General features: G+C 43.1%; 1 protein-coding gene across 1 annotated transcript; it reads right to left on the bottom strand.

Moving 5' to 3' along the window:
* Positions 1-9510: 9510 nt before the first annotated feature.
* ATP6AP2 (ATPase H+ transporting accessory protein 2) lies at positions 9511-36644 on the bottom strand. The gene is made up of 9 exons (XM_081276461.1): positions 36471-36644; positions 29278-29408; positions 27193-27324; positions 19716-19811; positions 19415-19552; positions 17815-17868; positions 16083-16232; positions 14050-14169; positions 9511-10572 (listed from the first exon to the last, which is right to left on the bottom strand). The coding sequence occupies exons 1-9, from the start codon at positions 36508-36510 to the stop codon at positions 10381-10383; spliced, it is 1053 nt and encodes a 350-aa protein (XP_081132587.1). The 5' UTR covers positions 36511-36644; the 3' UTR covers positions 9511-10380.
* Positions 36645-66166: the final 29522 nt, after the last annotated feature.

Here is a 66166-nt window from a genome sequence, read left to right as displayed (position 1 = left end):
TGTTGTGCTGAGGATAGAACCCAGGGCCTCACATGTGCTAGGCAAGCGCTCTACCACTGAGCCACAACCTCAGCCCTCTTTTAAACTTTTTATTGTGAAATAATTTCAGACTGGAGTAATAGTTGGAATAGTCTAAAACAAAGCAAGAAATGTTCTCCAAAAACCTCTCATATACTCTTCACCTAGGTTCACCAGCCGTTAACATTTTGCTACATTCTCTTTGGTTCCCCTGTACCCATAAGGATATTTCTTTCAAAATTCAGCATGTTAGCTGGGTGCAATGGTACATGCCTATAATCCCAGCGGTTTTGGAGACTGAGACAGGAGGACTGTGAGTTCAAAACCAGCCTCAGAAACTTAGTGAGGCCCTAAATAACTCAGTGAGACCCTGTCTCAAAATAAAATACAAAAAAGGGCTAGGGATGTGACTCAGTGGTTAAGTGCCCCTGGATTCACTCCCTAATACCAAAAAAAGAAAAAGAAAAAAGAAAATAAAACATCAGCGTGTATTTCCTAAAAATATAGACATTCACAGATTTCTTTTATATTTCCACAATATGCCCATCAGAATCAAGACATTTACTGTTGATATAGTACTGTTATCTTCAATCCACAAATTTTGCCAGTTGACCCAATATTGTTTTTCTAGTTCAGGATCCAGAGTGGATCACACAAGACATTGTAATGCCTCTTTAGTCTCCTTTAATCTGGAACAGTTCCTCTTCCTTTCTTTGATTTGTGACATTGTGACATTTTCTTCCAGGCTGCAGTTTGAAAGAATGTCCCTCAACTCGGGATCATTTGGTGTTTCCTGAGGCCTATTTTTCTCATCTCAATGTGTCTCACCCCAAACTTCATAGTTTGGAACGTACCTCCCAAGGTGACAATATTAAGAGGTATGCCGTTATAAAATGTTGAAGGGGCCACTCTAGCCCCTTTTCCCTTGTCTGTCCCTTTTGCCATGTGAGCATACAGCAAGAGGGCGCCATCTAGGAAGCAGAGATACCTCACCAAACTGCAAACTTGACAGTGCCTTGATCTTGGACTTCTCAGCCTCCAGAACCATGAGGGATGCATTTCTGTTGCTTATAAATTGCTGAGTTTAAGTATTTTATGATAGCATTGCCTGAATCAATTTATTACTCTAATGATAGCAGCATTTCACTTTTTAGAAAAAAAAATGATTTTCTGTCTTGTGGTTTTAAGACCATAAAAATCAGAAATGTATTTCCTTGGGTTTTCTCGGAAATCCTGGCCAGCCTTTCCAAAAACGCGTTCCTGAATCGTGGCTGGGAGGACAGAGCGCAAGGGTTTCAGTGTTTTCTGAAATTCTCCTCCTCCGCCACGTCCTGTGCTGACTGCCTCGATGGCTCTAGTTCCACCAAAGGAATGAAGCAGCACTGGCCCGAGACAGCTGGATGAGTGACACCGTAGGCGGGTGTACTGGCTCTGCTATTTTCAGACACTGCTCAGAGTCATTCTGGAGCCATCTGCGGCCCTGACTCCACTCTTTTGTGTTCTCTGCTGTTTTCCTCCGGTGAGTGGTGGGGGCCAAGGCCGGGGGCTTCTCCAGCAGCTGTAAGGCAAAGACGGGCATCGGGGTCTTGTACCTCCGTTTCTCTTCACTGTAAAACGCCCCTTGCTTTGTCCTCCTCGGGCCTGGGTCCCTCCGCGCATTGAAGTGGGGAAGGAATCAGTTGTGTTCAGCCCCGGGGAATGGCTGCTGCTTCCTGTCCATCTTTTGATCTTTCGTGTCATCTCTCTGCCCTAGTCACACGTCCTCAGGCCCCTGACCGCTCAGGTCAAGGGGGAAACAAGCAGGAGGTTGCCGTCTCCTTCCACCCCTCTCTTACCCTGGCCCTCCTCCCCTCCTCCCCTCTTTCCCTCTTGGGGTCCCAGCTGAGCCTGAGACTTGAGTTGACATCAGCTAGATTTGCAGGAAGAGCATACAAACTGGGGACAAGGTTTACTTGACCCAGGCGCCCTCGCACGGAAATGAAGACCCCAAAGAACCATCCAGACCTGCGTGCTTTTGGAGTAGGCTGAACAAAAAGAGGCGATTGGAGACAGGTAAACTGAAGTGGGGAGGCCAAAGGAAGAGGAGAATTATTTTAACAAGGTCAGCTTGTACAAAAGCCTCCCGGCTGTGGCTGTCAGAAAAGGTCTCTCCTGGTACCGGCAGGGTATCTTCCACATGGGGTTTTCAAATTATTTACTTATTTATTTATATTATTATTATTATGGTACCAGGAATTGAACCCAGGGGCATTTAACCAGTGAGCCCCATCTCCAGTCCTTTTTTTTTTTTTTTTTTTTTTGGTACTTTTGGTACCTGGGATTGAACTCTGGGGCACTCGAGCACTGAGCCCCATCCCCTGCCCTATTTTGTATTTTATTTAGAGACAGGGTCTCACTGAGTTGCTTAGGGCCTCCTAAGTTGCTGAGGCTGGCTTTGAACTCGAGATCCTCCTGCCTCTGCCTCCTGAGCCACTGGGATGACAGACATGCACCACTAGGCCTGGCTCACATGGGGGTTTTATCTCCTGCTCTGGGGGGTCAGAGGGGGTACATTACAAGGCCCTTTAGGGATCTGCTGTTCATCAGGTGCCTTTAGCTTGAGTAATCCCTATGTCAAAGTGACACATTTTGAAGTGGCATATTCTGCCACCCTGTCATAGGAAATAGGTTTGCCTATTTCTGATACCTAGTCTTTGCACCAGAAGTAAAAACTTCTTTTAGCCATTTAGTGAGAAGATCGTCCAGTATTTTAAATCTTAGAAAGATATATAAAAATATAGAATTTTGCCTTTGAAAGACTTTCTTGGGGGTGGTGGTGGGAATTTTGGAACCCAGGATGTCATTTATCGCTAGGCAAGTGCTGTCCACTCCCAGTTCTGAAGCTTTTTACTTTGGAAATATTTCACAACGAAGTTGTAAGGATAATCCAGAGAACTCCCCCAAACCCTTCACTCAGATCAGCATCAGCTTCCCCCCCCCAACCCATCCCTCCACCCCCGGGAGGCAGAGCCACCAAGTTCCAGGTGTCACGGGGAAATGAGGGCCAGGACACCGAGACCGGCCAGCAACACTGTATTAGTGGCACCACAGCCCAGAGGGATAATTCCCAAAGGCTGAGCCCCGGGCACAGAGGGGCTTTTCCTATTGTTCTTAGCAAGTTTGGGGTACATCCAGGCTGGGGCTTGGTGCAGTTCTCTTGAGGCTGCGTTCCGCGATGCTTCTAGGGCTGCAAGATCAGCAGCAGCCCAGGGACTTCAGCCCACACAGCTTGGGGACTTCATCGCACTTAGCCTAGAGGGGGATTGTTGTGTCCCCACTGCATGGCCTCCTGCCTCTGCAACCGTGGGTCTCTCACTAGTGCCGGGCTGCACGCATGCCAGGCAAGCGCGCTACCGCTTGAGCCACATCCCCAGCCCTGGTGTTACATTTTTTTGAGGTCTTTGTATATTCTGGATACTAATCCCTCACTGGAGGAGTAGCTCGCTGGCCCAGGTTTTCTCCCATTCTGTGGGCCCTCTTTTCAAGCTCTTAATCATTTCGTTTGCTCTGCAGAAGCTTTTTAATTTGAGAGCCAGTTCTTACCTGGAACCATACAGGTAGAGGATTCTGGAAAACATGGCTCCCCCTTAACTAAGCTGACACAGAACAAACTGTGACAACTACATTTAAACATTGCCATGTTTGTTTGATTCTCTTTGATGATGTGTACGTGTACACACAGATAAACACACATGTATATATCTGTATGTGTGTGTGTGTGTTCCAAACACACATTACCATTTAATGAACCTTTGAGAGTAGGTTGCAAATATCATTCTACTTTCCTCCTTAATAGTTCAGCATGCATTTCCTAAGAACAAAGATCTCCTCCTGCAGCAGTCTGGCTGGGCACAAATCATGAGCCACTCAAGCAGGAACAAACTTTATTTCCAAACTCCACCAGCACACTCCACACACGCTCCCCGGGAACTCTCCCGAACGCCACCCACTCGGCCCCCAGGAACACCACACACCAACCGGAACTCCCTCTCCTGGAACTTCCCCCACCAACGCGAACTCCTCAGGCAATCCTCCCGAGAACTCCAAAGTAGCGGGCACCCGAGGCGGACAGTAAAGGTCTAATATACAATTGAATCAATCCAGCATCATCTTAATGGCTCGCCGCTCAACCATTACTTCTGGCAAAATGCCAGGGGCCATTCCAACTCGGCTGTGGCTCTCAGCATCCTCCGACATAACCATAAGAGTTATCCAATTCAGGAAATGTAACACTAATACAATACTTTAATTGTAGTCCATATTCCAGTTTTGCCAATTGTCCCAATAATGTCCATTTGGGCTGGGGATGTGGCTCAAGTGGTAGCACACTCACCTGGCATGTGCGGGGTGCTGGGTTCGATCCTCAGCACCACATAAAATAAAATAAAGATGTTGTATCCACTGAAAACTAAAAAATAAATATAAAAAAATTCCAATAATGTCCTTTATGGAATTTTTTTCTTCAATACAAGATCCAGCACAGCATCATGTGGGGAAATTATTGGTCCCCTTTAATCTGGAACATTTCCTCAGCCTTTCTGTGTTTTTTATGACATTGATACTTTTGAAGAGTACATTTTTTTATAGACTGTTCCTCAGTTGGGGTTTGCCTGATGTTTCCTCACCATTACATTCAGGGTATACCATCACAGACAAAATATTGTTATTTTTTAAATCTAAAAAAGATTTTTTATTTGTTCATTTTAGATACACATGACAGTAGAGTGTATTTTGACATATCATACACACATGGAGGATCACTTCCCATTCTTGGGGTTGTGCATGATGTGGAGTTTCACTGGTCGTGTTCATATGTGAACACAGGAGAGTTCTGATACCGCTGTTGACCGGTGATGAGTCCTTGCTTCCCCGATGTTGAAGAATAACACCAAAGAAGCACACCGAGGCAAGGTCAGAGGAGAAATTAGAAGTTTATTAAAGGACAGCAGAAAAGACTTCTCCCGGAGGAAGAAGGGGACCCAAGAGGCAGAATCCGTGGCAGTGCAGTTGTTTCTCCTTCTTATAGTTTTGGGGATGGAATGTAGGTTGGAAGGCCCGAGGGGTGGGACACTTCTTTGTGATGGGCTATCTTTAAGTTTGCTGGGGGCTGTTCATTAATACTTCTTTGAGGTGGACTTTGGCCTAGGGCCTTTTTGGGACTTCATTAACATTCCATGAGTTGTCCTGTGTTTTCCCTGAGTCATTCCCAGCATGGCCTCCATTTTAGATTTCACTCAGTATTAGACCCGATTTACCTAACTACACTGACTACCTAACTTTAAATCTGGCTTCAGTTCTGTCCAGTTCATTCCACTGTTATCCCCCCCACCCTTCCCTTCATTCCCCTTGGTCTAATCCAGTGAACTTAACTATATCCTCCCTCCCTTGTCGGATGTAGCATCCATATATCAGAGAGAACATTCGGCCTTGGTTTTTTGGGGTTGGCTTATTTCACTTAGCATGATAGTGGCCAGTTCCATCCATTTACCAAAAAATGCCAGGATGCCATTTTCTTCGTGTCAGCCAAACAATTGTAAAAGTGATCCTCATTCTTCTCAGAAGCACATGACTCTCAACTCCTCGTCTGGAGTGGACGTTTTGCGCAGTCGAGGTGCGGCCTGGCATGGGCACTGCTGCAGGAACAGCCCTTAGCTCCTAATGAGCCATTGGTGGGTGGATAGGTGTGCATCTCGCCAGGCTTCCTGTTTCCTGGGGTGAGCACTCACCAGTGATCCCTGTCTGATATTGCTGTGGTTTGGATGCAGGGTGTCCCTCAAACCTCCTGTGTTAATGCAGGAATGTCTGGAGGTGAACCCATCACATCGAGAGAGTCTGGACCTAACCAGCCATCCTAGTGTGAGTGGGCACACCGGCTGGTGACTGTAGGCACATGGGGCGTGGCTGGAGGAGCTGGGTCCCCGGGAGCACCCTGGAAGGATCCATCTTCCCTGCACCCTTTTTCTTTGCTTTCTCTCTCCTTCTCCACTTTCCATGTCCTGGGAAGCTTCCCTCCACCACATCTTTCCTCCATAATGTTCTGTGTCACCTCGGGCCCAGAGCAGGGAACTGGGCCCACCATGGCCTAAATCTCTGAAACCATGAACCAAAATAAATATAAAGTTTCCCTCCAGATTTGTTCTGGTCAGGTATTTTGGTCACAGCAACACAAAGCTGACCAACAGATATTTACTGTGATGGACTGAAAGTCATGGCTTTCCACCTCCCCCAGCCTTCACCCACAGAGAAGGAGGCCTCCCTTCTTGCCCCTTCAGTTCCTTACCATTGAGCAGTTGGTATCTTGGATTCCTAGCTTGTTATTTTTCTTTTTGTAATAGTGTTCCACACCCAGGATGAGGGGACAGAATGTGTCAATCAGAGGGGTTTTCTAGTGTCTTCTCTGTTAGAGCTGGTTTACCTGTGTAACTCTTCCTTTCCAGTGTTTTCTTAGTTTTTCATATAAACTTTAGGGTCAACTTGTCTGGTTCCATACAAATATTTTTATTATTTTTGTTTATTATGTTAAAACTTTTATGCCCCACCTCAATGATCTTATTTGAGAATAGGGTCACGCAGATGTCATTAAAGATGAGGTCATAGTGGAATAGGGTGGGCCCTTATTCCAAGGACTTGTGGGGTTTTTTTTGTTATTTATTTATTTATTTGCAGTTCTGGGGATGGAACCCAGGGTCTTGCCCATGCTAGACAGGTGCTCTCCCATCGAGTTACCCTACCCATAGCATGACTGTTGTATTTTTAAGGAATTTGCTCAAGACTGTAACAGAAATACTGCCTAGATCCCAGCTTGTTGGCCTGCCTCATCATGTGCACTAATTCCTTAAAATAAATGTGTGTGTGTGTGTGTGTGTGTGTGTGTGTGCATGTGTTCTCTGGAGAATCCTTTTACAGATATTGTTTTCCCATCCAAAAAGATATGGTGTAATCTCTTTTCATTTGTCAAGTCTAATTTTGTATTTCAAGAGTATTTCAGAATTGGAAATTTCCTATCTGTGTGCATGATTCTACTTTTTTTTTTTTTTTTTTTTTTGCAGTGCACTGGAGCGGATGGACCCCCTGGCCTCACGCATGCCAGACAATTGCTCTACCACTAAGTCACATCCCAGCTCTACACAGGATTCTTTTTTTTTTTTAAGAGAGAGAGAGAATTTTTAATATTTATTTATTTTTTTAGTTATTGGCAGACACAACATCTTTGTTTGTATGTGGTGCTGAGGATCGAACCCGGGCTGCACGCATGCCAGGTGAGCGGGCCACCGCTTGAGCCACATCCCCAGCCCCTAGGATTCTTATTTATTTTTGGTACCAGGGATTGAACTCAAGGGCTCTTAACCACTGAGCCACATCCTCAACCCTATTTTGTATTTTATTTAGAGACAGGATCTCACTGAGTTGCTTAGGGCTTCACTTTTGCTGAGGCTAGCTTTTGAACTTACGATCTTCCTGCCTCAGCCTCTGGAGCCACTGGGATTACAGGCCTGCACCATTGTGCCTGGCCCATACTATCTTTTTTTTTTTTTTTTTTTTTTTTAAAGAGAGAGTGAGAGAGGAGAGAGAGAGAGAGAGGAGAGAGAGAGAGAATTTTTAATATTTATTTTTTAGTTTTCGGCGGACACAACATCTTTGTTGGTATGTGGTGCTGAGGATCGAACCCGGGCCGCACGCATGCCAGGCGAGCGCGCTACCGCTTGAGCCACATCCCCAGCCCGGCCCATACTATCTTGACTAAGATCAATTGTATGTTATTCCTAGTAGAATCAGGCCCCAAGCAATTTCTATTCCATGCAGAATCTCGAATATTCTATAAACCTGGAATATTACACCACTAAGATGGGAAAGATTAGGTTCTCTCTTTCAATGTCACTGGAACAATCTGCCATGAGTCTGCCTTTCCTGCCTCTCACATAAGTCTTGACACTGTGATTTATGTTCCTGAACAAATTAGACTTAATTTAAGAGCAAATCATCAGCAACAGGTATAATAATCTTGGCAGGACATTTATTTTAATTAATTGCTTTCTGCCTAACATAGATAGAGGGATGCTGATACCATTTACCCTATAAGGATTAGTGCTGTCATGTAATTAATTTTTTTTTCTTCCCCTAGAACTTAAAGTCTCATCAGTTTTAAATTACAAAGGCATTGGTTTACTTCATATTTAATCATAACAATCTAACTTCTATGGCAATGTTTATATAAGATACTTGTGAAAGAAAAATGGATTCTAACTACCCTGCAGCATGACTAATCCCTGTTTCTGTACACAGTCCCTGTTGGGTTCCAGAAAAACTTTCATTCCCATAAACCCGACACAGGTGGAGAACACTTGATTGATTTTTAGAACAATGTAGACTTTTCTATTATTTATATTTCAATGAGAGGCAAAAAGAAAAAGTTTCCTCCACTGTAGAGTTTTAGCAAGTCATTCTCTAAAGCAGCCCACAATAAATGATAGGAAATAACTAAATAGGCCCATTTTGTCAAACCTGCCAAACTCAACATTATTTAGACATGATCTAGTATTTCCACAGAAGAGACAGAAATAGCCAGTACTAACACAAGGAGAGTTCACAGGGGAAGGACTGCAACACTCACAAAATAAGTTGGCTACATAAATGTAAATTTAGCCAGGCACAGTGGCGCACGCCTGTAATCCCAGCAGCTCTGGAGGCTGAGGCAGGAGGATCGTGAGTTCAAAGCCAGCCTCAGCAACTTGGCAAGGCCCTAAGCAACTCAGCAAGACCCTGTCTCTAAATAAATAAAATACAAAATAGGGTTGGGCGTGTGGCTCAGTGGTTAAGTGCCCCTGGGTTCACTCCCCAGCACCCCCAAATAAATAAATAAATGTGAATTGAAAATTCTGTGTGTCTTTAGGAAATAAAAGCATAGTCGGAGGCATTTACCTTTAAAAGTTCTTCATATTCTAACCAATTCATTGCTTATTTATCTTTAAAAATGCTACATGAAAGCTGGTATGGTGGCGCACGCCTGTAATCCTAGGGACTCAGGAGGCTGAGGCAGGAGCATCATAAGTTCCAGGCCAGCCTCAGCAACTTAGTGAGGCCCATTGAGACCATGTCTCAAAATAAAAAAAACAAAAAGGGCTGGGGATGTGGCTCAGTGTTGAGCACCCCTGGGCTCAATCCCCGGTACCAAAAACAACAACAAAAAAACCAAAAATGCTATAGGAAGATTTAAGCCTTTTCAACATAGGCAGGTGTGAATTTTATCATGTATTTTATATAAGTTCAATAACAAGTCTTCCTTATACTAGTGTGGAATCTCAAGAGGCAGTGAGAATATACAAATGTTAAAAAAACAAACAAAACAAAAAAACCCAGCATGATCCCATGTGTATAACAAACAGCCAGTACTGACGGAAAGAAGAACGCCTGTTAGGTTTGTACCATGCAGATTTAGTATTGAAATGACACAAATTTGGAATCATTAACTTTATTTATCACTCCTTAAAGACATTGGTCCACTTCCACATGAAAAGCAGAAATCATCCACTTCACTTAATATCTTAGAGAATGAAGTTGTACCACAAACCATAGTAGATTCACAGGGGGAAGAGTTACTGAAATAAAAATATTTTCTATTCCTGCCTCAAGATGTCCCCCAAAGATCTGCTTTTGAGTATCTAATTACAAGCATCTGTAACTCCACGTGTCTCCTCTTGAAGCAATATAGTATTTTTAATACCCCTACAAGACCATGCACATCACTGAACTTGCAGAAGAGGTTAAAAAAACAGCTATCCTGTCAATCAGCTCCAAAACTAAGTGACTGCATAAGCACATCCAGTATTTGAAAGGGCTGCTTTAAGTTAAAAACCTTTGCTCTTGTTTTCAGAGATATTTACATCAAATTAAGACATTTACAAATGGTTCATAGTATATGAGAACCCAAGTATAATTTTCATCTATCCTGTGTAAGGAAGTTAAGCATTCATAAGCTGCTCTAATAAAACTCAGTGCATTTTTCCAACATAAATAACAAGCTACTCTAAGTGTTTTACATGTCTCTCAGTGCATATCTCCAAATCTATTATACGGAATGAAATTACATTATTAAATGGCTATATCATGACATTCAAGCATATTATGGAATCTATTACATCATTTGATTCACATCAATACTAGAAGTCACTCTAAAAAAACATCACAGGCACACACAAAATAGAGAACAAAATTTGCTATTTGTTTTAATCAAGTATACTATCTACTTTAAACCACACTAAAAGATATATTTTAATAAAATGGCCAATTTCCAAACCCCTAGCCTAAGTGTGGCATGAGGAGAGCTCAGTCCATTCGGATCTTCTGGTTTGTCATCCTGTAAATGATGCTATCATATCCAGGATCCATGTTCCAAATATTGTAAGAGGTGATGATCACGGCCAAAGCCAAGGCAATCATTATCCAAAGTACCATATTGAAAACAACTGAATATTCAAAATTATACTTATATGCAAGGTTATAGGGACTGGCTGGTTTCTGCAATGAAGAAAAGGAAAGAGAAAATCAAATTTTAAGATACAACATTATCCTAATTTAGTGTGTGAGACTCGCTGTCTAGCAAACATTTATCCACAAGTGGCCTAAGAGCTACTTGTACTGGGCGGAACCAGGAAGGGGAGTCTTCAGGCAGAAGACACTGGCACCGTGGGTGGCAGTGTAAACTGGTCCAACTGCTTGAGAAACTGGCAACACCCAGTGTAGCTGAAGGCAGGCGTATCCTGCCATCCCGGTAAGTCCACGAGTGAACCGAGAACCTGTGCAGCCATCAGCCACACAGTGGGCGGGTACGGGGACGTGGCTGTACAGTGGGTGACACAGCAGTGAGGGGACTGATTCCCGCTCTATTCATAAGTCTGTGTGACTTTGAAAAATAACACTGAGCAAAGAACACAGAAAAATAATGAGGTAGGATTCCATGTGTACAAAACTGAAACAGGCAAAACCAAACAGCTCTGTTTTAAGGATAAATATGCACACAGTCAAACTGCAAGGGAAAGCAAGGGGGTGGCTGCCGTGGTCAGGAGCCGGGTCATTGAGGGGTGGGGTAGGTGGGGGACTCCAGGGAACAGGGGTTCAGCATTTGTATTCTTTAAATAATATTAAATATGTTACAAGCTGTGGAAGAACGAGCACCTTCATGTTTCTAAAAGAGGAAAACAGGCTTCTTCAACTACACAGCAACTTGGTTCATTGTGGCTAAAGAATATAAAGTGTAGGCCGGGGCTAGGGACAGCTCAGGGGCCGAGTGCTTTCCTGTCCTGCAGGAGGCCCTGGGGTTGGTCTCCAGCACTGGAAAAACAAAATGAATATAAAAAATAAAGAACAGGACAATAACAAGAGATGCGGCTCATGCAGGGAAGCCATGGGGACCTGGCCTTGAGCCCACGGCAACGAGGACGGGACATGGCTGAGGCAGGAAGCCAGCCTCCTGATCAGGGTCTCCCTTAGAAAAGATGACGGTGATGATGAAGTGTACAGGTGGATCTGGGAAGGGACAGCTGAAAAGCAGGGAGACAGACTGGGGTGTGGCAGCGTAGTGAGGTGGCAGAAAGGAGGGCGGGGTGCCTGGCAGACGGTGTCAGAGCTCTGCTTGTTCTACCACCCCAGGCCCTGGTACATCGTGGGCACTTGGCAAACGATTCCCTGAACTGTTCTTAGCTGTCCCCTTACGCTAACAGAAGACAGTGACTTCAACTGGAGGAGGGAATTGGGGCACAGACCCTGTGTTTACCTGCGGGAGCTTAGAGTTGAGGCCAAGGACCTCACACCCCGAGACCTTCTTTGGTTTCTATTTGATACAGCAGGCTCACACCCAGCCAAAGTGCACACTGCAGTGATTTTCAGCTCACTGACAGGGTTGCACAGTCTTTGCTGCAACTAATGTTACACCATCTCCATCAGCGCTCTAGGAAGCAAGCCCACGCGAGGCCTTCTTCTCTGTGAACAGGCCAGAGACTGGATGCAGGAGAGTGATGAACAGGGACGACAGGCAAGCGACCAGACGAAATGACATTCCAAGGAATGTTTGATGCCAACTTCCCATTGCAAAGGTTTCCTTTGGGTCTCTTACAGTTTTACAAACAAGAAAATTCTGGAGATTTTAGACGGCATACCTGAAGTGCTAACTCAACCTCGTAGGTAAAGCAAATTGGACCTCACCTGGCTCTTGCCCCTAATAACACATCTGGTCATTTGAGAGGCTACTTTCCCAGAAACTCAAGTCGTGCATTAAAGGAGCCGATTGGTAAATGCAGCCTAGCACTTCACAGGAGACACAATAATTCAGCTTTACACAAGTGACTGCTCAAACTCCAAAACTGGGGCCTTCTTCAAGATGGCTTCTCTCTGGGGTCACTTCATGTAAACTGGGCAGGCCAACCGTGGCAGTATTCAAGTTTTCCCACTAAATTCAAATCTGTCTGAAGGCTCTGCTTTCAGCTCCCATTTCTTTAATCAGTTTAGACATATTCTGTGGCTTCTCCTCACTTGCTGTTGTCTGAAGGTTTTGGGGTCTGATTCTTGCTATTTGCTGTTGTCCTCATGGTGTATCAGCTCTGCCCGTGGGTTACAATTTCTCGAGTTCACTTTGGGGATCGTACCCGGGAAGGCTCCCCTGCCCCGTGACTTGTACTAAGGGTGTACCCTGTCAGAGATTCCACATTTACTTCAGCTATGTGCTGTGGAGGTCTCACCAGCATGGGAAGGTTTCTGTTGATTTCTTGGCTGGGGCTTTCCAGAACGGCAGGTGACACAAATTGGAGCCCCTCACTCACAGGAAGGGGGCCCTGTTGTTGAGAACATCTCTACTCCCAACAGACTGGCCACCCGGAGCTCAAGCTGCCTTTGCTGGTAGGCAGAGTGTTCACGAGTCTCCCCTCTCGGGAGGACACAGCTTTTTCAAGGTCCCCAGCTTTATAGGGAGGTGTCACTTCTCATCCCCTCCCCCACAGGGACTCAGAGGCTCCTCACCTGGTTTCTGTTTTTGTTTTTTTTGGTGCTGGGGATTGAACCCAGGGCCTCCCCAGCCCCTGATGGATGTCCTTAGTTTGGCCTGCTTCTTTGCTCACCCTGTAAGGATCTCCTTTATCTTTTGAGAGCTGAGCTATGCACTTAAAAAGGCCTTTTATTTTTCATCCAGTGCTTCTAGATGCCTTACAGCAGACACTGGTGGTAGCTGCGGGGTAAGCGGGGCGTCTGTCTGGCCTGCTATGTGTCTTAAACACAGGAAACCAATCTAAATCCGGTGTCTCCAGGCTGCCTTTGGCAGGCATCAGCTTCAGCCCTCTCATCCCAGGTCTCTCCCTGCCATCTGTAAACGGAGTGACATGGGTCTGAAGGGTACAGAAGTGACTAGGGAGCTGACAGCAATAAGTGACGAGGCCAACCGTAAATAACGTTCTTGGCTACGTGGCATCTAGAGTGTCTATACCACTCTTTCCCACCCCCAGATTTCCTGAAGCCATATATCTGTCTAAGATCATGGACACACACAGTTTTCCACAGCCAGCAACCTCACCTCTCACTCTAAATGCTTAAACTCGCGCAAGATCCATACCAAAAAAACTATGGAGGTAAACTAAAATTTTAAAGACCTACCCAAGGAGGATTCCAGAAATAAGGGATTTTGCGGCCAAGACAGTGTTCCTTCTAAAAGACCAGAGTTCATCAGTTGAGAGCGCCCCACCACGCCCTCAGTGACTGCTGATGTCCCCTGTACATACCAATATTGGAACTCTCTTACTGCCCTGGCAGATTTACTTTTATCCCTAACTCAAATTCTTACAGTATCTGATGGTAACCCCAAAGGACTGAGTACTATTGGCTAAAGCACAGAACCTTGTGAATAATCAATGAATATTTGAACTGAAATTGTTTTTCAGATTTACTGACGGCCCATTCATGTCACCTAGAGGTGACAGAGGATTTAATTTTTTCAAAAGAAATCATGCTCACCTCTTCTTTTGCCTCAAGGATAGTTCTTGTCTTCCTCATAAGGGATGTGTCAAATGATTTGACAGTCACTAACTCTACCACTGCATTCCCACCATAAAGATTGTACATGTCATCTGCAAACTAAAAGGAAGTTGTTAACATTGTGATGAATCTCCAATATGTTTTGTCTTCATTTTTTAGTTGTTGATGGACCTTTATTTTTCACTTTATATGTGGTTCTGAGAATCGAACCCAGTGCCTCACACATGCTAGGCAAGTGCTCTGCCACTGAGCCACAATCCCAGTCCCCATTTTTATTTTTAAGTGACAAAAATTGTATATAGTTATCCCTCAGCACCTGTCGGGGACTGGTTCCGGGACCCTCCTGGGAACGCAAAATGTGCAGATGCTCAAGTCCCTTACATAAAATGGTGTAGTATCTGTAAAGAACCTATGCATATCCTCCCGTATACTTACCAATGCATACAAACCTATGCATATCCTCCCGTATACTTACCTACTTACTTTTCTTTTTGTCCTGGGGATTGAACCCAGGGGTGCATAACCACTGAGCCATATCCCCAATCCTTTTTATGTTTTGAGACAGGGTCTCACTAAGTTGCTCAAGACATCATTAAGTTTCTGAGGCTGGCTCTGAACTCACTATCCTCCTGCCTCAGCCTCCTGAGCTACTGGGATTTCAGGTGTGCACCACTGTGCCTGGCTTCCGGTATACTTTAAATCTTCTTTTGGTTTCTTATAATACCTAATACAGTGTCCATGCTGTGTTAATAGACTGCGTTGTTTAGGGAATAATGGCAAGGGGGAAAGTCTGTACACATTCAGCACAGATGCACATTTTTTCCCTAAATATTTCCAATCCTTGGTTGAATCTCCAGATATGGAACCCATGGGTAGATATTTATCATATGCAATATTTGTTATAAGATATATATACAGCTAGGCGTGATGATGCACGTCTGTAATCCCAGAGACTCAGGAGGCTGAGGTGGAAGGACTGCAAGTTGGAGGCCAGCCTTAGCAACTGAGCAAGAGTCTGTTTCAAAAAAGGTAGAGATGTGGCTCAGTGGTAGAGCACCCTGGGTTCAATCCCCAGTACCACAAAAATAAATAAAGTACACACACATTGTGGAATGGCTAAACCAAGATAATTAACATGCGTCACCATCACTTTCTGTGGCAAGTCAAATACAAACTCATTTAAATTATGTGTAAAGTTTCTGTTCTTTGACAACATATTCCTACCTACTGGATCATGATATATGCTATGTCTTAAAATAGGCAAGACTAAAGATTTTGATTATGTTGAAATATTCAGAAAAGTGTTGAGCTTTAATATATATTCAAATGCTCAAAATAAGATTACTTTAAGAGACTGAACTTGTTGGCATATAAACTGGGGGAAGGGAAGTAGGAAAGGGAAATGAAGAGATGTTCCTAAGTGGTCTATGATTAATCACAAACGTCTACAAAGATTTACGCAGGAAGCCTCACTGAGGAGTTATTGGTGAGTACCGTGGAGGGCAGAAAAGAACAGGCATTTGTTATGCATTGGTTGCGTGTCTGCTGTGCTCGGTGTTCTAGTTCAGTACCTGATAGTGTTTAATGGGCACAGAGCTTCAACTGGGAAAGATGAAAAAGTTTTATTAGAGATGATGACGACTGCAGAACACAGGACTGTATCTAATGCCACTTAAACATGGCTACAATGGTTACATTTTACGTTATATATATTTTACCAGAATAAAAAATATATATCATGCTATAGTTATCAATCATTTCCTAATACTGTCCCTGCCAGCATTAGAAAGATGTAGCCCAATATATACCTTTGACCCTATTTTATTCTTGGCCACTATAATTAGAACACCCTCCAAGCAGTCAAGACCTCACTCAACGGCATTTCACATGGATCCCCAGCACCACAAACAACCCCCACACACAAGAAAAAGTGTTCTCACAAAGCAGATTTTCCCATTAAGAGCAAAAGTGAAATGTCACATTCCAACCTCTCATCCGACACTGAAGTTTACCTTTTGCAGAGCATCAACAAGGATCCTAGAAGCATCTCTGAACTGCTCAGAGTCTTCCCCGTAACGTTTCCCAATTTCATCCAAACCTGCTAGCTCCAGTGAGTACAGATCAGGAGAGTGATCCTTGGCTAGATGCTTATGACGGGACAACTGAGGAGGACAAATGAAAAAATGTGACAGATAACGTGTGGTGTATAACAGCTGATTCAAGTTTCACACCTAAATAAACTTGGCTACCACAGTACCCCAGCCACGCCCACAGCCTGTGGTCTAAAATGGTGGTAACGGGGAACTGGTTTAAATGGGAGTTTCTGATAAATCCCACCCAAGTCTTATTTTGGGGAACACTTACAGAACTATTCAATAAAAGTTCTTAACAAAATTGTTAGGTTTTTTTCAAAGTTATTTTTTTTCTTTATATATGACAGCGGAATGCATTACAGTTCTTGTTACACATATAGACACATGTTTTCCTATCTCTGGTTGTATACATAGCATATTCACACCAATTCGTGTCTTCATACATGTACTTTGGATAATAATGATCATCACATTCCACCATCATTAATTACCCCATGCCCCCTCCCTTCCCCTCCCACTTCTCTGCCCTATCTAACAAAATTGTTAGTTTTACACCAGGTGCGGCGGCATATGCCTATAATCCAGCTACACTCGAAGCTGAGGCAGGAGGATTATAAATTCGAAAACAGCCTGGGAAACTTCATGAGACCCTGTCTTAGAATAAAAAAAGGTTGGGCACACAGTTCAGTGACAGAGCACTTGCCTAGCATGTGTGAGACCCTGGGGTCAATCCCCAGCCCTGCACACAATTTTTTTTAAACACAACTGCTTAGTTTAAAAACTCAGCTATGGGGAAGCACACAAGGAACAGCTGGTTGGACCAGTGTGATCCCAGGAATTAGTGAGCCATCAGCCGCTACTCCCCACAAACCCTCCCTTGCCACTTTCACAGATCCCCAGCGCTGAACTTCCTGATTCCTCAACCCAGTACTGGCTGAAAAAGTTTAAGAAACAACTTCACAAGCTACCAAAGAGGTAAGAATTTCTATTTCAGTTACAAGGATGAGTAACTCAAAAAAAAAAAAAAAAAAAAAAAAAAGAAGAAGCCTTCAGACAGATGTATTCCTTCTCGACTTGGTTGACAGTATTATTTATCCCAACTGTTACTTCTTGTTTTTCAACACAAAGCTACAGATGTAGGAATTATGTCTTAATGGCTGACCAGAAATCAATGCCCAAGTTAGCCAGGGTATTCTTATTCCCAGGACTATTTTGTGGAGGACATACTGTCTCCTCTAAAAGGAGAAATGCAAAAATAATTTCACGCTCACATGAGTTTAGAATGCCCAGCACCACTACTAATTTCTCAATTTTCATGGGGTCTTAAATCTAGACATTCCTTTCTTTTATTCTGCATTTTCAGGGATTGAATCCAAAGCTTCACAGCTGTTAGGCAAGTGTTCTATTACTGAGCTACGTCACTGGCCCTTTTTATTTGTTGAGACAGGATCTTAGTAAGCTGCGCACGCTGGCCTTGAACTTGTGATTCTCCTGTCTCCGCTTCCCAAGTAGCTGGGATTAGAGGTGTGTGTGCACTGCCATGCCTGGTTTAGGGCATACATATGGTGCTTTCCAACTGGATTCACTATCAGTGAAGGAGTTTATAGACACCAGAATAAATGGAACTGAAAAATTCAAGCAGCCTACTTACCAAACTTGAGATATCATGTAGCACTTGCAGTTCCGAAAGAAACAGCAGGTCAACCTTCAGAGACCAAAAAACCCAAAATGAACATTATTTTAAATATGCGTTACAGGTCTATATTTGCCATTTATCAAGTAAAATACAGGCTATTACAAATATTAATCCCATAAGTAAAATTATATAATTTCCCCCCCTCTGGTAGGTTCACTGCAACTGACAAGGCGTACACAGGCGAGGGTGCAGCTGGTGGGAGAGCGCTTACCCAGCATGCCTGAGGCCCTGGGCGCCACCCACAGCACCAGAACAAAACTGCATGTAAAACACTGCTTCCTAACAGAAAGGTAGTGGCCATCTCTTAACACAGTGACTGCCACTCAACAGCTATACTTCTGACAGAACCATGATCCATCATCTGAATTCCACTGTGGTTTTTCCTCAGGGCACCAGGATATCCCGACACGGGCCAGGGTGCTCACTCCCCTTGAATACTCTCCATATTGGGCAATGGAAAATAGTGGTTCTGGTCGCCCAAAGTAGGTAAATGGTGGACGTCATCACAAAGGTGGCATGCCATGTGATTACAAGGGTGCAAAAGCAGACGATGAAGCTGAAGGGCAGCAAAGATGAGGGTGCCCCTTCCACAGCAGTGTCCAGAATGAATGAGAAAAACCTGGCAACACGTCGGCAGCGGTTGGTTTGTGCTACATAGTGTCCTGTCCATGTTTGAGCTGAATCTCATCTAGTCACATTGGGAATACAGACTGCTCACTAGGGGGCTGTTTAATCCTCTATAGGATTACCAGGTGGACACAGCTCCTCCACGGAGACACTGAGGTTCCTGGCTTGTGTGGATGAACAGGGGCAACCCTGCCACTAGAATATAACACTACTACAGCTTGATTCACAGCAAGGACTGGTTTACTCATGAGATCATTAAGATGATTATGCCATGAGCCAGGTGTGGTGCCGCATGCCTGTCACCCCAGCAACTCGGGAGGCTGAGGCAGGAGGATTCCAAGTTCAAGACTAGCCTCAGCAATTTAGTGAGACCCTAAGCAACTTTGTGAAACCTAGTTTCAAAATAAAAAATAAAAAGGGCACAGGGCTGGGGCTAGGGCTCAGTGGAAGAGTTAATATGTTCATCTACAACTAAAACTATATTTTAAAAAAAGGCTCCGGATATGGTTCAGTGGTTAAGCACCCCCAGGTTCATCCCCCAGTAAACACCCCCCCACACTCACCAAAAAAAAGAATATTACACCAGTGGAGAGAACAATTTACTCCAGCAGTAAATCTGTATGATCTTTTATTTTCTAAAAATTCTAACATTTCTTTTTTTTAGAGAGAGAGAGAGAGAGAGAGAGAGAGAGAGAGAGAGAGAATGAATTTTTTTAAATATTTATTTAGTTTTTTTAGTTATTGGCGGACACAACATCTTTGTTGGTATGTGGTGCTGAGGATCGAACCCGGGCCGCACGCATGCCAGGCGAGCGCGCTACCGCTTGAGCCACATCCCCAGCCCAAAATTCTAACATTTCAAAGTAACGTAAGGAATGGAAAGTTAACAATGATATTTATCTTTTCATTCAACAAGTGCACTACTTACTTCATTGTTCCTACTCAGAGAATTGAGGGGAAGTGAATTGAGAACAGAGTTTTCTTGAAACAGGCGACTACGGAGCTGCCGCAACGTGACTGAAAGGTCTTCAAACACCGAGTTTGCCTTCCCCACCATATACACTCTCTGCAACGAGAACCCCAGACTGAAGTCACCCACAGTCTACAGTCTGCTCAACACAAGGAGGTCTGACAGTATTTTTCATAAAACTGGTTTTCAATTTTCATTAAGTCATGAAAGCTGCTTTTATTTTTTTTAAAGCATCTTATATAAAAACTTTAGCACTTACTTCCTCACTAGGAGCCAACTGCAAAACTACGGGAGTTTCTTCAGAAAACAAGGAGTGAATGGAATTTGCGACGCTGTCAAGACTAAAAGGAACCGCCTGCGATTTAAGAATAAGACCACAGTTATTTTCTGAATGAAAGTAGGAAAAAAAGTCATTCAGATGGTATTAAGAAAGAAGCCTGGGGACTTTGGTTTTGGTACCTGGGGCACTTTACTGCTGAGCTACATCCTCAGCTCTTTTTAATTTAATTTTTCTTTTGCAGCAGGGTCTTACTAAGTTGCTGAGGTTGGTCTCTAACTTGCAATCCTCCTGCCTCAGCCTCCCGAACTGCTAAGATTACAGACGTGCCACAGAGCCTGGGTGGCACTGGTACTTTTTATGGAAATTTGGAAGATGAACACCTGGAGCCCTTTTAAGGCTATAGAGGATTAAACAGCCCCCTAGTGAGCAGAGTCTGTATTCCCAATGTGACTAGATGAGATACAGCTCAAACATGGGGACAGGACACTATGTAGCACAAACCATTTTCTGGTGGTCATTCATGTACTTGAAGCAGCAACACATTTGGTTTCAATATTGATTAAACATGCTACAATGAATGTGTAAAGTATTTACTTGTATTTAAGAGATTTGAGGAATCAGAGGTACTGAATTTAATTGAAAGAATTAGACCTCATTTTCCATTCTGAAATTTTTTAAATGGATAATAAGATTTAGGGTTCATCTTCAGATAGACTGAAGACTCTCAGACAGGCTATAAAAGTATACTCCAAGAATTTAAGGCTCTTATCTTAGGAATGCATGAAGGTATTAGTAGAGGGAAATACCCAACTCTGGCAAGACCTCCTTATTTACTTGAAATTTGTATCAAAATATAACAAGTAATCCATACTCATTGTTGAATTCATTAGGAAAATCCACAGCAGAATTTTAGTGATTATTTTTTTGTTGCTTTCTTCACTCTGTTATCTGGTATAAAAATGTAGTAACAATATGTCATCACTCTTGATTTTAGTAAGACTATGTTAATAATTGTGAAGGTGTTAATATTTTTAATTTTTTATATATCCTAATGTTAATTATAAAAAAGAACTATGTACATGTTATATTATCAAAATATATATAACATGCAAACAATATAGTGTACATATCCTGGGGTAACAACTCAATAAGTGTTTATACAAATGTATGCATTCATGTAACCCACGCAGACAGGAGGTAGAGCGTCATCAGCACCTGAGAAGCACCCACCTCCACCCCCAGGGTGACCAAAATGCTGGATTCTATCTCCATAGTTGGCTTTGTTCAACATTTTTTTTTCAAGGTCTAATTAACATTTATGGAACAAAAGCAGAATATACATATTTTTTCAAATATCCATGGAGACTTTACCAAAGTAAACCATATCCTAGGAAGTGAATAAAAAGGTTTTTTTTTTGGTTCTACATTATTTTAAAAAATAAACTGTAGTAATTTCCCCACAAAATTATGTTATTCCTGATATTATTAGAATAAGCAATACAGCAGTGTTTCTGTTTTAGTGGAGATTTTTTAGTGATTTTCTTCCCAATAGTTCCCTTTACTACTTACAAGTTCATGTTTATAAGGAGCAAATTAATGCTAATGTGGTGCAAGCAGGCAGAAATCAATGTGATTATATAAATCTCACTGATGAAATCCCAGCATCAAAATTAAACTTATCAATTTTATACTTCTGTGAAATGAAATCAATTTTTCTGTTACTCAAGATGCACATTAACTCTTCCCCAAATTCTCTTAAAATGAGTTTATGAGTAACTGAGGTGGGGGGAAGAATGTGCAAACTTGCAAAAGCACACTGTGACCCCCCCCCCCCCCCCAGTCACCGCAAGTGCTTTCCTTTTGGGATCACAGTCACCTCCTCAGGCTTTGCAGGGAAAACACAAGCAAGTGACAAACTTCCCAACCTCATTTCACTGAGTGAAATGGCACTTGGGTCAGGAAAGTTGAAGGTAAATGCTAACATGTCCCTAGCAATTGCACAGGAGAAGCGAATGAATCAGATGACTGCCAGACTGTGAAGGAGAAGAAATAGCTATCTAGACAACCAAGCTCACCAAGCAAGAAGCTGAGCTGCTGAGAACACGGCGACTGTTTTCTGCCACCATATTCTAAGGAAAGGCCCATTTGTCCAGGAATTTCTGAATCCACAGGACTTGAAATACTAATTAAAACAGCTAGATAATCAAATGGAAGCTTCATTAAGTGGAATTCTAAGACACTCTGGTTTTAAGGTTTTGTGGGGTCTGCCACCTGAGCCTTCTGTATCATTCCCCATCTTCTGCCAGGAAAAGTATTCTAAGCAGCCAATCAGGGGCAAGCAATAAAAGGAGCTCTCTTCACAGCTTCTCATGTAAAGTGAGACTAGTCTGTTTTAAAATGTTTAGTTTTAGATTATATGCTAATAAAAATCTTGCAATGGCATTTTGGTTTTTTATATATTTATTTTAAAGAAACTCCACAATGATTTTCCCAGGAATCACATAATAAATGACATTAATACTCTCGGTGAAAATGTTCTGCCTTCCGATCTTTGTTGTTTCCTTCCTTCGACTTTACTTGCATTTACTATGAAACTTTTTGGTTTCTTGTTTTTTCTTTTTTTAAAATATTTTTTAGTGTCAATGGACCTTTATTTATTTTTTTATCATTTTCATTTTTTTAAATTTGTTTTAATTAGTTACACATGACAGTACAATGATCTTGACATATCATACATTTGGACCTTTATTTTATTTATTTTATGTGGCGCTGAGGATTGAACTCGGGGCCTCACGCATGTTAGGCAAACACTCTACCACTGAGCCACAACCCCAGCCCACTTTTTGGTTTCTTTAGCTTATTAATTTCCAATCTTATATAACCTAAATTGTCTAGTATGTGCATCTTAAGCTATAAATTTCCCTTTTACATTGGGTATGATGCAACGCCTGCAATCCCAGAGGCTCGGGAGGCTGAGGCAGGAGAATCGCAAGTTCAATGCCAGCCTCAGCAACTTAGCAAGGCATCTGGCAACTTAGCAAGACCCTGTCTCAAAACAAAAAATTTAAGAAGGGCTGGGGATGTGGCTCAGTGGTAAAGTGCCCCTTGGTTCAATCCCCAGTACCAAACAAAACAAAACAAATCCCTTTTCTTACCACTTCAGCTTTAAATATAAGGTTCATTATTATTCTTTTTTTTTTTAAAGAGAGAGTGAGAGAGATAGAGAGAGAAAGAGAGAGAGAGAATTTTAATATTTATTTTTTAGTTATCGGCGGACACAACATCCTTGTTTGTATGTGGTGCTGAGAATCGAACCCGGGCCGCACGCATGCCAGGCGAGCACGCTACTGCTTGAGCCACATCCCCAGCCCAGTTCATTATTATTCAGTTCTAAATAATTTGGAAATTTCTACAGCGATTTCCTCTTTAACCCATGAATTATTCAGGAGTGCATCTATTCCAACTGTCTTTCTTGTTGCCTTTTTAAAATAAATGAATTTTCAAGAATTACATATACACAGAGTTGAAAGAGACAAATAGTTCTATAAGACATTTTATGAAAAATGTTTGCCTCGCCCCTCCTTTCCCATTCCTCTGAGGCACTCTCAAATCCTTTTGTTTTTACCACCTTCTGTAAATAAGATGCTTATGTGACTACATTTTGATTTTCAAGTGTAGGCATTATCTATTTACTGTCTAGTCTAGAAAACAAGGACTTAGCTCTCCCGCATCACCAACCATAAACTCATCCTCTTTCCATCTTTCAACAGTCACAGCAGAATTGCCCCTGGATCGGTGTCGTTTCATTCTTATGACTATCTATGTAATATTCTCACCCAGCCTCACACTAGGAAATCGCCACTTTTCCAACCCACAATGGCAATGAGGGGAAATCCGCTCTCATTCTACTCTCATTCCTTGGTAATGACAATGTCTTTTCTTTCTGAGAGCTTTTAAGATTTCCCATTTCCTTGATGATTCTTCAATTTCACTACACCTAGGTGTTATTTTGGACTTGGCCTCCTGGATATTCGGTATGCTTTAAATCTGCAGTGTCACATTTTTTGTTTGTTTTTATCATTTCCAAATACTTATTTTATTCTTAATTGACAAATAATAATTGTATACAGTTATGGGGTAGAATGTGATGTTTTGAAACATGTTTACAAGGTGGGATGGTTAAATATTAGGCTAATTAACAACCTCATATACTTTTGTGTGTGTGTGTGTGTGTGTGTGTGTGTGTGTGTGTGTGTGTGTGGTGAAAACATTTAAGACCCACTCTTTTTTTTTTTTTTAGTTGATGGACCTTTATTTTATTCATTTATTATTTCTACGTGGTGCTGAGATTTGAACCCAATGCCTCACACATGCTAGGCAAGCACTCTGTCACTAAGCCACAAACCCAACCCTAAGACCTACTTTTTTAGCAATTTGAAAATGTAATTCATTCAGCTGCCTGTAACCTCAGTTGCTTGGGAGACTGAGGCAGGAAGATTGTAAGTTTGAGGCCAGCCTGGCATCTCAGTGAGATCCTCTCTCAAAATACAAAAGAAGGGACTGGGGATGTAGCTCAGTGGTAGAATATCTCTGGGTTCATTCCCTAGTACCATGACCCCCTCCGCAAAAACCCACAATGCATTATTATTTATGATAGTCACTATTTTGTGCATTAGACCCCTGAAGCATGAGCCAGCAATTCTACTTCTGGCATATGTCCCAAGGAGTCGGAATCAGCTTGCCAAAGAGATTTCCACACTCCATGTTGACTGCAGTATTAGTCACTATAGCTTTGATATGAAAGCAGCCTAGGTACCTACCCATAAGCAGAAAATGGATAAAGAAATGTGGTAGGGCTGGGACGTAGCTCAATTGTAGAGCACTTGCCTAGTATGTAAGAGGCCCTGGTTTCAATCCCCAGCACTGGAAAAAAAATTGTGGTTTATATATATATACAGTGAATTACTATTCAACTTTAAAGGGAGGCAGACATCCTGTTATTTGTGACAACACAGGGGAACTTTGAGGACATTATGTTAAATGAAATAAGCCTGGCACATTAGAAAACATACTGCATAATCTCACATATGAAATCTACAAAAAAGTTGAACTTATAGAAGTAGAAAGAGAAAGACAGTTACCAAAGGCTGGGTAGGAGGGCTGGTGGATGGAACAGGGGTATGTTGATCCAGATATGTTTTTTGGCACTGGGGATTGAACTCAGGGGCACTCGACCACTAAGCCACAACCCCAGCCCTATTTGGTATTTTATTTAGAGACAGGGTCTCACTGAGTTGCTTAGTGCCTTACTTTTACTGAGGCTGGCTTTGAACTCGTGATCCTCCTGCCTCAGCTTCCTGAGCCGCTGGGATTATAGGCGTGAGCCACCATGCCCAGCTCAGATACTTTTTTAAGGTATCATTTTGTTATTATTTTCAGATTTAAATGCACTGCATTCAGAGAGGGTGGTTAATATGATCCTGATTCTTTATCATTTGTTCCGATTTGCCTTGTGGTCTAGTACATGCTTGTTTTGTAAGCATGCCATGTGTGCTTGGAAATCGGCCATAAGGAAGTCTGAAAAACAAATGCCCAGAAAATCAGCATCGCACAGACCACAGTCTTACAGTAAAATGAAAAATTTTAAATTAGAAATTATTAAAAAAAGAACCCAGGGCTGAGGCTATAGCTCAGTGGTAGAGTGCTTGCCTTGCACACAGGAGGCACTGGGTTTGATCCTCAGCACCACATAAAAATGAATCTACAACTATCTACAACTAAGAAATATTTTTAAAAAAAGAACCCATACATTTGGAAATGAAAAAAATTTCTAAATAACTCATCACAATCTAAATTTTGAAATATTTAGAATATCAACAAACATATCACCGATCAAAAATGTCTTACAACTGCCTCATGTGTCTTACAGTTTCTATTGCACAATTTGAATACACATTCTAAAATGGCTTTTCGGCTGATCTAGGAAGATGAGGTGTTACTGTGGCTGACACCTTTCTCGTGGCATTTTGTTTTTTCCTTCAAGTACTTTCTGACTTTCCTCAATTATTTATTGTCCCCGTGCTGGGGAAATAAGCCAAGGCCTCACACACGCTAAGTGCTCTACTACTGAGCTACACCCTCGGTGTACATCTTCAATTTTTTATAACAGCCAAAGGAGGTGTCCCTACAGGGTGAGTCGTGAATTCGGAAGGAATCTCCCTACCCCTGTAATTCAGATTTCTCTGGGGGAATCTGGGGCCCATAGCCCAGGGCGGTAAGCCAGCTCCTCTGCAGCAGCCCCAGGCAGCTGGGGTTTCATTAGTCCCTTTCTCAAGAGCAAGTGGACAGACAGCATTTTACAGCTCCTCACCTTCAGCAGGAAACACCCTTTCAGTGTCAGCTCCTGCTTACCACGGTGGCCTCTGAGTTTTCTATTCCTATCTGGCACCTGTGTGCACCCCTTTCTTGTTTTCAGGGTAGTTGTGCTCATGAAGATGTTTTGTGACTATTTTTTTAATATTTATTTTTGAGTTGTAGTTGGATACAATACCTTCATTTTTTTTAAAGAGAGAGAGAGAGAGAAAGAGAGAGAATTTATATATATATATATATATATATATATATATATTTTTTTTTTTTTAGTTTTCAGCGGACACAACATCTTTATTTTATTTGTATGTGGTGCTAAGGATCGAACCCAACGCCCCACGCGTGCCAGGCGAGCGTGCTACCACTTGAGCCACATCCCCAGCACTAATACCTTCATTTTATTCATTTATTTTTATGTGATGCTGAGAATCGAACCCAGGGCCTCTCACATGCTAGGCGAGCGCTCTACCGCTGAGCCACAACCCCAGCCCTGTTTTGTGACTTTTTATCCAGCACGTCCATGTGCTTGCAGTAGACGGAGGGCCTCTCCCATCAGCTCATCACCAACGTTGCCTGAAAGGCCAGTGAAGGAATAAGTGAGCCAGCAAACAGCCTTCTGTCTCAGAGGAAAAGTTCTGAAGGGAAGGTGACAGGACAATGCCCAAGAAAATGTCAGAAGGACACACCCTCAAGTGGCTCTCTTTTAGTGGCACTCTTTCTCAAGCCTCTGACCATTCTGAGCAGGGCAACTTGTCTATCTCTTATCTTAGAAAGAATTCTCACCCATGGAGAATGGCCAGGTTTCCATAACTTGATAACTACCATTATCTTTTTAATGAAACTGTGTTCTCCAAAGAATTTCAAAAGAGAGTGCGTTTTAAAGAAATTGTGTATCCAAAAATGAAAAAAAAAGTGTTTAGAATTTAATTCATAATGTTCGCTAGCAAGAGAAAATTAAAAAGTGTATTCCTCTGGGCTGGGGATGTAGCTCAGGGACAGAGCACTTGTCTAGCATGCTAGAGGTCCTGGGTTCCATCCCTAGCACTGGCCCCTCCCCACAAAAACTTTTAGTGCAAGATATACTCACATTCTCCAAAGGGTATGAGATGACACTTCCTGGAGGGAGAGCCAGCTTGTCTACTCCCTTCACCATCACCATAATGGTAGCCCTGGGCCGATGAAACAGGTTCCCCACAGCAAGTCCTGGCCAAGAAAGATCCTAAATGTCGAAAGGCATAAAATGGTGCTTAATTATCAACTCAGAAAACTATCGCCCCATAATATCAACTAAACAGAGTTTAGGGGTTCTGATGACCCTGGCCAAGAAAATTCACGGGGACAATAATCATTTTATAAAATAAATAGTAGCTGCAATCTCCTAATCAAGGATGCCGATTTCTACCTTCTTCATTTTCTTAAGATTCTGGATTTGAAACAAAGTCTACTAAGAAATCAGCTCAAACCTGCTGTGGGAAAAAAAAAAGCAGGCAAGTAAACACAACACAAGGACTTTTTAAATTCCACATTGCAAAACATTCTCCTCTTCCTATAACCATGGACAATTTCTTCCTCTACATCATTTTGTACCCTTACATATGGAATCACTTTTCTCTCTCTCAGTGACATAGCAAGACTGTCATTACAAAATTCTCTTTAGACTAAATACAAACAAAATTCCTTCTGAAAGTAACTCATGTCAGTTTACTAACAATTTTCTTTTTTTAGTACCAGGAATTGAACTCAGGGGAATTCAACCACTGAGCCACATCCCCTGCCTTTTTTTGTATTTTATTTAGAGACAGGGTCTCACTGAGTTGCTAACTGCCTTGATAAATTGCTGAGGCTGACTTTGAACTTGGGATCCTCCCAGCCTCAGCCTCCCAAGTTGCTGGGATTACAGGTGTGCACCATCCACTATGCCTGGCCAGTTTACTAACAATTATTTCTAAAGGTAATTTTAATAGCCATTTGGAGTCAAATTTAAGGTTGTAGGGTTTGGAGTATAGCTCAGTGGTAGAGCACTTACTAAGCATGTGTGAAGCCCTAGGTTCCATCCTCAGCACAAAAAACAAAACAAAACAAAACAATACATTAAGGTTGTAAAGAATTTAGGTACAACTTTCATCCTTAAACATACAAATGTGTTCACCCTGGTTGCCCAGAGACGACACAGAGCTCAGGGGTTCCACCCTTCGGCCCGGCAGCTCAACAGTTCCCATGAGCAGCTTCTTGCAAGCACACTAAAGATCTAGAAGGAAAGTTCCTTTTGGTGACTGAAGATATCTAGGGACCACATCAAATTCACCACATGCATAATGGGGGAGGAGACAATAAGAAAGCAAAATGCATCTCTTTCCTTCTAAGCCCTGAGCTTCAGATTTCTGGGATTGGCTAGATATAGACGCCCTCTGCTACAATCATGTAAGCAGCCAGTGACTACAACACATAATAGTTTCAGACTAAGAAACCAAGGTCCTAGGCTGCCCAAGGACTACATGATTACCACGTTATTTTCCTAGTCTCAGACAAGATGTGTATCTAATATTATCATTCATAGCAAATCTATCACCTGCACTAAAAGAAAAGATATATCCTATTAATAGTAGAATACCTCTGTTTATTTACTATGTGTCAATTAAAAATAAAGACATATTTAGCCAGGTACACTGGTGCACGCCTGTAATCCCAGCAGCTCCTGAGGCTGGAGGCAGAAGGATCTCGAGTTCAAAGCCAGCCTCAGAAAAAGCCAGGCCCTAAGCAACTCAAGTGAGACTCTGTCTCTAAATAAAATATAAAAAAGGGCTGGGGATGTGGCTCAGTGGTTGAGCATCCCTGAGTTCAATCCCTGGTACCCTCCCCACCCCCAAAAAATATATATTTAAAAAATATTTAAAAGCTAAAAAAAAATAGGACAAATGCATTATCTGGTATACAAAGAATTTTTAAACAATGACTAAATAATTACATGGTAAATAATTTATAATAATTTGGTTTCAGAAACTAAGCTTGAAGCACTTATCAAAAATCTCCCCAACCAGAAATGAGCTTTCAAAAACTTTAGTAATCTGCAGTGAATATACCTATATATGTTTGTTACTTCCTTGGTCTCTTAAAAGAAATCAGCAAATGTGTTTTTAGAAAGAATTGCAAGCATTTAAAAATATATACATACTTCTTTCACGGAGAAGCCCATGGATAATGCAGCCACATCTGGGATTCTTTCTCCCGGTATAGGCCAATTTCCATTTCGGAAAACAACAGACCCTGGTGATCTTAATATACTGAACTCATTCCCCAAAACCCCTGAAAAGAAAACAGATTCAATGAATTATCAGCACCATAACTCTTTTGTACCCACCTTGAAAAGTGTTAAATATAATACATGTTTCCCCACCATCCACCGACTTGGCATACTAAATTACAATTGACGAAATGCTGAATCCTCAATGTCAACAAATTATTTTTCAAAGTTTAAGTTCAGCTAGATGCATATGCCTGTAAATCTCAGCAACTTGGGAGATCAGGGCAGGAGGATTGCAAGTTCAAGGCCAGCCTGGGTAATTTAGTGAGATCTTGACTCAAAACAGAAAAAAGAGGGGAAGGATGGCTAGGAATGTAGCTCAGTGGTAGAGTGTTTGCCTAGGGTGCGCAGGGCTCTGGGTTCCAGCTCCAGTACCACAAAAAAAAGAAGAAGAAGAAGAATTTAAGTTCATATATTCTTTTTTTTTTTTTTTTTATGGTGCTGAGGATTGAACCCAGGGCCTGTGCATGCAAGGCAAGCACTCTATCAACTGAGCTATAGTCCCAGCCCAAGTTCATATATTCTGCTCGAACAAAAGTACAACCACGAAACAGGATTTTCCTAATGATGTAGACGCCTTCCTACAGACAACACCTAAAAGGCACATGTGACCATCTGGCAAAAATTAGCAGTCAGTGGCATTTCTCCAGAATTTAAACACAACAACAAAAAGTAAAACCCTGACACAGGCTAAAAAGAAAGAAAACTTGAAATCTCTAAATTATTTCTACCCTCGGCCCTCTCTACCAAGTGTGAATTCATAAAGTTTCTAGTATCTCATTATAAGACTTTAGTATGTTCTTATCTCAGGATAGATCAATGTCCTACATGCAAATCTAGTGAAATGAGAACTGTCAAGTGGAGGGTGCCTGTGACCAGTCACAAAATAAAACAATTCAGACTTCAGAAACAAAGTCCATGCGGTATTTTCAGTCAACCTATCTGGAGGGTGTGAACAGGTATTCTGTAATGATTAAGTCAACTACTCCAAGGGTATGGTGTCTGGATTTAAAGATAAAGGCTAACTGAATAAAGGGACCATTTTTATAAGCCCTCCAAGGCTAAGGCTAAGGTTTTTGTCTTCTTTTTTTTAAACCTTTATTTAATTTATTTATTTTTATGTGGTGCTGAGGATCAAACCCAGGGCCTCACACGTGCTAGGCGAGTGTTCTACCGCTGAGCCCCAGCCCCAGCCCCAGGTTTTTGGCTTCTTCCCCCGTTATGTATTAACCCAGTGGTGTCTAGTTTATATAAGGCAAGGAACTAGTGGAAAGTTTTAGGTTCTTATGAAAAAATCAGCTGCAAGTCCAAAACAAATCTTGGCTCGTATAGGAAGATGAGACTTTAATAAAGCAGGGCTGTTGTTCTCTTGACTTAGAGAAGTACCATTTACAGGGAATAGGAATAAAGTTTGGAAGCGCCAGTAAATGTCTTGGTGTTGCAGTATTGACGGTAAATAAAAGGCCTCGGGATGGTGCTGATACAACACAAAGACTTAGGTTTCAATTCAGCACAACAGCCAGGACAGGGATTTACAAATTGTTCTAGCCAGAGGCAGTTCAAAAACTAGCAGACTGGAAGGGTCACTTGTAACCCAGACATCTTGGTTCGCTAAACTCTAAGGAAAATGGGGCAGCACAAGACCTAGGCTTTCCAAGTACCATTCACTTTTAAGGAACCATATTTTCACCTGGAGTACCTTTGTTTTGAGATGTGGCCCTACTCACTCAACCCTGCAAAAGCCATACTATTTAACTTTGTGTCACCGTTGTAGTTAGATTAACCTCCATGGACATACAACAAACTCCTTCAGGAGGCTACCACTTTAGGAAACCTTAGAAATAGGCTCCTATACAGAGAAAGGTCACCTTGTCCAAACTTCTGCTCACTGCAGGTATCACAGCTCTGGGACGTCCGGTTGCAAGCCACCCATACTCTTGACTTGAACATCACCAGTGATGAGGAACCCCACCTCAATTTACAAACACTGTATTTATCTGAAGTCAGCTCCACTGTCCCAACATTCTAGTCCTTTGAAAAGTTCCTCCTTGTACTGAACTGAAATGGGCTCCCTGACGTTCAGCTTCTTGGGTTATCACTCAGTCTCACCCGATTACCTTGTCCCCAGAAAGAAGAGGAATTCCTCTCCTCATCACCAATTTATCTGCACAAGCCCCTCCCTGTATGTCCTCTCCCTCCAGACATGAAGGCAGGGATGGTCCCCTCCACTCTAACATAGGCTTGTGTTCAGCCTTCTTAGGGACTTTCACTCATTCACCTACAAAACAATTCATTCAAATGTTATTAAGCCACTATTCTGAGACAGACAACATATCAGAAGATAGGCGACGATATGGTGGTAGGCAGAGAAAGATGTCCCTGAAGAAAATCAGCTCCATGAAGGAGGGATTTGTATCTTGTTCACTCAGTATCCCCAGGGTAAGAACAGTGCTTGACAAATTGGTACTCAATAAATACTTGCTCAGTTAATGAGTGAATGAAGTCACACCTCAAAAACATGCTGAGGGTGTGCCCATTCTAAAATTAAAATGACAAACAACAACTTCAAAACCAGCTACCAGCCTCTGCTTCCCTTCAAAGGAAGAATCCTAGAACTGGAGTCAACCATAACCTGCTTCTCTACTTCACCTCCTGGACGCTACCCAGCTACCAAGCCCAGAGTTCCTGATCCCTCCGCCACTCACACAGCCCGCCAAGTCCAAAAGACAATTTTCAGCCCTTAATTTACTGAACTTCCCGAAGCATCTGAAACGGGAACACCCTCCCTGAAAATCTCCTTCCTTGAATTTCACGAAGCCAGGGTCCCTGGTTTTCCTTCAATCCCTCTGGTTGCTTTCCTGTTTCTCTTCTCATCCTTTGAAGCAGTGATGGCCCAACTTTTTAGATTTCAACCCTTTCAACACAAAGATGGAAGGAAGCCCGTACATATGTGTATATGTGTGTGCACGTGGGTGCAAGCATATGCTGCACACTTGTACTAAAATAATAGGCTACAGGGCTGGGGATGTAGCTCAGAGGTAGAGCACTTGCCTAGGATGCTTGAAGCCATTGGGTTTAATCCCCAGAACTGTAATAATAACAATGATATTAATACTAACAACAATAGGCTATATATTTGTACTACATTACAAAGCACACAGAAATGAAAATTTCTAGGGCTGGAGATGTGGCTCAAGCAGTAGCGTGCTCGCCTGGCATGCGTGCGGCCCGGGTTCGATCCTCAGCACCACATACCAACAAAGATGTTGTGTCCGCCGAGAACTAAAAAATAAATATTAAAAATTCTCTCTCTCTCTCTCTCCCCTCTCTCACTCTCTCTTTAAAAAAAAAAAAAGAAAATTTCTAATAAGATTGATACCTGTATAGTATTCTTCCCAATCTAATCATGAGAAAACATCAGACAAACTGAGGGACATTAACAAGTGACCATTACTGTTTACAAAAAAGATTACTTTTTTTTTTAAGTTCTAGTACATTCTCCTAACATCTAAATGGATCACCTACTATATTCCACTTCAGAGATCTGAGAGCTCCATTCTTGACCCCCTACTTTCCTATTTTACAGAGCTCTCCCTGGCTGAGCCCATCCACTCCTAGGTTGTGAACACAGAAATGCACTGATGCCTCCCAGATTTTTATTTCCAGCCTAGATCTCCCTTAGGTCTGAGACCGATATACTCAACAGTCTGTTGACATTTCCTTCTAAGTCCCACCTGCCCTTCAGACTCAACAGGTTTAAAACTGGATCTACCATCTTTCCACATGCTTCTCCTGCATTCTTTGGCTCCAAAAGGGTTGCCACCTTCTGTCCAGTTGCTTGAATCAGTTGCCTTTAAATATATATATTTTAATATTTATTGTTTAGTTTTCGGCAGACACAACATCTTTATTTGTATGTGGTGCTGAGGATCGAACCCAGTGCCGCGCGCATGCCAGGCAAGCCCGCTACCGCTTGAGCCACACCCCCAGCCCTAAAATATATATATATTTTTAAACCTAAAAAACAATTTTGTATTTGGATTGAACCCAAGGGTGTTTAACCACTGAGCCACATCCCCAGCCCTTTTTATGTTTTCAGTAAGTTGCTTAGGGTCTCCCTAAGTTGCTGAGGCTGGCCTCAAACTTGTGATCCTCCTGTCTCAGCCTCCTGAGCCACAGGGATTACAGGCACGTGCCACCACGGCTGGAACTTTTAAATACTTTTGCAGCACCACGACTAATTGAACCACAGAATTCTACTGAGTGCTTTTTCTTATCATCTCCTGAATCCTTTTCCCTCAGTGTCCCTCACCAGGTTTGCTAGATCTGGCTGCCTCTATGACCCTGTGGTGTCACTCTCTGATCTAGTTTTCTCATCACTTTTACAAAATACAAATGTATTTGTCTACTTCTCTGCTTAAATGTCCAGAGCCTCTGACGCAAATCCAAAACATAATAGCCCAGAGGCCTTACCAACCTTACTTCTGGGATCTCTCCAACTTAGCCCCTATACATTCTTGCCTCAGCAAACTATTTGCTCTTTTCCTTTTACATGTCTATGCTTCTGTCTAAAATGCCTTTTCTTTTCTTTCTGTGTACTTTCTTTTCTTGCTGGGAATGGAACCTGGGGTTTTACGCATGCTACACAAGTGCTCTCCCACTGAGTTATATCCCTAGCCCTTAAAATGTCCTTTCTTTTCACCCCAACCTTTCCCGTATTTGCCCTGTGAGGTACCTCCCCAGTCTGGGTGAGAGGCTCCGTGTCCTTCTAAGAACTCCATCATACTATGTTATGATCTATGAATGGATGGAATCCATCAATATGAAAAAAAGGGGGGGGGGAGTTCTAGTTTTGTCCTCCTGGGTATCAGTGACCAAATCAACTCCATCTTCTACATAACATCCCTTAAATTCCATGTGCTTCACTCTTTGCCTTTCCTCTCAAGGTTAAATATCTGAATTTTTTTCAAATACTTCTCAGGACATGATATTTATAACTCTAGTTCCTTAGTTCTCTCTCCACTTCTGTAACCATGTTTTAAAAGATTTTGATTTTCTTCTCAAATAGAGAAGTTGGAGCTCTTGAAGATGTTTTCCATTAAATTACAGTCATTGTGGAAAATAATAATTTAACCTCATCTGACAAGACCCAGCAATGCAGAAGTTCTTGGTTTGTAGAAACTAGATCATTCTAGTAAGGAAAGCATGTTCAAACCATGTACAGAAACAATTATTTGATCTCAGACTCAAAACTAAACCAGAAAACCTAAACCTCACTGAATCAAAACAACGTCATTAAAGCAGAGAATTTCAACAGATGTTTTGTTTAAAGCATAGTATTAAAGGGAAGATTTTCTTAATTTCAAAAACTCAATTAAAATAAAAAATTGACCTAAAGTATCTTCTTTTCTTGTGTGTGTGGTACTGACAATTGAACCTGGAGGCACTCTACCTCTGAGCTATTTGTGCATTTCTTATTTCGAGACACGGCTCGTTAGTCATTAAGACAGGCCTCCTCGAACTTGGCAATCCTCCCCCTCAGCCTCCAGAGTGGCTGGGATTAGAGGCCTGAGCCACCATGCCCAAAGAAAAGTATCTTAATGGACAGATCAGAATGACCTTTTCAAAGTCAGCTAACGAAAAGAAACAAAAAGCTGGGTGTGGTGGCACACCTCTGTAGTCCCAGTGACTCAGGAGGCTGAGGCAGGAGGATCATCAAGGCCAGCCTCAGCCATTTAGCAAGATTGTCCGGAAATAAAAAATAAAAAGGGCCGCGTTGGGAGTATAGCTCAATGGAAGAGCGTTCCTGGGTTCAATCCCTGGTTTCACACACACAAAAAAGAAAGAAAATAAATATAACTATTATCAACACACCTCCAGAGATGGAAGAGAGCTACCGATTTCAAGAACATCACTGGTCTATACCTCCCACAGAATTAAATTGTCATTCCTGACGCAGGACCTCCCACAGCACAGGCACAGACCTCCCACTGGTTTTAAAGTGACACACGGGAGACCAGGGCACCAATTCCTCCAAGTTGTTCTCAACTTGGGCTCTTGTTGCCCACAGTGTGCATTCCCTGGCTTGGCCCCCATTACACCCACATTCTCACATGCAGCACTGCCTTTGCTACAACACATTATGGAAAAGGCCCGTGCTTTGGAGCCAGCTGGTCTGGGTTCAAGTCCAACTTCACTACTTACTGCCTCTATGGTGTTGAATAATCTATTTAGGTTTGATCACTCTGCAAAACGAGGACGACACCCTTTTCTGAGGATTGCTGTCAATTGCAATGCATTACCACATAATATACAAGTTGAGAGACCAAATGTTCGCTGACTTCCACTCTTGCTCAATGCTAGGGAACCCAGGTTCCTCTCAGAAAGCTGCCATTGATTTGACATGTGACCCTAAGGATGTGACTCACATCCCAGTTTCCAAATCCTTAAAACTGGGAACTGTGACAAACTATGGAGAGGTGCTTTGTGTTCACCTGAAGATACAAACCACATAAAATAATGACACCACCCCAATTTTTACATCCTGAAACATACATGAGTTAGAGCCGTCACCATTATTGATGACAACCACTACATTGAAGACATTAACCGAATGCAAAGAATAATAATAAAGGCAGCAGCCAATGGCAGCTAAGGAATCGGCCTTTCCTTCTTCGCAGCGGGCTGTGGTTCACCAGTCCATTGAGAAATGCGCCCGACCTCCGAAGAGCCTCCCGAGCCGGAAGAGGAGGCCAGGCTGATTGGAGGTTGGCGGCACTGCGGGAGGACGCGCCTTCCTCAAAAAGGCGGAGGGTGGAGGCCGGCTCCGAGAACCCCCCACGGAGCCCGGCCCTGGCCCTGGACCGTCGGTCCCTAAGGCCGCACCGCTACGAGCGGATCCCGGGGAACAGCCCTGAGAGAGGCGGCTGAGGCGAGGCCGGCCCTGGCTGCCCGCACTGCGGCATCCGCCGGGCAGCCGCCCACCCCCGGCCGCCCGGGACCCTCGAGCCCCGCAGCGCAGGGCTTCCCGAAGCACGTCCCGCACGTCCGCCCCGACTCCTCACCCGCCACCGACAAGCACAGGATCACGGCGAGCACAGCCATGGTGCCGCGGCGGCTTCAGCAGCGCAGGGCGACACTGAGAGGGCGGGCGGGATTCGAGCGACCACCGCAGCTAGAGGGGGTGACGCGCTCGATATCGCTCCGAGTCCGAGAACCCGCCCCTTTGTTGCGCCGGGACGGCTGCCGCCTTCTCAACCAATTGGCAGCTACGCCGCGAACTACGGGAGGGACGTAGCAGGGAGCGGCCAGCCTTTTAGGCGGGGTATAGAATGATGGATGGAATGCCCTGCCAATGGTAGCCAACGATTGAAGAGCTGGGCGGTGCCGACCTCCTGCCGGCGATGACGGGTCATAAGATGAAGGGTAAGGCAGGGGGTGTCGAGGGGCTGACTGAGCCGGTCGCGGGGTCCCGAGATCCCACCGGGTGAGGCTGCCTCGTGAGTGCCGACTTTTTGTTCAGTCTCCGGCGACGATCTCCAACTGGGAGGGTCTGTCTTTCCGGGTCGTGGGCTCCACCCTGCTACGAATGCCAACTGTACAACGGCAGGTTCGGGTTTCGCTTTAAGAAGCATCCAGATGTTGAGCATCTGCGGGGGGGGAAAAAGCTAGATGCCCCTGGGAATCCCTGCCCCCAAGGAGGGGTGTTCGATAAAATACAGGATTCCCAGAATTGAATTTCAGATAAACAACAAATACTTTTTAGTATGTCTCGAACATTTTTATGGGACATACTAAAGCAAGTATTCATTTTTTTAATCTGAAAATCAAATATAACTGAGCGTCCTTATTTTGATTAGCCAAATCTGGCAGCCCTGCCTCCGAATACTTTCCGAACTACCAAGAACGGTGGGACGGAACATCCATTTTTCAGTTTCTAGTCTGGGCAAGGTGTTCTGTGACGATATAGCAGGGCTAGACTTAATAATTGGACCAGGATCTTCCCTTCCCACAGCTTATGGTCTTTAGTCTCTATGGTGTGAAGCAGGAAGTGACACTGGTTAGAAAATGATACTCCTGCTGATGACCTTGACAGATGGATATGATTTCAGTATGCGAGGAGGTGGGGAGCTTCTTCCAGGTAGGGGAAACTCTAAAGTAAGAAAGCCTCCTCATTAACTGTTCTGCTTGATAAAAGAAGAGATTATATGAGGGAAGGGGACGCCAAGCTAAAACTTTAAGTTAGGGACATATTTATTAAGAATTTTGAAATGTACATGAGAAAGAACTACACTTTTCAGGAAATGGGGAGCCACAGAAGGTGGTTGAGTACTGTTCAGTGCACAAATATAAGATAGACTTATTAGGAGTGAAAGACCCCAGCCCCATAACCTAAGGCCTGATTATGAAAAGTAGAAAGTATGTAGTAAACAGGTGAGCTCACCACATGACCTGTTAGAAAGGGCACCCTGACCACATCACAGGACATGCTTGAGCAGACTGGGATCATAAGCGGGAACAGGGAGGAAACACAATGTAAACCTGTAAGATTGATGAGTTTTTCGGGAACCTATAGTGAAAAACAAGTTTACCATAGTGAAAAACAAGTTTACCCTTTAAGTGACGTGTATGCTGGATTCAAAAACACCTGTTATTGTGCTAGGTGGAAAACAACTCCTTTTTCCCTATAAAAGATCTGTACCCCAAAGCCCGGTGTGCCAGTTCACCAAAGCTTCGGCTGAGGTTATGCTGTGCACCCGCAGGCGCCTGTGTATTAATAAACTTGCCTCTTGCTTTTGCAGCCAGTGTGACGCTAGTTCTTTTGGACGGGGGATTTGAGGGTCCGGGGGTCTTTCAGGAGAAGAATGTCTCTGTTTTCTCAGTTCCCACTCTTTATTTTCTTCTTAGAATTAACTTGGAAGGAGAAAAGAGACAGAGAGAGACAGACGGACGGATGGACAGGCGCGCGCGGGTTGAAAACAGCAACCCCAGGAGTTTCCCAGGCAGCAGAACAACCCAAGGAAAATTTGCCCACCTCAAAACTGGAATCAGAAGATTCCCCAAATACTCAGCCTGAGCTTTCTAGAACCCATTATGCTTATCAAAGCCACTGTGTGTGTCTGTTGCAAGCACCCCACCACCAAGCCGCATGCCCAGCCCCAAAGCCACTCTCAATTTAGAAAACGGACTCTGGATTTTCTCCCTCAACCTCAGGAAACTCTGAACTCTCAAAATTGCATTTTTTCCAGCAGAAAATTTTCACAAATGTGACTTAAATCTGAAAAAGCAGAGATCTTTTGTCCATTGAAAATGTAAAATTATGAGAACCAAAATGTCTAAAGCAGCTAATTTCCAAAACATTAACTCTAACATGACTATCTTGAAAAAAAAATTTTTAAATCATTTTTAGGCATGATGAATTCATTTCTGTGCACATCAATTGAAAAGTCCTTCTTGCTGCATATCCTAGAGGCCCTTCAAGAGCTTATCTAAATTACCCTTATTTAGGGAGATAATCAGCTAAAAGTGGACCAGAGTTTCTGCAGTTTCATCTAGCCTAAAGAAACAGGGGAAGCAGTTTTTTTTTTCTTTTTCTGTTCTTAAAAGAGTTCTAGGACAATCTTATTTCTTTAAATTTGAGGAATAGCATCAAAATTGTATAGATAGGAATATAAAACAAATCTCCACCTTGCAAGAAAACCTCATAGTGTCACAATCTTTCTTACTCTGTTTGTCTTGAGAAATAACATAGTCTTTTGGGCTAAGGGCAAATAGCTTATCCTTACATCTAAAGTTCCCTTCCAGCTTTCTCAGAGGACCATTACTGCTTATTAGAGCCTCAGAATTTAGCAAGAAATGCTCTGGAAGCCTTCTCCTCCGTGCATAGATTGAGAGATTGAACCTAGGGAAGTGGATATGTTGTCAAGATCACACTGTGAGTGGTCAGCAGTTCTGTTTTATGATTCAGTCTTTTTTTTTTTAAAGAGAGAGAGATTGATAATTTTTTAATATTTATTTTTAGTTTTCAGTGGACACATTTTTTAATTTTATTTTTATGTGGTGCTGAGGATCGAACCCAGCGCCCCGCGCATGCCAGGTGAGCGCATTCCCTCTTGAGCCACATCCCCAGCCCATTAGTCTTTTGTTCTTTGGTCCCAGGGATTAAACCCAGGGACACTTAACCACTGAGCCACATCCCCAGCCTTATTTTGTAATTTATTTAGAGACAGGGTCTCACTGAGTTGCTTAGCACCTGGATAAGTTGCTGGGGCTGACTTAGAACTTGCAATCCTCCTGCCTCATCCTCCAAACTAGTTGCTGGGATTACAGCCGCCCCCATCCCCGCCTAGCTACAATGGATGATGTACTGTGTGGTTAACTTTTCCTTTGAGGCATTAAGAGGTGCATATGTGTTTGCAGAAAAGGCCTATTTGGCCTTCCCTTGCTGCCACAGGCCAGGGGCCAGCCAGCCATTGCCCTGAGGGGAAGACTCAGAGGAGAAAGGGAAAACAGAGATGTCAACTTCTTGGCTCTTGAATTTCAAGACTAAAGTTCTGAATGTGAGATTTGAAAGAACACACATTTCTGTTGGCATCCCTAATTCTGTTCCCTTCCCCAGTTCATTCTAGCAGTGAGTTCTAAGTGACCCCAGAGAGAGCTTGGTGAGATGGCCTGGACTGCAAACCAGCCCCCTGGAAGCCCTGTAGAGGCTGAGGTCATGCTCTGCTCCCAGAGCATGCAGCCTCCCACTCAATGATAATAATTATTATTAATGAAGAATTTCTGCTCTTCAAAATACTGGGGAACATTTTTTTTTGGTACAGAGGATTGAACCCAAGGGTGTTTTACCACTGGGCCACATCTCCAGCCCTTTTCATTTTTTATTCAGAGTCAGGGTCTCAGTAAGTTGCTTAGGGTCTCCCTGAATTGCTGAGGCTGGCCTTGAACTTGTGATCCTCCTGCCTCAGCCTCCTAAGCCTCTGAGATTACAGGCATGCACCACCATGCCCAGCTCTTGGGAATGATATTGATCAAATTATATGGTTATATTGTGTGCGCATACAAATATGTAACAACAAATCCCACCGTTTTATATATAATGATCATGCACCAACAAAAATATGAAAAAAAGGATTTCTGTTCTTCAAAAGACATCATATGCAGTACAGAAAGGTGGGGAAGGGAGAGGAGGATAGCTTTACAATGCAGAAACCTGACAACACTCCCTCAGTCAGGAGATCAAGGTCAACATCAGCAGTGATAAACCACATTGATAGTATGTATCCGGATATGATATGATGCTTCACCTGTGTGGTCTTCCTCCCCCATGAGAGAAATATGGAACAAATTCTAGTAGAGGAGCTTTCTACAAAACACCTGATCACCACCCTTCAAAACTGTCAATGTTGCCAAAGATAAGGAAAGTCTTAAGAAACTGTCACAGCCAAGAGGAGCCTACAGAGAAATGATGATGGAATGTAATGAAGTGTCCTGCTTGGGCTACTCCAACAGAAAAAAGGAAATATGAATAAAGTATGAACTTCAGTTAATAATAATACATCAATTTTGGTTCATTAGTTGTGACAAATGGACCACACTGATGCTAATAATAGGGAAGGGTGGGTGTGAGGTATGTGGGAAATATCTGTATTGTATTCTTAATTTTTCTGTAAATGTCAAACTGTTCTGAAAAAAAACCACTATAAAGTAAGTGAAAATATGAGCCAGAAAATGGGAAAAGATAAGTTGTATCCAGAATATATGAATCACCCTGTGACTCAATAAGAACAAGACAACCTGATAGAAAAGTAGGTCACAGACTTTCATAGACCTCACCAAAGAGGAAATCAAAGGCCAGTAAATACATATTAAAAAAAGATGCTCAATCTTATTATTAGTTAGGGAAATGCAAATCTGAAACCACGAGATAGCACCACACACCACTAGGTTGGCAAAAGCTAAATGCCTGGCCATGCCAAGTGTAGGCAAGGATTGTGAATCAGCTGAAACTCATATCTTGCTAATAGGAGTATAAATTGATGCAATGGTATCCAAGAATATTGCCTAATCTATTAAAGTTGAAGCTATTCCTAGCTAATGAGACAGCTGTTCAGTTGGAATAAATACTACACTTAAATGTATTTACATACAACAGAATACATGTACAAGAATGTCCCTACCAGCACCAGTCATAATAGTTCCAGAGTGAAAGCAGTTAAATGTCCATTAGCAATAGAATGTCTGGGTGTGGTGATGCATGCCTGTGATCCCAGGGACTTGGGAGGCTGAGGCAAGAGGATCACAAGTTGGAAGCCAGCCTCAGCAACTTATCAAGGCCTTAAGCAACTTAGTAAGACCCTGTCTCTAAATAAAAGATAAAAAGGGCTGGGGACGTGGTTCAGTGCTTAAGTGCCCCTGGGTTCAATCCCCAGTACCAAAAACAAAGCAAAAAAAAAAAAAAAAAAGAAAGAAAGAAAAGAAAAAGAGATTGTTACGTAAAAATCAGAATAGTGGTAGCCTCCAGGGTGGAGAGAAAACAGATATTTCTGAAACACACATGCAGCAGGATTTAGGGGTGCCAGTCATTTCTTAACCTAGGTAGTGGTTGCTACACTAGTGTTCATTTTATATGATTATCCATATTCTGAACATTGATGTGTATTCATTTGTGTGTTATATTTCACGGTAGAAAGCCTTTATAAATCTAGTTTGCTCCTTTGAATCTTGAGAAGGCACACTTCCCTTTGACTTGGTAGAAATTACATGTAGTGGATTCAATTTATGTTTGAAGAATCTTGTATTTACTGATCAGGTCTTCAGTGAGTATGGAAGTTTCCAAAGAAAGGCCAGTGTTATGGTTGCCCATATAAGGGACTGTCTTCCCAGATATTTTATTTATTTATTTAGGTGCTGGAGATGTGAACCCAGGGATACTTAACCACTGAGCCACATCCTTTTAAATATTTTATTTACAGACAGGGCCTTGCTAAATTGCTGAGGCTGGCTTTGAACTCGCGATCCTCCTGCCTCAGGAGGATCCCAAGCTGCTGTAATCCCAAACTGCTGGGATTACAGGTGTGTGCCACTGCACCCTGCTTGGTGTGTTCTCTTCAAAAATGCAAGTGACATGGAATTCCTACTTCATCAATGTCACCTCGGTGTGTATACAGTCAGAGCAAATACCCAATACATTAGGCTCAGCTGCACCCATCTCCTCAGCTGGAATGTATTGTAATAAGCCATCTTTGGCAGGGCGGTTGCATGGGTCACACCTAGCCATTCTTGAAACCTTCCCATTCCTTCTCATGTCCTAGTCTGTGCTTGATAAGCTACTAACCTGGCCAACTGAAATGGGGTGATCACATGACCCAGACAGGCCAATGGGCTTCTCAATCCTAGAATTTGGGGATTGGGGCTCAAAGATCCTACTGATTTCTTTGGTAACCCTTGAACAGAGAGACCTGGGAGTTACTATCTTTTGCCACATATTTAGAGAGGAGTAAAGCTGACATCCGAAGACAAGTAGACAGGAAAGACCAGATGTGTCCACCGGTCTTACCAGGTTTGAAATTCTTGGTTGTCAATCCCTGGGAAGACTCAACGGCTTTCCCTGACTTGGAAATAGGTGAAATGCCCCCAGAATCCTTATAACTCAACCCTGTCATTTAAAAAATAAATTTACTGTAATTATACTAAAATGTTTTACCATCTTAACCATTTTGGGGGGTAGGTGGTACTGGGGATTGAACTCAGGGGCACTCGACCACTGAGCCACATCCCCAGCCCTATTTTGTATTTTATTTAGAGACAGGGTGTCACTGAGTTGCTTAGGGCCTTGTTTTTGCTGAGGCTGGCTTTGAACTGCGATCCTCCTGCCTCGGCCTCCCGAACCGTGGGAATTACAGGAGCATCTTAACCATTTTAAGTGTACAGTTCAGTGGCATTAAGTACTTTGGAACTGTTAAGCAACTGTTACCACCATCCATCTCCAAAACACTTTCCTTGTGTAAATCTGCAACTCTGTACACATTAAACAATCATTCCTCCTTCCTCCCTTCCCCCAGCTTCTGACAACTATCATTCCATTTTCTCTCTATGAATTTGAGTACTCTGGAAGTTACATTGTATTCTTTTGCAACTGGCTTATTTGTTTTTAAAAATTTGTTTTCCCCAGTACTGGAGATTGAACCCAGGGGCATGCAACTCTGACTTCCACCCACAGCCCCTTTAAAATTTAATTTAATTTTGAGACAAGGTCTCACCAAGTTGCCAAGGTTGGCCTTGAACTTGATCCTCTTATCTCAGCCTCTCCAACTGCTAGGATTATAAGCATGTGCCACTGCTCCTGGCTGCAACCGGCTTATTTTATTTAATATCCTCACAGTATCCTTGAGGTCCCTCCATGTTGTAGCACATGTCAGAATTGCCTTCCTTTTTAAGGCTGAATAGTATTCCACTATATGGATTTATCACATTTTGTTTATCCATTCATCTGTTGATGGACACTTGGGTTGCTTCTGTGTTTTGGGTATTATGAATAGTTCTGCTATGAACTTGGATTTGTAAAACATCTCTTCAAGACTGTTTTCGGCTGGGCATGGTGGTGCACACCTGTAATCCCAGCATCTCAGGAGGCTGAGGCAGGAGGATCATGAATTCAAAGCCAGCTTCAGCAACTTAGTGAGGCCCTAAGCATATCTGTGAGTCCCTGTCTCTAAATTAAAATATAAAATAGGGATTGGGATATGGCTCAGTGGTTAAGTGCCCCTAAGTTCAGTCCCCAGTATAAACCCTGTTTTCAGCTAGGAAGTGGTCTTTGCCAGATCATGAAATTCTATTTTAATTTTTTGAGAAACTACCATATGGTTTTCCACAGAGGATGTAGCCCTGTGCAATTTCACCAACCATGCGTAAGGTTCCCAGCCTCTTTACATCCTTGCCAACACTTGGTATTTATTTATTTATTTATCTATCTATCTATCTATCTATCTCTTTATTTATTTATTTTATATTGGTTATTCTAATGGGTATAAGGGCAGTCTCTTCTTTTGCATCAGCTGATTTGATTGGGTGTGTGGGGCTTGTGCCTAACAACCCTGACTAAAATAAGAATGTTTTAGGGCTGGGGTGTGGCTCAGTGGCAAAGTACTTGCCTAGCATGTGCAAGGCCCTGGGTTCCATCCCCAGCGCACGTGTGTGCACACACCTACACACACACACACACACACACACACAAAGCATGTTCTTTTTTGTTCACTGTTTAAGAACTCCTATTTCTTTCTGTCAAGCTCCTTATAACATGCTTCTGATAAATTATCACTAATTCCTCCTTTTTTGAGGTCTGTTTATACTTTTTATGTATTTATTTTATTCGTTCTTTTTAGCTATACATGACAGTGGAGTGTATTTGGACATATCATACAGACATGGAGTATCACTTCCCATTCTTGCTGGGGTTGTGGCTCAGGGATAGAGCATTTGCCTCGTGCATATAAAGTTCTGGGTTCGATCCTCAGCACCACATAAAAATAAATAACTAACTTCCCATTCTTGTGGTTGCACATGATGTGGAGTTTCACTGGTCGTGTATTCATATATGAACAGAGGAAAGTTCTGCCCCATTCATTCTACTGTCTTTGCTATTCCAATCCCACCCCTCCCTCATAACTTTTGATTTAACAATAGCAAAATTACGATGGTTCAGAAGCCAGTGTCCTGGAGGGCGTATGTAGCTATAGTTTCCTCTAAGACATGTCATGCTCAGAAGCTGTGTGCCAGACACTCAGTATCCATCTTCACCCTTCTTTGATTTCTCTCTTATCTCAGGGGCTGGAAAGCTAACAACTATATTACCCAGACTCTCTTGCACTAGAATTTTCCAGACATGATTGGGATTTCACTGATGAGATGCACTTGTACTATATTTTGGAAAGCGGAAGTAAGACAGAAGTCATTTTTCTTCTGCTTGGTGCTGGTGAACAGATGCTGGTGTAGAGGGGGCCAGACTCTACTCTCTCTGTCTAGCTGCCAGCTTCATGGTGGGATTGGCAATTCTGGTAGCAAAGTGGCAGCTTCCTCATCTCTGGATCGCAGCTAAAGTCGTGTGATTTTTGAAACCAAAATAGCCCAAGGACAGTCCCTCCCCTTCTGCTCTTCAAGCTCTTTTGAGGATTTTGTAAGCACCTTAAATTCTCAGCATAGAATCTTTCTGTTTGAAATGTTTTTTTTTTCCTGATTAAACCCTGACTGAGTCAGAGGGCAATCTTATTTCCAAGTTTTAATGGGAACTTCATCTTATTAAGCCACTGGACACTTACTGTGGTGATTTCACCACCACCCTGAAAAAACCTGTATCTTCTGACTCTATGATGAGAGTAGTCAAAATAGTTCTTATCTTTAAGGGTGACAGAGGCAGACTTGGAAGGAGCACAGGTGAACTTTCTCGGGTACTAAAAATGCTTTATATCTTGAACTGGGTGGTAGTTACATGGAGGATATACATAGGTGAAAATATAACAACTCAGTGTTCATAGAAGATGTTGTAAGAACACAACATCTGATGAATAAATGAATGAATTATTTAATAAATGATTTCTATTTATATGTGGAGTATGAAATACAGGAAATCTAATAGCAAAGTATCTTGGTTTCTGTTACTATAACAAAATACATGAGGCTTAGTAATGTATGAAGAAAAGAGGTTTATTTAGCTCACACTTTTGGAAGCTGTACATTCAAGTCTAGCAGTCCCATCAGTTCAGCTTCTGATGAGGATTTCATGGAGGATAGCATCACAAGGGCAGGAGAACATGCAGAAGAAGTCACATGGCAAAACAGGAAGCCAAAGAGATTCAGAGGCCAGGCTTGCTCTTTTATAATAATTCCCTCCTGAGGGAATTTACCAGGGTCTAAAGAGAGCTACTTCAATCCCTTCTAAGGCCTAGAGATCAATGACCTAAGCCTGACCTTTTGTTTTCTTCCCTCCCTCCATACCTCCCTCCCTCCCTCCCTTCCTTCCTTTCTTCCAGTGCTGGTTATAGAACCCAGGCCCTCATGCATGCCAGGCAAGTCCTCTACCCCAGCCCAAGCATTATCGCTTAAAAGTTCTACCACCTTGACACCACCACACTAGGGGTGAAGCTTCCAGCACATGAACCTTTCGAGGACAATCATACCCAAACTATAGCATGAAGGTACCAGTAAGTTTAATTTCTAGATAATCACACAGGCACGGACAGGGCAAAAACCATGTCTCCCCAGCAATTCTTTTCATGACAAATTTTTTTTTCATGAGAGCTGGTTGGAATGCATGGCCACCAGAGCAGGCCCTGTGTCCTCGGTTTCCCCCCAGCAGTTCCCCTTCATTTCTGCCTTCCCCATTCTGCATTAAACCCCATAGACTACCTACCCCCGCCCCCTGTACCAGGGATTGAACCCAGGGGTTCTTAACCACTGAGCCCCATCCCCAGCCCCTTTTTAAATTTTTTATTTAGAGACAGGGTCTCCCTGAGTTGCTTAGAACCTCACTAAATTGCTGAGGCTGGCTTTGAACTTGTGATCCTCCTGTCTCAGCCTCCCAAGCTTCAGGGATTACAAGCATGTGCCACAGCCCCCGGCCCCCAGTCCCCTAAATAATGTTATAGCATCAGTTACATTTCAATATAAGTTTTGGAAAAAATATTTGAACCATAGCAGGAAGAAACAGACCCCACACCTCTCAATAGAGGCCTGTTAAAGCCAAAGTCCCACTGTAAGAAGAGACTGGTGGGCTACATGTCAGAGAGCTGTTTAGAAAATACAATCTGCCACAGTGGGTTTGCATACAGATGAGAAGTTAATGGTTGTCATAGCTAATATAATACTATTTTGCCTAACAATATGTGTGTAAACATTTCACCATATTCTTCTATAAGATCATTTAACTCTTTCTGTTTTAATTTGCAATGCTGGGGATGGAAATCTTTTTTATATTTTCTTTAGAGACAGGGTCTCGCTGAGTTGCTTAGGACCTCGCTAAGTTGCTGAGGCTGGATTTGAACTCACGATCCTCCTGCCTCAGGCTGCCCAGGCAAGTGCTCTACCACTAAGCTATATCCCCAGTCCTGACAGTGCCAAGTTTTAAAATTCATGTGACCAAAGTAATACATACAATTTCAAAATATACAAATGCATGAAGAAAAAGTGGTTCTATATTTTCCCTTCTGATTGCTCTTTAGATGTAACAACAGTATCTGTGTAGACTTTCTTCTATACCTGTTCAAACATATATGATTTTATTTTTAGTAAAATAAAGTCATGTTATATATCCCTTTTTTTTTTGTACTTAAAAATTGTACCCACTACCAGGACCCTTCTCAGTTCTGTGTACTTGCTAACATTTCAGCTAATGTGGGAATTTAAACATCTTTAACACTCATCAGGGACTGGACCCTACTGCTGCTATATCATAGAACTCAGGCTGAGCAGGACATAAAATATATATATATCTCAGTTACTTTACCAAGGCAGGAAGTAGAGATTTATCTTATTAATTTCCAGTGTGGTATTCGGCTTCAATACAGGACATTTATTTGCCATTTAGTAACATCATTACCGAGTTGATTGTATCTTACTCTTTTTTTACAGCTACATAGTATTTCATAGTCTGGGTTCTGGTTTCTGTAAGTTATTTGTTGCAGGTTAACCAACTTATTTATTTATTTATTTATATTTTTGGATCCCCAAAGTGCAGTTTATTGTCTTCCTGGGGCAGTTGAAGAAGAGAAGGAGGGTTTGATCCCCAGAGTCACATAAAAATAAACAAATTAAAAAAAAAAAGATATTATGCCCATCTACAACTAAAAATATATATATATTAAAAAAAAAAACTTGTGTCCCCACACTGGGCCATCCCACCACATGACTGTCAGCTTGGCTGGCAGGAGAGCAGGGCCACCCTCTCTGATCACACCAGGGCTGGGTCCTGCTTAAAGGACAAGAATGTGAAGAAGAATGGCTTCTCAGGTGTCAAGATGAGGCTGAACTTGTTATTTAGGTCATTGGTCTGTAGGATTTCAATTCTGAAGTTCTCCAGCCCACAAATGAGGGGGAGGGTCGCCTCCAGCTCTGCCACCCACCACCCCACATGCGGCTGCACACTCCAGCCAAGCCCAGGTACCAGAAGTGGGTTTTGTCCTTGTTTTTGCTTAGCCATTGGGTGAGATGGAAATCACCAGGGTTGGAGAAGAAGATGGTTTCTCGGCCCATGGTATAGTTGGCTGCCTGCATCAATGTCTTGGCCGGAATCATGTAACCACGAAGAATCAAGTCATGCACAAGATCCCTCTGCATAGTCACGGAGATGAGGTGCAGTCTGTGGGAAGAGGGCACTCAGAAACTGACGGCCACAAAGCCTGGACACAGGCCACACACCCCACCCTCACCCCACTCCAGCATAGCGTCTCGGGTCCTTCAGCAGCTCCCCAGGGCATCAGAGGCTGACTGATTTTTTAAAAATATTTTTTTCACTGTAGATGGACACAATATCTTTATTTTATTCATTTTTATGTGGTGCTGAGGATCGAACCCAGTGCTTCATGCATGCGAGGCAAGCGCTCTACCACTGAGCCCCAGCCCCAGCCCCTGAGGTTGACCGGTTTTAACAGAACCAAAGATTATACAATAAAACTTTATATGCATTCACTAAAAACACCTTGCAACCTTTCTGAGAATTGTAGAAAGCAAGCAGTAGAGAACACGACCTTGCGGAGACTCTCTAGTTACAACTGGAGATTAGTGTGTTGGTTGTGTGTTTTCTTTGTTTTGGTAACAGGGGATTGAACTCAGGGACACTCGACCACTGAGCCCCATCCCCAGCCCTATTTTGTATTTTATTTAGAGACAGGGTCTCACTGAGTTGCTTAGCACCTCGCTTTTGCTGACGCTGGCTTTGAACTCGAGATCCTCCTGTCTCAGCCTCCCGAGCTGCTGAGATCACAGGCGTGAGCCACAGCGCCTGTCTCTCAGACATCTTGATAGCACAGTGGGGTACAGCTTTGGATCAGACCTCCTCCTTGTTCATGGACTCATGTTATTCTTCCAGAATATTAGCGTCCTAACGGCACAAGGGCTCCTTTTTGTTATTCTGGTTTATTTTGGGGTACAGTCTCTCTGTGTCACTGTCCACAGCCATTACGGCTGGGCAGCCCTTGCCAGAACCGTTGAACACTCCAAAAAATTCTCTCATCGGCTTTTTTCTGGCTTCCTTAGCAATTCAGTGCCTTCACGGCCAGCAGGCCCAGCACACTTTTCATGAACGAATTTGGCAGGCCCAGGTCATTTGTCCACACCCATGGTCCACTTTCAGCTTCTCGAAGCCAGGCCCCAGCTGGGCCTTCTCTTTTCCCCTGCATCTTGTGGACTCCAACTCACTCCCACTCTTGATCCAGGTCTCTCTGGCTCTTGTCCCAAGGTGTCTTGGTTGTGGAGGGCACATCATCCCCAATATCTTCAAAAATGTCCATGTTGGCTTCTGGAAGTTTCTTCTCTCCAGCTTCCCTTTATCCAAATTCTTCTTGAGCTCGCTGTGGGCACCCTGCCTCAGGTACTGTGTGAACTTGCTGATGACGATGTCATTCGTGGCTAGTGTAGTCTGGGTCCCCCTCGTGGGTCAATCTGCCTTGTTGAGGATAAGAGCGGTGGGATATGTTAGCATCATCGTTCAGGTGTGTCGCATAGGCTGGGCCACCTGGCAGGAGCAGCTTGTTCCGCTCACATGCTCTGTTCTGGAAAAGAATTGGGTAAACATTGCTGCCCAGGAGCAAAACCCAAGGCTTTCACCAACTGGGTGTGTTCTGTGTCACCACCCAAGAATTTGGACTCCTGGATGAGCTGAATTCTTTTCTGTAGCTGGTTCGTGGGCCTCTGTAGTGGAGGCCACAGTAGTTAGCTGTGTTGCTGATCAGCTTGGTTTGTTCATTCCATTTTGTTTTCTTGGCACAATTCAGTACTTCTCAGCTCTCTCTCTCTCTCTCTCTCTCTCTCTCTCTCTCTCTCTCTCTCTCTCTCTCTCTCTCTCTCTCTCTCTCTCTCTCCCTCTCTCTCTCTCTCCCCATTTCTGGTTGGCACAGCTTGGCATCATAATTTTTCTTTTTCATCCTTTGGACAGCTGGGTCTTCACCCTCACTACACTGTCTTGGCATCTCATGGTGACATGATTTACAGGGTGCTACAGAGGTTATGTGCAGCCCTTGGGGTCATAAGAAATTTCCCGACTGTTTCATTGATGAGTTTTGATTGGTGGAGGGAGGATCACCCACCTTGTGGTCATCTGGGGCCAAAGGGTTAGAAAACGTTTTTCAATCTTGCTTTGAAAATTTCCCCCAGGTCTCTCAATGTCAGCAAGGACTGAGCAGCTAACAACACCACAACTTCAAGCTTTTTTTCCCACAGTGCATCTCATAAACAACCCACAACCGGGCGCAGTGGTGCAGGCCTGGCATCCCAGCAACTTAGGAGACTGAGGCAGGAGGACCTAAGGCCAGCTTCAGCAATTTAGCGAGGTCCTAAGCAACTCAGCAAGACCATATCTCAAAATAAGAAATTGAAAGGGCTGGGAATGTGGCTCAGTGCTTAAGCACCCCTGGGTTCAATTCTTGGTGCTGAAAAAAAAAAAAAAAAAAAAAAGAAACAACCCACAGTGCTTTGTGCCTGTAGCCTTTCTGCCTGCACCTTATCTCAATCATGGGTGCAGAGAAACTGGAAGTGTAATTTACTTAATTTTTGTTTTAAATTCTTTTTTAGTTGCAGATGGACCTTTAATTAATTAATTGATTTTTGTGTGGTGCTGAGGATTGAACCCAGTGCCTCACGCATGCTAGGCAAATGCTCTACCACTGAGCTCCAGCCCCAGCCCCAATTTACTTTAAATATAGACAGCATAGGGGCTGGGGATGTGGCTCAAGCGGTAGCGCGCTTGCCTGGCATGCGTGCGGCCCGGGTTCGATCCTCAGCACCACATGCAAACAAGAGTGTTGTGTCCACCGAAAACTAAAAAATAAATATTAAAATTCTCTGTGTGTGTGTGTCTCTCTCTCTCTCTTTAAAAAAAATCTATATATAGATAGCATGTTAGGAACATGTACAACATGTAGTTAAGCAGCCCTCTGGGTGCAGTTCCTTGCTCTTTACAGGAAGTTAGGCTCCAGAAGTGATCAGCTAGTTTTAGGTATTTATCCATAGCACTTTTCTCTCCCATCCACACCAAGTGTTTTGCTAATGAGAATAATTAGTGTTCAAGTACATCTGTATAATGGCTATTAGGAAAGGGTTGTTTTTTGGGGGGTCAGGTACTGGGGATTGAACTCAGGAACACCCAACCACTGAGCCACATCCCCATCCCTATTTTGTATTTTATTTAGAGACAGGGTCTCACTGAGTTGCTTAGGGCCTCACTAAATTGCTGAGGCTGGCTTTGAACTCTCCATCCTCCTGCCTCAGCCTCCTGAACTGCAAGGTGTCCTTTTTTTTTTTTTTAATATTTTTAGTTGTAGATGAACATAATGCCTTTATTTTATTTTATTTATTCTTATGTGGTGCTGAGAATTGAACCCAGTGCCTCACCCGTGCTAGGCAAGCGCTCTACCACTGAGTCACAACCCCAGCTCCAGAAGAGGGCTCTTATTGAACTGGGGTGTAGCTCAGTAGTAGAGTTCTTTCCTAGCACTCAGAAGGCCCTGGATTCCATCCCTAGCACCAAAAACCAAACCAAAACAAAACAAACAAACAAACAAACAAAACCACAGCAAAAAAAAAAAAAAAAGATAAGAAAAAGCTCTTCTTGTTGAAATTGAAAACCATTCAAGGCCTATGGATTGGCTGAACCATTTGAGATATTGCTCCCCCTTGCACAAACAGGGTGGGGGGAATCAAGACGGGCACGTGGCCTGTGTTCAGTGGCACCTAAGGCTAAATCTCTAATGGCTCCTTTGTGCAGCCATGAATTTGGACACCATGGTTTCCTGATGCTGGACACTTTGTCTCAAAAGAACCTTGCATGGGAAGATAGGGAACTGGAATTCTAGAGTCCATTGAAAGGATTGTGCTTGTGATTGTGGCTGCTTCTAATATACATATGGTTGATTTGGGTCTCAGAGCTACTTTCATTATAACTTGGAAGCAAGGTGAGGAATACTTGAGCCTCACTCACCTTGAACTAATGGTGGCTAAAAGGGAGCTTCAGGTTTGCCTTACCAAATTGGCCTATGTCAGTTCACAACATTATGAATACATTACAATTTATTTTTCCTTTTTGCTGTATAAGGGTTGGATCCAGGGGTGCTCTCCCACTGAGCTACATCCCCAGTGCCTTTATGAATATTGTATCTTGAAACAGGGTCTCACTAAGATGCTGAGGCTGGCCTTGAAATTGCAATCCTCCTGTCTCAGCCTCCAAGTATCTGGGATTACAGGCATCCACCACTGTACCCAGCTTCACAATTTATTTTTTCCAAACCTATTTCAAAAGATATTTAAAATGCTCCCATTCATCTGTTGAAGGGCACCTAGGTTGGTTCCATAGTTTAGCTATTGTGAATTGAGCTGCTGTAAACATTGATGTGGCTGTGTCCCTGTAGCATGCTGATTTTAATTCCAAATGAATTGGACATTATTATCCTATGTGCATATATGATTACATGACCAATGTAATTCTACATCATGTACAACCAGAAAAATGATAAGTCATACTTCACATATGTAGAGTATGTCAAAATACATTCTACTATCATGTATAACTAATAAGAACACATTTTAAAAAATGCTTCCAGTATTTTGCCTTTATGTGAAATGCTGCACTACCATCTGGGTCACAAAGTATCTATATAAATCACTTCAGTAATTGCAAAATATTTTTTAGATTTTTACAGAATCTAGATTTGAACCTAGGTCTGGTTGATGCCAAAGCCCAATCCTTCCGAATATTTCTGGATAGAATTTTCTGGAAGATTTAATTTAAGAATAAAAGCTCCCTGGGCTAATCAAGGATGGATGCTATTTTCCCAGTTCCTATTTGGGATTCTAATCTCGGACCTCAGTTGACCTTTCACCCTTCTGGGTCAACTTTCCAATGACTATCCATTCCTTTTTACGGGTATGGTGCTCTGAACAAATCCAGAAGAATCCTGTTCTAAGTTAATTTTCAAACCCAGGAAAGTACTAAGCTCAGATTGTCAGTATATGGAGTTAACTATTACCTCACACACTGAGCAGTGGATTTAACATCATAATGAATAATTTGGAGCATCAAGTGCAATATGGAGAGATACCATGTACACAGTACTTATTTATGGGACAATTTGCTATCTTAACTACATTATACTCACCTTCTACCTAGCAACTGAAAAGCAAACCAGCAACATTTGCAGGGAAGGAGCAAACATATATTAATGACAAAGGGAAGGAATGGTATTATTCTAAATTACCAGTTGTAGTGCTCCTCAATAGAAGGGATTTTTTTGGGGGGGCGGGGAGTGTTACCAGGTATTAAACCCAGGGGCACTCACCACTGAGCAACATCTCCAGCTCTTTTTCTTTTTCTTTAGAGACAAGGTCTCAGTGAGTTGCGTAGACCTCACTAAATTGCTGAGGCTGGCTTTGGACTCGAGATCCTCCTGCCTCAGCCTCCTGAGCTGCTGGAATTACAGGCATGTGCCACTGTACCCAGTTCCTACTCATTTTTAAAACCAGCCTAATGGGTGCCCAGCACTAGTGTATCTTCCATACTGAGGGCCACAACAGTGCCATTATATCCATCGATTTCTTTCAAATTGACACAATATTCAGTTCCCAAAAGCCACATCTGCTCTGGGTAAACTGATAACACCGAATTCTTCTGAGTCTCTCTGTGTTGAGCAGTCTTTTCCTCCCCAGTATAGGACAGGACCCGCTGGGTATGACCCTGCCAGACAAGGCAGGTCAGAGAATTTCTTTATGGCTAGCTCTTACACAAAAAGGCAGAGAAAGTTAGCGTAATGTTTCTAGGTTTTATGGGGGAGCTTTGGGAGAAAGGGGTTCTAGTTTCTATGACCTGCCTTGGGAGATTGAGGGTATCAAGAGAAAAAAGTAAACGAGGAGGTTGGAGAAATCTTGCTTCTGAGCTCTGCAAAAAGCTTATGTTTATAAAAGGATTTTCATTAACAGATGCAGTGGTGCACGCCTGTCATCCCAGCAACTTGGGAGGCTGAGACAGGAGGATCCCAAGTTCAAGGCCAGCCTCAGCAACTTAGCAAGACCCTGTCTCAAAACAATATTAAAAAGGCCTTGGGATGTGGCCCAGTTTTGAGTAGGTAGCACATGTCCTGGACTCTAACCACTGTCCTCCATGGCCTCCACCTGCCCAGCCACAGTAGAAAGATGTTTGAAATAAGTTTCTCACTTCAGGGAGGTGACCTAGAGTTGGAAAAAAAAAAAAAAAAAGATCAATCAACCCTAGGAACAAATAGCACAGAAGCATACTTGGAGGGCAGGTTTTACTAGTTTGGGATTAAGTAAGTTTGTATGGCTTTTTTCTTTTGGGGGGCAGGTACCTGGGATTGAACTCAGGAGCAATTAACCACTGAGCCACATCCCCAGCCCAATTTTGTATCTTATTTAGAGAAAACGTCTCACTGAGTTGCTTAGGGCCTCACTAAATTACTGAGGCTGGCTTTGAACTTTCGATCCTCCTGCCTCAGCCTCCTGAGCCCTGGGATTACAGGTGTGCACCAGGACACCTGGTGGCTTTTGTTTATTAAACATTTTAGAAAAACATTTAACATTTTTAAGTTTACAGGAAAAGGGGGGCACCCATGTACCATCACCCAGAGTAACTACTATCAATTTATGACCAATCTGGTGTCATCTGTACCTCCTCTGCTTTTCCTTCCCCCTTACCTCCTCCCTTCTGGGTATTTTGAAGCAAATCCCAAACATGATATTATTTCATCCATAAATATTTCAGTATATATCACTTAAAGAGAAGGAATCCTTGTAGACATAGCCACAATACCAAAATCACCCCCAAAGTAATTATCAATAATACCTTAAGGGTTGGGGCTGGGGCTCAGTGGTAGAATGCTTGCCTCACACGTGTGAGGCACTGTTTTTTTTAAATATTTTTTGTAGTCGTAGATGGACAGCATGCCTTTATTTTGTTTGTTTATTTTTATGCGGTGCTGAGGATCGAACCCAGTGCCTCACACATGCTAGGCAAGCGCTCCACCACTGAGCCCCAGCCCAGCCCAGAGGCACTGGATTTTGATCCTCAGCACCACATAAAAATAAATAAAATGAAGATATTGTCCATCTACAACTAAAAAAGTATTTTAGAAAAACAATACCTTAATATCATTCCATTTGCTATGTTCCGATTGAGGAACCACATGCCCAGATTAACACAAAGCCCAGTTTGTCTCTTGGACTCTTTCTTTAATGAATTATCCAAGATGGCAGTCTGCTTCCAACCCAGTCCTGCTTCCAAATGCACGGAGGAGAAAAAAAACAGAGAATCTGAGCAGTCCTGAAAAGACACCTTCTTTTCCTGAGTCCTGCTGATGGCAGCCAGGATGGTCTTTTCCAGTCTACCATGCTTAATTCAGAGCTAGGCCCTAATGACTCACCAAGGAACTTTGACCCTGCCTCTGGGGAGCCCTGAGATTGGGATCCCAAGTGGGAGGCTCTTTGCTTTTCTTTCAAATACTTGGCTCTGTTTCCACAACACAAGGCCTCCAAGCCTGGAGCTACCACCCACCACGATAAGAATCTGCCTTTCCCATTCACAGTCTTTGCAACCATATAGACCTTAGTCCAACTTCTTCCTTCTTGGTGAATTTCCCAAGAGTTCCCAAGTCCCCTGCCTGGAAGCTGACCCGACCCGGACCCTCCTTAAGCCTTCAGAGAAGGGAGATTCTTTCAAAGTGGAGGACTGAGGCCCACATCCCTCTATTCTCTGGACTCTTTGACTTCCACACTTCCCCTGGGACAGGTTCTGCATACCAAGGGCCACTGGGAGGGGCAGGTCCTATCCAGCCACAAGAAAGGCCTTATACCCATCCCCTAGTAATAGCTATGTGTCACCCATAATAGTTTTATAGGTAAGAAAGGTGGACCAAGTTCTGCTCCAAGGTGACCTGCTAACCCCTCCTAGACATCCCGGGTTGTTTTGATTTTCTTTTGTTTGCTATTTAATTTCAATCTTGTTCATTTTTTTTTTCAGGAGGTGATATATCTTCATGGTTCAAAATTCAAGGACACACAATCAGCTCTTCATATCCATGGGTTCTCCCTCTGTGGATTCAACCAACCATGGATGGAAACTATTCCCCTAAAATGTGTCTGTATTAAACATGTACAGATTTTTTTTCCTTCTCATTATTCCCTAAGCAGGGGATCCTGGAACCAGTCCTGCACAGATCTTAAGGGAGGCTATACTTCTAGATATTCACCGAATAATTGCATAACAGGGGTTCACTTGATGTTTTAAATATATCCCTTGTGGCTTGGAAACTACATTTTTTTTTCTTTTTCCCAACCTTCTACCTTCTTCTCCCTGATCTTCTCCTTCCTGATCGCTCCTCCCTAATCTCATTTTCTCTGAATCACCTCTTTCGTGGCCCAGTGGCAGAGCGCTTGCCTAGCATGCATGAGGCACTGGGTTCCATCCTCAGCACCACATAAAAATAGATAAAATAAAGGCATTCTGTCCATCTACAACTACAAATTTTTTTTTAGAAAGTCCCCATTTTAACTACAACTTAAAAATAAATATTAAAAAAAGGGCTGGGGTTGTGGCTCAGTGGTAGAGTGCTCTCTTAGCTTGTGTGAGGCCCTGGGTTCAATCCTCAGCACTACATAAAAGTAAAAATATGGGCTGGGGATGTGGCTCAAGCGGTAGCGCGCTCGCCCCGCATGCGTGCGGCCAGGGTTCGATCCTCAGCACCACATACCAACAAAGATGTTGTGTCCGCCGAGAACTAAAAAATAAATATTAAAAATTCTCTCTCTCTCTCTCTCTCTCTCTCTCTCTCTCTCTCTCCCCTCTCTCACTCTCTCTTTAAAAAAAATATATAAAATAAAGGTATTGTGTCCAATTACAACTAAAAAATAAATATAAAAAATAAATAAAAATCCCCATTGGGGGCAGAATCACAGCCTCTTGGGACAGGAGTCCCCTGTGCTTCTCCTTTGCTACCAAAGTTTTTTCCTTTTTCTCAAAATCATGTCCTCGTTATTGGATTGGTAGTGGGGACAAGGATTGAAATTTTGGCAACAAATGAACTCAGGGGCACTTGACCACTGAACCCCATCCCCAGCCTTGTTTTGTATTTTATTAGAGACAGGGTCTCACTAAGTTGCTTAGGGCCTGGCAGTTGCTGAGGCTGGCTTTGAACTCGAGATCCTCCTGCCTCAGCCTCTTGAGTCCCTGGGACTACAGGCATGTGCCACCGCGCCTAGCCCAACTAAATGTTTTCTACTGGTGGACTTTTGAGTTGTTTGCAATCCAATTACTAATAATGCCGTACTGAATAAACTTACAAACAAGACCTAGACAGCTTTTAATGAGCAACTTCTCTTCCTTAGACACAAAGTTCCAATCAAAGGAATTGGAGGGGATAGAGCTCTGTGGCAGAGCACTTGCCTAGCATGTGGGTTGAATCTCTAGTCACACACACACACACACACACATACACACACTGTTGCATCTGAGCTAGGAATTGGGAAATAAAGGGAAAGATATTGAAACTCAAAGAAAGTCCACACTGAAGAACCCTTGAAATGCAGGAAACACCCATGAACTACAGAAAGGCAGAAGTGCCCATAAACCCTTGCAACTCCTGAGCAACCCAGCCTACACCCTTGGCTGGCACCCTTGACCCATGCCGTTGTCTGCATATGTATCATGGGACATGCACAAGTAGAGGAAAAACTGCAATGAAATTGTGTAGCTCCGCCCCGGCTCCACCTCTAATCTAGGCCTTAGCAATCATCCCTCTATAACTATTAACACCCACAGCAAGGGTCTGCTCTACTCTCCCCTCTGGACATGGCCTGCATTCTTCCTTGAATGCAACTTCCTTCCTTTAGCCCAAGGCATCTCTCTAGATGGCCCCCCACCTCCCTTGCATATATTTCCTAAATAAACCTATGACTATATCTCTACTGGTTCATGTTCAAATTGTTTCCCACCACATCAGCCAGGAACCCTGCTTGTCCTGAGTGGAGTTTCCCCTGCTCTCGAAGAACTCCTTGGACCTTCTTTGGAGACAATTTTTCTGTCATGATACATTGAATATAGACACATAGAATGTTTGGAATGGGGAGTGAGTGGTTACTTCAATTTCAAAACACACATATAAATAACTCAAAAAACTTAACACCAAAAAAAAAAAATACAAAAACCCAATAACCCACTCAATAAATGGGCAAAAGACCTAAATTGACATTTTCAATGTCTATTGAGAGGAAATACAAATGGCTAACAAATATATGAAAAAAATACATCCTTAGTGCTGGATGCCGTGGTGTAATCCCTGTAATCCCAGTGGCTCAGGAGGCTGAGGCAAGAGGATCATGAGTTCAAAGCCAACCTCAGCAAGAGCGAGATGCTAAGCAACTCAGTGAGACCCTGTCTCTAAATAAAATACAAAATAGGGCTAGGGATGTGTTCAAAGGTCGAGGGCCCCTGAGTTCAATCCCTAGTGCAAAACAGACAAAAAAAAAAAAAAAATAGGAGCTGGGGCTGTAGCTCAGTGGTAGGGCCCTTGATTAGCATGTGTGAGGCCATGGATTCCATCCCCAGCACCAAAACAAAACAAAATAACAAAAACCCACCATATTAACTTCCTTCCTTCCCCTGCAGCCACCAGTAACTAACACTTAGGCTTGGGACATTGTCCCTTTTGAATGGACAGGTTAGGCTAACTACTCTGACCTCTTTGGTGTGTGGATTTGAGACATGGTTTTGCTATGTAGCCCAGGCTGGTCTCGAACTCCTGAACTCAAGCAATCCTCTCACCTCAGCCTCCTGAATATCGGGGTGCCCAGCACCATGCCTGGTTGGCCTCTGGGACTTTTCGGTTAGCAAATCAGCCTTCAAAACAATATAGTGGTTTTGGGTGACATGTTGCTAACAAATCATCTCAAAATTTAGTAATTTATTACTTTATTATTTTACTTATCATCTTATGATTCTCCCTTATAGTTCTGGGTGGGGGTGATATGATTCAGCAAAAAGGGGCGAATCGGAAGGTTAGACAATCCGAGCCAGAATGAGAAGCGTAACATCTTAGAATGAGAGTATACTTTAAAGACGCCTAGCAGAGTTGACTTCAAAATGATTTGGAGGGGCTGGGACTGGTGCTCAAGGGTAGGCGCTAGCCTACCACGTGTGTGGCTCTGGGTTCGATCCTCAGCACCACATCAAAATACATAAATAAAATAAAGATATTGTGTCCAACTACAGCTAAAAAATAAATATTTTTTAAAAAACTAATTTGGAGGCCCTGGAGATGTTGGAAAGTAGACATTACAAGGAACAACCAAGGTTCTGGAGATGAGGGCATAAAAGTATGCCCAGGGTCTTGATGTGCTGTAGACAGTCTGGTGTGCTGATTTTGAAAGATGTTTGCTAATCCTTTGATGTGTCAAGCATGGACTCTAATTACTCTCCTCTTGAACATGAGCTGGCCTTAGTGATTTGCTTCTAATAAATAGAATATGGCATAAGTGATGCTATGTGCCGGGTGCAGAGACGCACACCTGTAAATCCAGGGGCTCAGGAGGCTGAGGCAGGAGGATCATGAGTTCAAAGCCAGCCTCAGCAAAGGTGAGGCACTAAGCAACTCAGTGAGACCCTGTCTCTAAATAAAATACAAAATAGGGCTGGGGTTGGGGCTCAGTGGGCAAGTACTCCAGAGTTCAATCCCCAGTACCCCTCTCCCCCCAAAGAAAGAAAGATTAGCCAAAATAACTCTTGTTTTGAAGATTTGAAACTATCATTACCCTCACATAAAACAACAAGAATAAGCAAATATTTTATCTCGGAAGGTGTGGATACAAGATTAATTTTATAATACCCAAGGGGAAATCTTAAAATAGGGAAAAAATACTAAGACGTGGACTTTATGAAAATCAGAAAAAAAAATGAAGCAAATATATTATCAAAAATACTCTATGGGGGCTGGGGATGTGGCTCAAGCGGTAGCGCACTCGCCTGGCATGCGTGCGGCCCGGGTTCGATCCTCAGCACCACATACCAACAAAGATGTTGTGTCTGCCGAGAACTAAAAAATAAATATTAAAAATTCTCTCTCTCTCTCTCTCTCTCTCTCTCTCTCTCTCTCTCTCCCTCCCTCCCTCCCTCCCCTCTCTCACTCTCTCTTTAAAAAAAAATACTCTATGATGATTGGTTACTTTGGAGGCTCAGCAATCCAGCTTCTTTCCGTATTTCTAGTATGCCATTCTGTGCTGTTAGTACCTTGTCTCGTGTTCACAATATGGCTGTATCAGCTCCAGGCATCACATCTTTATTAGCCTAGTTTTCCTTTGCTGCAAATAAAGATATCAAATGCTGGGTACTTTGTAAAGAGAAGAGTTTAGCTCAGAGTGGTTTTTGTTGTTATTGTTGTTGTGTTTATTTGTCTTGTTTTGTTACTGGGATTTAACTCAGGAGCACTAAACCAGTGAACCACATCCCCAGCCCTTTTTATATTTTATTTAGAGACAGGATCTTGGTAAATTGCTTAGGGCCTTGCTAAATTGCTGAGGCTGGCCTTGAACTTGGGATCCTCCTGCCTCAGCCTCCTTAGCCCCTGGGATTACAGGCGTGCACCACTGACACCTAGCTTTGAGTCTGCTTTTTAGTCATTAGTAAAAACTACATCAATAGCAGGGTACAGTGGCACACCCCTGTAATCCCAAGGTACTCAGAAGGCTTGAGGCAGGGGGATCACAGATTCCAGGCCAGTCTTAGCAACTTAGTGAGGCCCTGTCTCAAAATAAAAAAATAAAAAGGAGTAGGGATATAGCTCAGTGGTTGAGTTTTCCTGGGTTCCATCCCAGTACCAGAAACACACATGCACACACACACACACACACACACACACACACACAAAATCCCCGACAAACAACTTGCAAAACACTCTTCCTGAACCAATTATTATTAAGGCACCATTCTAAAATTCCAAATAAAAACTCTGGGTCTGGCTCAGAGGTCGAGTGCCCCTGAGTTCAATCTCCAGTACTCCAACCCCCCATTAATACATTTAGACAGAAAAATCACAAAGGAGGGGTCGGGAGAGGTAAGTAGGTAATAAGTACACTGTCAGAAATGTGCACGTCTTGTACCTACCTACTCAGGACATAAGCCAGCACCCGTGGTCTGGGTGCGAGTGGGTGGGGGTGTCAGCTTCTATGGAAGGGGCCAACTCCCCACGCAGAGGGAGAAGTTAAGTTACAGATCAGCCCATAGCACAGCCGTTGATTCTTCAAGATCGTAAATAAATACATACATAAATAGGAATTAAAAATAACTGATTCTTCACGATCCACCCCCAACTTCACTCGCAGCCTGGAGGGGACTGGCTTGCTCCTGAAGCACAAGGCCCGCTCCCCATGATTGAACACAATCAGGATTTGCTGTGGAGCGAGGGCTCGCTGCCTGACACGAGAGCGGCCAATACGTCGGCACCGGATTTTTGCAAAAAGTAAAAGCTTTATCGCTTTATCGCACAGACACCAGCAAGAAGGCCAGAGGCTATAATAAGCTCCAACTGTCTCCCGATTAGTTGGCAGCGGGGGTGGTTTGCAGGAAGGAGGAGGGGCAAGTCGCTGGATGACTGGAAGGCGCGCCTCTTCGCGGGTGGGGGGGGGGGCGGGGCGTGCTTCTTTATTGGGTCAGGGCCAGGATTCTGTTCTATGCAGGGGATTTCAATCTTGTGACATCCATGACCAGCTGAGCTGGCTGCTTCTGCACAGGTCCATCCTTTTTTCGTTTTTGTATCGGGGATTGAACCTAGGGACTCTGAACCACTGAGCCACGTCCCCACCCTTTTAAAATATTTTATTTAGAGCCGGGCACGGTGACGCACGCCTCTAATCCCAACAGCTTGAGAGGCTGAGGCAGGAGGATCTCAAGTTGCAGGCCAGCCTCAGCAAAAGCGAGGCCCTATAGCAACTCAGTGAGACCCTGTCTCTAAATAAAATACAAAAATAGAGCTAGGGATGTGGCTCAGTGTTCGAGTGCCCCTGAGTTCAATCCCTGGTACAAAATGCACACACACACACACACACACACACACACACACACACACACAGACCCTCTCCAAGCTGGGAAGTCTGGCTTTGAATTCGCAATCCACCAGCCTCAGTCTCCTGAGCCCCGGGCCCTGGCCATCCTTGAAAAGCCGGTTCTAAACCATAAGATTCATTAGTGAAAGGCTTGGAGGCTTTTCCTGGAAGGCAAGTTAAGGAATTTATTTCCAGGTGTGTCCAGGTTTTAGCTCAGTTCAGGTTTTACAAGGAGGGAGAAGCCAGAGACCAGAAACATCCAGCCATGCAGAGGCTCTGTCACTTGGATCAAAATTTAATATTCTTTTTCTTTGTAAAATACTTCACCTGTCTGAATGAACAAAACTTTCTCAAATATTAAATAATATTGACATAACAAATTAAACTTTTGAGTCCACTGAACCTAAAGTTCTCCTGAATATTCCAATAGTATACACAAACAATACAAATTCAACCTAAAATCCTAAGTCTACATCATTTACATATTTTAAATATAGTGTCACACGGCTGTTACTTGAATAGGCTAAATTCTCTGTCTCTCTCTTTTGTACTACAGATTAAATTCAGGGATGCTTAACCACTGAACAACATCCTCAAACCACCACCCGCCTCCGCTTTTGAAACAGGGTCTTGTTAAATTGCTTAAGGCCTTGTTATGTTGCTGATGCTAACCTTGAACTTTTTGATCCTCCTTAGTCACTAGGATTACAGGCATATACCAACTAGGCTAAAGTCTCTTAAACATTACAAGTATATAAAACGGTGGCTATTGCTCAGTTTCTTTATAAGAAAATATGGACCACACTTAAATATTTCTAAATTTAAATAGAGATCTTCCTTGGGCCAATAGGCATGGTAGTATATACCTGTCATCCCAGCTATCAGAGAGGCTGAAGGGGCAGGATCACAAGTTTAATGCTAGCCTTGGCAATTAAGCAAGACTCTCAAACTAAAAATGGCTGAGGGTATGGCTTATCCATAAAGTGCCATTGGGTTCAATCCCCAGTACACACACACACACACACACACACACACACACACACACACGCACACACACACACGCACATCTTCCCTGGCTCAAAGTTGTTACCCAGTGAGGAACATGATCATTGGTCTAGAAATTTGGAAATAAAGGGAGACTAAGTTTCAAAGGAAGTGTCCATAAACCATTGAAGTGCAGGAAACACCCACGAACCACTGAAATGCAAAAAGCACCCATGAACAATTGTGTAGCTCAGCCCTAGCTCCACCTCTAGACCAGCCCCTAGCAACCATCTCTCTATAATCATTAACTCCCTTCACAACCAGGTTGCTGACTGTCCCTCCAGAGAGCCCACATTCTCCCTTAAATGTGTATTCTTTGCTTTACTCCAAAGGTCGGTCTCCTCACCACCACCACCCCCCCCTTTTTTTTTTTTCTGGAACCAGGGATTGAACTCAGGGGCACTTGACCACTGAGCCCCACCCCCAGTCCTATTTTGTATTTTATTTAGAGACAGGGTCTCCCTGAGTTGCTCACGGCCTCACCATTGCTGACGCTGGCTTTGAACTTGAGATCCTCCTGCCTCAGCCTCCGGAGCCTCTGGGATTACAGGCGTGCACCACAGGACATGATTTCTAAGCGTGGATAGAGGAGTAGTGCCTTATTCTCCCACAGCAATGGGCTGCCATGTCCTTACAAGTAACTGCTTAGCGCTCGCTGGGGATGCTTATTCTGGTGACAGGCCACTCAGTACCCATGTCTGATTGTGGGCTTCTGGTTGGTCTAGTCTCTCGCTTCCCAGGAGACAATCCTTTGCTTTGAGATCTTCAGCTGGCTTCCTCCTTGGGCCACCATTCTTTTGATCCCTTGGCATGCCACCCAGGGGCGTTCCGGTTTCCTCTAATCCCAGGAATATGTGAAGCCCAGAGATCCTGCCCCTTGCCACAGGACCTTACTCTGGGGGTGACTGAGTAGCAAGTTTCAGGATGCCGCAGCTACAGGTGCTAAGGGGTGGCTTCCTTAATTTTGTTTGTTTGTTTGGTACCAGGGATTGAACCCTGGGGCGCTCAACCACTGAGCCACATCCCAGCCCTTTTTATTTATTTTGAGACAGGGTCTTGCTCAGTTGCTGAGGCTGGCCTTGAACTTGATATCCTCTTGCCTCAGATCCCCCAAATCGCTGGGATTAGAGCAGGCGCCACCATGCCCAGCTGTGAGTGATTTTTTTTTTTTAGCTCGATAGCCAGACGCTGCTGCCGAAATGTTGTTTCTTGGATCTCAGATTCTCCCTCCTTTTCCCAGAAATACATCCCTTAAGTGAGGATCAGTTGCTGGTAAAATCTCAACTGACCATGAAAATTGTCATTTTTTTCACCCTTCTTCTTGAAATCCAGTTTATCTCAGCATAAAATTCAAGTACATGCTTATTTTATCTCAGCACGTTAAAGATAGCATTTGGTGCCAAGAAGATTCCATGGAGAAAGAATAGTCTTTTCAACCAGTGGTGCTGGGTGGGGCATGGTGGCCGAATGACTCAGGAAGCTGAGGCAGGAGGATGGCAAGTTCAAGGTCAGCCTAGACAACTAAATCAGGGAGACCCTGTCTCAACATAAAAAATATAAAGAGCTGGGCATGCAGTGCAGTGATAGAGCACCTGTGGGTCCAATCCTCAGTACCAGAAAAAAGGGGGGCTGCATTTTGGTTTCTACTGTTGCTGTTGGGAATTCTGCTGACATTCGAAATGTCATTCTTTTATAGGTAATTATACCCCCCAGGTCGCTTTTAGAATCTTCAATGGCTAGGACTAAATACTACAAACTGGACAATACATAAAGAAAAGAAATTTAGTTTGGACATTTCTGGAGCCTGGGAAGGTCAAGGATGAGAAGCTGCATCTACTGACAACCTTCTTGTTGGTGGAGAGTCTGCAGAATCCCAAGGCGATGCAGGTCACCACAGGGCAGGACGAAGCCAGGGCGCTGGCTCTGGTCTCTCTTCCTCTTCTTATAAAGTCACCAATGCCATCATAGGGTCCCCCCCCCCAGGACCTCATCTAATCCTGATTACGTCACCTCCATATGACTTTGGAGATTAAGTTTCCAATACATGAAATTTGGGGGACTCATGCAAAGCACACTATTTTGTTTTTTCATGGTTCTACAATATTATTGTGATGTTTCTCAGAATGGATTTCTTTTTATCCTGTTTGAATTTGTTGGACTGCTTGGACGTGATGAGTCATGTATTTCTTTAATTTTGGAAAATTCAAAGTTATTATCCCCTGAATTGCTGCTTTTCTTTCCTTTATTTTGTTCTGACACTCCAGCCAACATTTATTAGACTATTCTATCTCCCATATCTATGAGTCCCTCCTTTTCATCTCTTTTTCTTTGTTGTATCTGGGTAACATCTCAGAACTTTTAATTAAAATATTCAAGGCCGGGTGCGGTGGTGCACGCCTGTAATCCCAGCGACTCA

This window comes from Spermophilus citellus (genome assembly GCF_964194105.1).
Source record: "Spermophilus citellus genome assembly, chromosome: X".
In the NCBI taxonomy this organism is placed as follows: domain Eukaryota; kingdom Metazoa; phylum Chordata; class Mammalia; order Rodentia; family Sciuridae; genus Spermophilus; species Spermophilus citellus.
This window is presented reverse-complemented; position numbering and strand designations above follow the sequence as displayed.

Bases quoted from the DNA above. Each gene is read 5' to 3' on its own strand.
- ATP6AP2 (XM_081276461.1), bottom strand. From the start codon at position 36,510: ATGGCTGTGCTCGCCGTGATCCTGTGCTTGTCGGTGGCGG. The intron at 19,553-19,715 runs GTAAGTGCTAAA...TTCTCGTTGCAG, and splicing joins AGTTGGCTCCTAGTGAGGAA to AGAGTGTATATGGTGGGGAA. The intron at 10,573-14,049 runs GTGAGCATGATT...TCTTCATTGCAG, and splicing joins TCCTTGAGGCAAAAGAAGAG to AAACCAGCCAGTCCCTATAA.